The sequence below is a fragment of the Meles meles genome, chromosome 10 (genome assembly GCF_922984935.1).
Source record: "Meles meles chromosome 10, mMelMel3.1 paternal haplotype, whole genome shotgun sequence".
In the NCBI taxonomy this organism is placed as follows: domain Eukaryota; kingdom Metazoa; phylum Chordata; class Mammalia; order Carnivora; family Mustelidae; genus Meles; species Meles meles.
In genome coordinates, this window is record NC_060075.1 from 25,759,485 (window position 1) to 25,831,573 (window position 72,089).

The 72,089-nt window shown below is 34.6% G+C and overlaps 1 protein-coding gene across 1 annotated transcript; it reads right to left on the bottom strand.

The window, feature by feature from the left end:
• Window positions 1-11,364: 11,364 nt before the first annotated feature.
• Window positions 11,365-47,218, bottom strand: LOC123951493 (coiled-coil domain-containing protein 173-like). Its single transcript, XM_046020248.1, has 2 exons — window positions 47,120-47,218; window positions 11,365-12,381 (listed from the first exon to the last, which is right to left on the bottom strand). Exons 1-2 carry the CDS (start codon window positions 47,216-47,218, stop codon window positions 11,365-11,367), a joined length of 1,116 nt encoding a protein of 371 aa, XP_045876204.1.
• Window positions 47,219-72,089: the final 24,871 nt, after the last annotated feature.

Below are 72,089 nucleotides of genomic sequence, written 5' to 3' on the forward strand. Positions count from 1 at the left end.
ATAGAACTACCCTATGACCCAGCAATTGCACTACTGGGTATTTACCCTAAAGATACAAACGCAGTGGTCCAAAGGGGCATGTGTACCCGAATGTTTATAGCAGCAATGTCTACAATAGCCAAACTATGGAAAGAACCTTGATGTCCATCAACAGATGAATGGATAAAGAAGAAGTGGTATATATACACAATGGAATACTATGCAGCCATCAAAAGAAATGAAATCTTGCCATTTGCGACGATGTGGATGGAACCAGAGGGTATCATGCTTAGTGAAATAAGTCAATCGGAACAAGACAATTATCATATGATCTTCCTGATATGAGGACTTGGAGATGCAACATGGGGGGTTAGGGGGATAGGAGAAGAATAAATGAAACAAGATGGGATTGGGAGGGAGACAAACCATAAATGACTCTTAATCTCACAAAACAAACTGGGGATTGCTGGGGGGAGGTGGGGTTGGGAGAGGGGGAGGGGGTTATGGACATTGGGGAGGGTATGTGCTATCGTGAGTGCTGTGAAGTGTGTAAACATGGTGATTCACAGACCTGTACCCCTGGGGATAAAAATACATTATATGTTTATATAAAAAAAAAATTGGAAGGGGAGGTGAACCATAAGAGACTATGGACTCTGAAAAACAACCTGAGGGTTTTGAAGGGGCCAGGGTGGGAGGTTGGGGGAACTAGGTGGTGGGTAATAGGGAGGGCACGTATTGCATGGAGCACTGGGTGTTGTGCAAAAACAATGAATACTGTTATGCTGAAAAAAAAATAAATAAATTTACAATAGAAAAAAAAAAAGATACAAAAATAAACCTTTCATGGTAGTTGTGGCTCAGTTGGTTAAGCACCTGATTTGATTTTGGCTCAGGTCATGGTCTCAGGGTCCTGGGATCGAAGCCCCACAGTGAACACCATGATCAGAAAGCAGTCTTCTTGAGGATTCTCTCTCTCTCCCTTTCCCTCTGCTCCTCCCCACCGCTCGCATGCTTTCTCCTCTCTCTCTCAAATAAATAAGTAAATCTTTAAAACAACAAACAAACAAAAATAAACCTTCCCAATGCCTTACAGAATATTCAGATAATTTATAACAGTTTCTTGACTATCAGGTTGCAAACTTACCAAAACAAAAGTTAATTGGACTAAACTCAACTAATGATTTATAAACTAAACTGTCTTTCTCAGAATTAAAACAATATTTTACAACTTGGTCACAAAATATATTTTAGTCTTAGATAAATAACAACTATCCTACACTCCCATTTATGTAGTTTTCTTTCTTAGCTCATTTCCTTGGGTTTATCTATAATATTGTATTAATTCGTCAGTATCCTGGCTGGAGGGTTACTGATCTTTTCAAACAAACCAGAATTTCTCTGATGGAAAGTGTAGATGTGAAAAAATGTCTTTTCTCATCATACCATTTTTAGTCAAAAGCAATGTTTAGCATTTTATTAGCTACTGTAAATGCTTTCAGTATATGTTAATATTATTTTATGTATACTTTATAGATATCCCTTATACAATTGTTATTAAACTTATTCCTAGTCATTTTATATTGTTATTGCTAACAAGAATAGTTTATTTCCATTATATTTTCTAATTATTTATTGTTGAAGTATAAATGAATTGCTGGCTATTGTATACTTAATATGTATTGGCCTATTTATTTAGGTCTATTATTGTGTCATTTTATTTGGATGCTTTTAGATCAGTAGCTTGTAAATAGCAGCTGGATTTAATTTTTTGGCCCAATCTGTGAAGCTTCAACTTCCAATAACATCTTCTCCCACTAGCAGGTACGCTTTGTTGTTTTCACTCTCTTCTCCCTCCCTCCCTACCTCCTTCCCTTTATTACAACATTCCCAGTGGTATTTTATTTTAACTTATCAGTATTTGGGCCAGTTTATTAAATCTGATAAAACATAAGTGAATCTTGAATCTCTTTTAATTGTATTTAGAACTATTTGTTTTCTCTTCTTAGATTGAGTGCTGAAAATCTGTGTCCTTCACATCCTTCTGTAGCTTGAGGGAACGGTGGCACAGGAGGCAGGGCCAGAGGAGGAAAGAGCTTAAAATGTTGGAGTGTAATTGCTTATAAAAAGCCCAGACCCTGTTCTCTCTTCTAAGGAACTTGTCAAATGCCTCATATACCAGAATTTACTCCATCCAGCAAACAGGTATAGTAACACTGAGGCCTTTATTCTGTGGGACATTTGCTTAATCCAATGCGTAGTCACTGAAGTTCACTTTTTTAATACCTTCAACATTTTAAGACCTTTCAACATTTCAGCAGTTTCACCCTAGCAGTAATTTCTTATTCTTCTTCTAAAAAAACAAAACAAAACAAAACAAAAAAACATGATCATGCTTCTTTTCAAATTTCATAGTCATGGTAGGCTGAAAAATGGCCTCTTGAAGATAAGAGGTCCTAAGCGCTGGAACATGTAAATGTTACCTTACTTGGGAAAAGGATGCTTGCAAATGTGATTAAATTAAGGCTTTTGTGATAGGGAGACTACCCTGATTATCAGTCTGTGCCCTCACAGGTATCCTTTATAAGAGAAAAGCAAAGAGTTCACATAGATGTAAGAACAGAAGATGTGAAGACATGTGGAGACAGAGCAGAAATGAAGGGATGTAGCCATTAGCCAGGGAATGCCAACAGACACCAGAAGCTGGAAAAAGCAAGGAATGGATTCTCCTAGAGCTTCCAAAGGGTTCCTGGCTCGGCTGACGTCTTGACTTCAGCCTGGTGATACCGGATTCAGACTTCTAACCTCCAGAACTGTGAAATAATGAATTTCTGTTGTTTTAAGCCACCAAGTTTGGGTGTTTTTTCCCAGCAGACACATGAAACTAATACAGTTGTACTGGAATTCTAAGAATTTGTTCACCTTACCACCATGACTTTGGCAAATTGGGGCAATTTAAGGACCTGTGGTAAGCTGCTACATTCCAGAACTCAACTTCTTTTTTTCTTATTTCATTGATTTTTAAGATCTATTGCTTGAATTATGTTTCTCTTTTTGTTTGACTGCTTTACACTATTTTTACAGATGCATTTTATTTCTTCTTGCTTGTCATAATAATCTGAGATTAAGTGCTTATAATACTACTTCACTATGGAATCTTAACACATCTAGATTTGTTATTATAATTTTCATATTAAGTCAACTCTAAACTTTTGAGTATATTTTTCACTGCAATTTTACTCACTGATCAAATAATTACTGATAGACATTTTAACAAGTGGAAAAAAAAAACCTGGTACTTTTAAAGAGCAAGCGAAATTCCAGAAAAACGAAAAAAGGGAACCTGAAATGCACAGATTATAGTGCTGGCGGATTTGCAGTAAATGCAAACTATTTCAACCTTGGTCTTAGAGCACAAGTCTGCTGTTTTCACTTTTTGTAATCTTGATTAGCAGCAACTGCTGGGCAGATTCTAAATCTGGGTATTTAAAGTTCGAAAAAGCAATTTTAGAAAGGCATAGCTGTCATATAATAATAACAATGATTATTTTAGAAACAATTTGTCTTGAAGACATCATCTCATAGGGTCATACCACCATTTAACTCTTATCAAGGGTGGGGAATGCAGTGAGTAAAGTAACCTCAGCAAGGTCATATCTACAAGAAGTTTCTTGCGAAGTATTAGCAAAGCTACTGATTATAAATTTCTGTATGTCAGGTGGGACTAATGAGCTTAGCAAGGGAACAATTAATAAGCTCCTAAATATCTTCCATTTCTCCTTGGAAAAAATGCATGAAATTACTGCTACAGTTCACTTATGTGAAATAGAAAGATGTTTCTTTTTGGCCTTTTCACATGGGTCAAGCTATGTTTAAAGTCCAAGAGATATACGGTAAGTACTTTCATTATATGAAATAGACAAGATCTAAATATATCTTTTAGTTCAATAAAATGTATAAATGGTGTGTAATGATAGTTGAGAGGTGATATGTTACCAAATGAAAATTTACTACACTATCTGACTCAGAGGGCTAGTTGATGGATTATCACTATAAAGTACATTTTCCCCTTTTATCTTCAAAATCACATTGATTAATCATAGATACAATGTGATACCTCATTATTCTCATACTTTTTTCTTAAAATATATTTTTAAATTATACTGTTAAACAGATGTTTTAAAACTCCTTTTAGGAAATGTATTAAGATAGCTCTGACAAAACTAGAAAATTAGTATGATCAATATAATCAGAGAAGGGCTAGATTCAATGTAAGTTTTCTCTAGTATCATTTTAAAAATCACTCTATTCACATAATTATAATAGCATCAAACTTTAATATAGCAGTATCTTGTATAACTTAATACTTTTTAAACTCAAGCCATTTACAGATGAAATGTATACTCTGTCTTTGTGTGTACTCAAAACTAAGAAAAGAGAACTGCAGCCTCTTACGGATTTGATCACAGTGTTGGGTAGAAGAAAAGATTTGAACTTTTACTAAATCGTAATCTAAGCTATTAAAAGTAGGTACAGCTTTATATTAACTGAGTCTATAGGTATACATCTAGTTAAACTATATAGAGTAAAAATCAGATTTCAAAAGTGCTTTGTTGACTGAAACTATGTAATAGTTTCTTTATGTAGAAATGGAAAGCTCTCAATTGATTTTATTTATATTTTGCTTTCCTACTGATAGTGTTATGTACAGATAAGCTGATATCGTTTTAAGTATTATTCCCAACCTCTACCTTCAAATAATTGGTTGCTCAAAAACAAACATTTTCTTTTAAAAAAGTTACATCTTTTCACCTCTCATTTTAGTGTTAAAAAATGTTTTTGATAAACATTTTTATGTTTTATGTTTTATGTGGAGTTACAAGAGTGTTTAATGTAGATAAAATGATGCAAGATGCCAAACACTGGAAATAGATAAAAAGGGTTAGGCCAGGAACAGACATGGGCTGAGACCCTACATGGAACTAGAATTGATGCACACCATGAAAACTTTATATTTGCTAAGAGCAGAACCCTAATAAACCTAAAGCTTACTCCTAGTCAACAGTGAGAGAGAAAGGTGATCGGCGATATAAATCACAGTGTCCAAAACAGAAAGCAAATTCGTTAATTGGAAAAGGCACAAATTTTCATGAAACTAGGTCATAAAGAAGTTTCTTCCAAGAATTTTCATAACTGTAAGACACAGTTCAATTTCAGTGGCTTTTGCATAATTCCAGCACCAAGATTCACTGTAACCCTTAATGTAATCCCCCATGTCCTCATACCAGAGTACGATCAGTAAAGCAATCCAGTGCACATAGAATGTGGATGTCGTTGAGTGTGGTGTGTGCACTTGAATGCGTGGTATTTGGATAGGGTGCACTTGGAATGGTGTGTGGCAAGTTAGGGCTAATTAAACAATGCTGAAGTACACCACCTGACTTTGTGTGTTCTGCCAATCCCTTAGTGACAGTAAAAAGCTGGCAAATGGATGTATTAAGTATCCTTTAGAAAATTCCGCCCAATATAACTACTTACAGCTAAGTATTAACTGAAATTTGGTGGTGTTAATTTCAAAATGATGTTTTCTTCTAAAGTTTAAATTCTGAGAGCAGAACTTAAAATCTATTCCCATGGTATTCTAAATAATATTGAGAATTAAGTCTGCTACTTCCCTTTTGTGTCACTGCCACATGATTTGTTCATCTTCAGTATTCTCCTTTAATTAATCTGCATTGCAGAAGCACATCTCCAGCCTAGTAGAGCAATACTTTCCAAAGCACAGTTAATTCATATGTTATGTTGAGTTTGGGTTTCCCTGAGTGATCATTTAGGTTGGAGTTGTGATATCTGAATTTTATATGAAGATAATTCATAAAAAAATCAACCTCATGAATAGTGAATGAGGTCTTCATTATTGAGACAGACACAGAACTCGATCAAATATTTCTCATTTTACCATGGTATTTCTAATTCATGAGACTTGAGGCTTTCACAAGGGAGGAGTCTTCTTTTGTTTGACTAAATCATTTTGTTGAATTAATCATTAAAAATTAATAACTCACAGGTTTTCCTTCATTCCAATAACTAAGCTGTAAGATTAATCTCTGATAGGTACGTAGGATCTAACAGGTTAAACGTGTTGACCTCCAAATTCCCAATTCACACGGAGAAGCTATTATCTATGACTTTTCCATGCACTTTTCATACGACTTTCTACTCAGGAAATGTTAATGAATAGCTTTATTAACTGCATGGAGATGAAAGCCTTTGCCCAGCTCCCCCAGTTGGAGTTGCTGTTCTTAGTTATGGAAATCATGCATACAGTGCCCAACCTCTGTGCTTTGCTCATGCTTGTAACTTTCTTTCCTCTGTCGGCTCATTTCTCACCTCCTCCTCCTTCTTCTTTCACCCCACGTCCTTTTGACCCCTCTTCTTCTCCTTCTTCTTGGTGAAATGCAGGAACACAGTCTTTGGTACCTTGTTGGGCACTGCTTTATATGTAAAGAATTCCTATTACTTGTCCATTGTCCCATGCCTCCTGCTCTATAATGAGCCTCCTGGTTGTGAACCCAGATTCTTTTTGCCTTAATTCCTTAGCACCATCCTGGCTAAGACAGGGATGATATGTGGAGATTTGACTTTACCCAACGACATAAAGCTCAATGCCAGAGGGGGAAAAAAAAATCCATAATAAATAAGACCCCCAAAGTGACCAGCTTCAGAAGGTGAGAGTGGAAGTTATGCCATGCCTTTTATAAACCCTGATTCTAGTCTTTTTCAATGTCTTTCTGATTAGACCACAAAATTATCTGGGAGACCCACTCAGGCTGACAGAGCCTTTGAGACCAAAGCCCATTTATATGCTTATTCTGTTTTCTATTTTGTATTGGTTTTAGCTTCTGCCACTGATAGCAAGGATGTGGAGGCCATTTGCACAATGAGATCCCTCTAATGGGTTTGACACTTGTCATTCATGTAATGATTGGAAAATGTCCTTTTTTGTCATAATTTCTCTTCCCTTTTGTTAAAGTTTCTGATACTGTTCTCTTTAATCTCTGTAGTCTTTCATAGCCACTCAGAACATTTCTTCAAGATCCTTCTGCAGGCCATAGAAGATCTCACACAGCTTCTTAAAAAGCTCAGAAAAGGAAGTATGTGTGGCCTTTTCCTCAGATCAAACTCTCTAGCACAGTAGACTGAGGACAGAGCTAGCTATTCCTATCTCAGGGACAAGAAGCCAAAGGTAGCATCATTTTGATTTTCTGAGGTAAAGACACAACTGGATGTCCTTTATATTCCAAGTACTTATGAAGTTTTTCCTATACATTGCAAATATATGATTTATTTATTTTCTAAATTCTCATTGCATTTAACAACTACATCACATCATTTTCTACCTTGCTAAAGATCATTTCCTACTAGAATCTGTCCTAACAGCAGATATAATTTAAGTGTGATTTGAAGAGATCAGAGGCAGGATTCCCTGTTTCTGAATTTCTATCATATTCTTCATTCCATCAGTATTGTTGTTTTATGCTGGAAGCTCTTTAATATTTTTGAGGCATTTTTATTAATGCCAACACACTCAGGAGTCTTACTTTCTGTTATAATATCACAGTCAACTGAAAGCAGCTTTAGAATAAAATATGAATAATGCAATTTCTATTGATTAAAAAAGAGAAGGATGAAAAGCATATAAAGAAAAATAAAGTGGGTTCCAGAGAGCCAAGAGTAACTGTCAACTACTATACATTTTCCTGCGAAACCATTTCTGCTTTTATGTAATTTTATATTTCTATAGAAAATAGGCAGTTTTTCTATATATTTTTAGGTAGTTTTTCTATATTAAAACTGTCCATGTTTTTCCTTCTTTTTTTAATCTGTCTAAATTACAAGTTTCTTGAAGAACTGCTCTGATTTTCTTAATTTGGTTTGGGTAGGGATTAGCACATTTTACTGCATTCTTTTTCTTGACTTTACTATAAGAAAGAAAGAAGTATGTAAGACAATGGGATCAGTCACTTTAAGTTCTAATTAATCAAATCAACTGACGTACTTACATTCTTAGAACTGTAGAAGTTGGTATTTAGAGATATCATCCTTTAGCAACACAGAAATCTCATTTGCTAAAGAAAATTTTAAATGTTTTTTTGTGGGAGTTCTTTTATTAGGAAATATAAATGTTCTAGTTAACTAAGGATTTACTATTTGTGGGGGTTGACAGAGATGTTAGACACACAGCATACATATAACCAGAACTTACTAATTAAAGACGTAAGTTTTATAAACTTGGAAGAGATGGTTATATTTTTTTCCAGTTGCAAGGTAAAATGCAAAATGAAACATACAGTGGTCATCCCTTAACTGTAGAGAATATGTTCCAGGATCCCCAGTGGATGCCCGAAGCAGCAGATAGTACCAAACTGAACATGTACTATGTTTTTTCCTATACATAACACCTATGATAAAATTTAGTTTATACATTACAGTAAGAACAACAATAACAATAAACAATAATAAAATAGAATAATAACTATACTGTATTGAAAGTTATGAAAATGTGGGCTTTCTCTCAAAATAGCTTATTGTACTGGCCCTGCTTCCTGTGATGATGTGAGATGATAAAATGCTTACCTGGTGACATGAAGTGAGAAGAGTGACAAAGGCATCGTGAGGTAGTGTTAGGCTGCTATTGACCTTCTGATGATATATCAGAGGGAGGAGCATCTGCTTCTGGACCACACCTGACTTCTGGTAATGGCAACTGTGGAGAGACAACCATGGATAAGGGAGCACTTCTGTATTTTCTAAAATTTGCAGATTGTGGCAAGTAAGAGGAATAATTCAATCACTGTTAAAGTAGTGACAATATTGATGTCTGTTCCTGATGCAGTCCTTTCCCAAAATGCTAAAAGAAATAGTGTACTGAAAAATATTTTCAAAAATTTACCCCAAAATTTTTTCATGAGAATGTTTTTCTGTACATTTGCTACTTTTTCATTGTTTTATATTCTGAACATGCTCACTAACCTTAGTCAATCCATTCTGATAAATGGTCATTCACAGAAAGTGCTACTTTCTATAAATGTTATCATCTGATTCAATTTTGTCACCTTATCCAACTTTTCAAAACTGTTTTATTTCCTGTCAGATCTTTAGTCATCTTAGATCTTGAGTAAAGTAGGATGTCAAAATATCAAATCATCCCTTCTATCCTCTTTTACTTTTATTCCTTGGTGGTTTCTGGTAAATAAAGGGATTGGTTTTAGCTAGGTGAGGTTTGCTTGCCTTGAAAATGAAAATTCTTGTGGAGATAATATACTCATTTTTCACTGAAATAGCAGCAGTTGAAACACTGGACACCACATTGGAAAATAAGATGACAGTAGTATTGTGTTATATGGAAATCAATTCATTTTGAAAGATTGAACCCATCTGCCAAAGTTGCGGTCTCACCAAAATAATACTGCAAGCTTCGCTTAATTACTAGTGCCATGTTTTATACTTCTTTATTTCGGAACTATGGATATGTAAAAGTAATGATGGCTAAGGGTCCACATTAGCTATAGCACGACAGCTGAAAGAAAGGGGCAGGAATCATAGAAACTTCCATATCCCCGACCTGTTTCCTTTATCCTATTTTTATCAGATGAAGTCAAACTTCAGGCAATACCAAAACCATACAAGTCGTATGCATGAAGCATTTAACACATTCTGAATAAACACTTGGACATAGTTAAGCTTTTGCAGAAATGTCTTCTAACTTCTCAATCTAATAGAAGGTGTTATAAATATGTCTTTCATATATATATATGTCTCAAATATATTTATATATAATAAAACTTAATGAAACATAAAAAAAATCAACTAACTACTAATTGTGATACTGTGATTTATAAGAAATATATACCTGGTCACCTAAATAACTAAAATATATATTCCTCACATTATTTGCTTTTCATCCACAGTTCATGGCTCACAGTACCCCGAATCCTTGGAATTTCCTGAGTAACAAGAGCAATGGGCTCATCTTCCTTATAATATTTGGTCTCTTGCTCTCAGTTCCTAGAAATGCTTAAGTATCCTAAGAGTGAAATGGGTGTCTTCTATAATAAGCCCCTTTCTACCACAACAGAGTTTATGTTAATGAGGTGACATTTGGAAAGCCCCTAAGGATGGGGGCTTGTTGCCAGGGAAACCAATCCCCAGTAGGCCGATAGATAGATGTTTAGTCCCACCCTCTGATTTCCAGGGCTGGGAGATGGATTAGAGATTGAATCAGTCACCAACAATGCATGATTAATCAATCATATGTATGTAATGAAGGTTCCATAAAAACCCAAAAGGAGGAAGTTTGGACAACATCTGGCTGGGGAACCAGAATGCTTCCTTCTGCTATCATGCTGGGCCCCAAACTCCAGGAGGAGAGAGACCCCTTTGTTAAAGATCTTACCCTGTTAAGGCTATTGATCTGGTTGTTCATTCATATCTTTTAATATCCTTTGCAATGAATCAATAATCTAGTGAGTAAACAGGCTTCCTGAGTTCAGTGAGACGCTCTAGCAAATTAATTGAACCCAAAGAGAGGAACTTGGGAACCTTCGATTTATAGAGAGTAAGAAGCACAGCTTATAACTTGGACTTGTGTTCAGAGTCTGAAGTGAAGGGTGGTCTTGTGGAACTAAGCCCCTTTACCCGTGGAATCTGATACTGTCTCCAGGAATAATGTCAGAATTGAGTTAAATTGTAGGACACTGGGCTAGTGTCGCATGCATTGTTTACTGGTGTGGGAATAAAACCCCCATTCCACACATTGAAATTAGGTGCAGAGCCCCCAATACCATATTAATTGACTACTAAATGGCAACAAAGAAATTTCAAATTAAAAGTTAATATTCTATTATTATTTAACAAATGTGATTGCTATTTCCCATTTCCTTTTTCCTGTGCACTACTTTCAAACAAAAGAAATTTTAACATGTTCAATTTCCATTTTTTTTTCACAGTATGATTCCATATAATTACATGAAATATCCAAAAATAGGCAAATCCATAAAGACAAAGTGGTTGCCAGAGGCTGGAGAGAAGGGAAGAGGGAGGTGACTGCTTTGGAGGAATGAAACATTCTGGAACTAGGTATGGTAATGGTTGTACAATATTACAGTTCTACTTAGTGCTACTGGATACATATTTTTAAAGGCTAAAATTACACTTGTGTATGCATTATCCAAGGGATTTGTTAAACTTTGGTAGTGAAGGATATTAGACATAATTTCACTTCAATGAAGAGCAGCTTTATTAATAAATTACAAGCATAAAATTCACTTGTTTGTAGCTCATAATATTAGCTACAACTTAGTCTTCTCAAAAATAAACTTTTTTCTACCATGTAAAACCTAGCCTTCCCTTAGGCTTTTGAAAATTACTATATTTTGATCCCTGAGAGTTATAAAAAGGAAGCTGGACTCCAGTGACATCATTTGCCTGATAACTGGGTCTTAATCCACCTCTGTCCACGAAAACTGGTCCACGGCCACCTCCATGTCCTTCCCGTACAGCTTTTACAAGAGGATAGATATACTTATTTGTTGATTCAGACTCAAGTTCAATTACTTCTCTGGCATAATCCTGAAATTCCTTCTCCTTTTCAGCCACAAGAGCTTCAGTAAGTCTGTAATACTCTAATTCTGCTTGTTTTCCTTGTTTTGCATTAAATTTATTTTGGGCCATTTGCTGAATATGGGCATCTCGAAGTTCTTGACGTTCTTTATCAGCTTTGCGTTTTTTCTCCTTTTCATGCTCTTGGAAAATCTGATCTGCTTTCATGATAGCCAGCAATTGTTCTTTTGCATCTAGTTTCCTCTGTCTTTCTTCTTTCTCTTTATTTTTCATCACAACAGCTCTATATTCTGCAATTGCTTTTAATTCTGCTTTGTTTTTTTCATATTTTTCTTTTTCTCTTTTTTCCCATTCAGCCTCAGCTTCTGCAGTATCTCTAGCAATAATCAAATCTTCATTGTCAAGTTTCTCTTTCATTAGTTCACTCAGAAAGTTATTTATTCTTTCTCTCCTTTCTTCCATTAGCCTGTGTGTTTCAGCTTCTTTTTCTTTCCCCATTTGTGTAAGACGCTTTTTTGCTTTGATAAATTTTCTAATCTTTTCATCTTCCTCCTCTTGCTGCTGCCGTTCTACAGCTTTGATGATATTTTTGTCATTCATATGTTCAAAAAACAGTTTTCTGCTTTCATTTATCTCTTCTTTTTTCTTTTCTAGTTTTTTTCTCATTTCTATTTCATATAATGCATTCTGTCGCTTTATTTCCTTAGCATCCCTTTCTTCATGTTTTCTCCTTCTTTCTTCTTCCTCTTTATGTTCCTTGATTCTTGAACGGGTCGCAGGCTGGGTGAGCTCAGAGCGTGGCTGGAGGCTGGGGATACGGGAGTGATTGGGTGCTGTTCTCTGGGGGCACACTGAGGAGTGGGGCCCCGGGCTCTCGGCTCCTCCGGGCCGGAGACTGGGAGGCCGCCATTTTCATTCCCGTCCTCCAGAACTCTACGGAAAACATTCCTCAATTTCCATTTTTTTAATATAAGCAAAATACTGAAGTAATTAAATGATGATTTTGGTTTGATTTGTCATTTACTGTAAGAAAATACATAACTCCCGTGTTCTAATGGAATTTAGTGCACCAAGTTTCAAAATACAGTAACTTATTTAATGAGTTCTTAGTGTGCTCAAATAATATACTTCAGTGATTCATGAGATTGTCATTACTTCCACGACATTTTATGTAATTAGATAAGAAAAAAGTATTCTGAAGCAACCCCCCTTCCAGAGTTATGCTTCATCTTTTTGAACCTGGGCTAGCTATAGGACACTACCTCAAATAAATAACTTATACTGTTTTTATATTATGTGGCTCAGTCAGTGAGAATACTCCAAAAGAGAAATACAAGCATACATTTAATCCTCATGAAAACTAATTTGTTTGGTTCCTTTCCCTGGTCTTTGACTTTTCACAAACTAACCATTTAAAGTAGTTATTTTCATAATGGACAGCCAACATGAGAAAGTCTGTAACACAGTGTATGTATTTCCACCTCTACGAGAAAGGGAACTTGGAATATACTCTATTGCCAATATCATACATTTCAAGACAAGTTAGTTGAATGATTTAATATTGTTTTGGTATCTATTTAGTTTTATTCTGACATCAAGGATTTTAGCATATGGAATGTAGCATCAAGAAAGTTCCCAGAGGGACAGTAGTAACAATATGCACTATCAGATTTAGTCTTTAAAATATGTTTTATGATAAAAAAATTCCTTGTTATCAAAGTACTTCCTTTGAAATTTATGAATAGATTTTGACTACGGCTTAAAATACTAGGTTATTTATTATATGGATTTTTATTTCTAATCATTTCCCATCAGATAACCGTTTGATGAAACTGAATAACACTGGGTTTCAACCAATGAGGGGACTTCAAGTTTTCTGCTACATTTTCCATCCTTTCACTTAAGCAAATATCCTAAGACATTGTGTATTTACTTACACCATATCATGGTGTATATTAATATTCACATTATTACTCTACTCATATTCCCCTATTCTTTCTCCATATATTTTCTGTATTTAATGGCACACATACATGTTTCAAGGTCTATCCTTTATAATTTATACTCAATTTTAATTGATTGAAATTTTTATTTAATTTTAATTTTTAACTTCTATCTCTGCCTTTTTTTTTTTTTTTTCCTTAAGTAGGCTCCACACCCAGCATGGAGCCCAATGCAGGGCTTGAACTCATGACCCTGAGATCAAGACCTGAGCTGAGATCAAGAGTCAGACATTTAACCAAATGCACCACTTGGGCACCCCATCTGTGCCTTTTAATCAGCCTTTATTTAATTTCTTCTCTGTTACCTTTACATTTAAATTTTTCCTAGGATGCTAAGGATGTCTTCCTTCCACCTACCTAGCACACACTTAATACCTCAAATTAGTACCTTTTTGCTTATTTCCTCAATGCTTTTACAAGACAGCCTCAATTTTCTATTTGCAATTACAATCCTCTGCAATCCTATGCTCTGGTCCAGGTGGAATTCAATGAGCTACCAGCTGTATAAGACTCATCTTAGGAAGGACAAGATGCATTATAGGATGAACAGAGAAAGGTAGGGAATGGAGTAAAGTGAGAGGGATCAGTTTTGGGGGATCTGTTCCTAGCAGGACCAGAATATTAGGACATTTCAGTATGTAAGAAATACTCTGCCTCATCAGTTACCTTACCCTAACCTTTTATCTTGTCCTGCAATCTCATTTGCCCCTGCCCCTCCCCCTTCCACCGCAACTGATAGTCAACATTCGCATCTTTAATGTTACTACCCAGACTATGGTTTTGTTTGTTTGTGTTTTAAACTTATTTTGGCTTCTGGTGCTAGTCCCACCCTCAACCCTACTAAACTCGGGCACTGGGTAGTCTTAAACTAGCCCTTGCTGACCTACTCCATCTCACTTGTCTGTACTGAGAGCTGGCTCTAATCCTACCCCCCACACTTTCAAAGTAGACATATGCCTCATAACTGAAACTCCTCATTAGCTGAGATTGCACTGATAATCAGTTCCATTCATTATGTGATTGAGCTTTACTTCTGACACTTTCATTTAGTCTATTTTTGTTGGCACTTTTTACTTCTTTGGTTTCTAAGATAGTGTATTATTTTAATTTTTTTAATTCTTCCCTATCTTCTATTTTCATATTGTTTGTCTCTTCACCTTCCTCTTCTTTCCTCTGAAATACCGGTGTTTCATAGCTTTCTAAACTCTGCTCCATTTGCTCTCTCTCTCCAAACACTTTTGTGACTGAGTTAATCCAATCCCATTGATTCAAATATTACCTGTGGGCTTAAGCCATCTAATGCCTAGTGTATCCACATTATCCACATCAAACTTTTCCCTCCAAACGACTAAAATTGCTTTTATCATGGTTGCTAACAACGACTATGCTGCCAAACCAGCATCTTATTTTCTGTTCTGACTTTTCTGGGGTCACAGCAGCATTTTTACTTAGTGGCCTTATCCTTTATTTCTGACATGTTTTCTTCTTGCTTCTCTTTTGGTTTCCATCCATTTTAAAAACTGAGATATGATTGGCCTATAACATTAAATTAATTTCAGGTATAAAATGTGATAATTTGACTATCTGTATATACTGTGAAATGATCACCACAATAAGTCTAGTTAACATCTGCTGCTATACATAGTTACAATTATTTTTTTCTTCTGACAAATCTTTTAAGGTTTACTCTCAAGCAAATTTCAAATATGCAGAAAAGTATTGTTAACTATAGTCACAAAGCTGGACATTGTCTTTCATCTTTTTTAACTGATGGCTACAATTTAGCTTTCTTTTCTATCGCTCTTCCTGTGCCTTACCAGTAAATTGTGCATGCTTTGGGAGTTTTTTCTGAGAGCTCTTTTCTTCTCTTTATGAATTGTCTTCTTCAGTGAGCTCATCCAGTCTCATGGCCTATGTCCTAAATTCCAATGATACATATAGACAGATATATAATGATGTGATATGTATCATATCATAATATACTATCAATATGTATATATACATATATATGTAGTAAGATATTAAGTGTGGAGCTAAAGAGGATCAGAATTGAAAATTATCTACTGATCTAGATATAGATGTAAGATTATCTTTCCAGTTTTATGTCTTAATAGACATGCTGGAATCTAACTCATATTTTCTGCCTTCTCCTAATCTTGAATCCCTCATGTCTTCCTCATCTCAGTTACTGGACCCACCACCATCTACATGGGAACTCAAGCCAAAAAATCCTCATTCTTGAGCCTGCACATTCTTTGGGCTCTCATATTTATCATCAACTCCTATTAGCTCTAGCCCCAAATATAAATCTTGGATATTTCCATGTATTTCTATCACACTGTAATTACCTTAATCAAAGTCACTTCCATCTCTTGTTTGGTGCAGTAGACAGTACTGCTATTGATCAGTATCCATTTCCCTAACCTGAGGTAGAATTATACATCCTGGCCCACTGAACCAGATCTGGTCATATGGTTGCTTTAGCAAATGAAATGTGAGCAGAGGTGACATTTGCTACTTATTAGCAGACACTGTAATAAAAGATTACTATACTTTACCTAGTCTTTTATTCTCTGAAATAGTAAGTGACAATTTCTGGAGAATGAACGCATCATTAGCTTGGATCCCAACTTGAGCATGGTGACGGCATATAGCAGAGATCTTAGCCACCCACAATAAAAATGATGTGTGGTGAAAAGTAAACCTTTGCTGCTGTGAGTCACTGTGATGTTGGTGGTGTTTGTTTGTTAACAACAGAATCAGCTGGTCCTGACCACACAGCAAATGGAAGGTACTATGCCTCCAACATATATCCGTGCCTTCACACTTCTCACACTATCCATTCCTCTCACTACAGTTAGTGTCATCTTTTCCAAGAACACTAAGCTGTAACCCCAGTGACTGTCTGTTGTACCTAGAGTAATATCCAAACTCTATTCATGGTTTCCACAGTCCTACAAAGCCTGGCCCCTGCCATCCTCTAAGACTTCCTCTCCTCCCACTCTTGGCTGACTGTCCACTTCCGATGATGGTCTTCTTTTTATCCCCTGAATACATTAAAATGGTTATTAAATGGGAGACTCTGTCCTTCCTGTTCTCAAGACTTCTCTTAGTGCTTTATATGGCTGTCAGTTTTTCATTTCTGAGGTACTACTCAGCTCCCTAATATCCATGCTCTCCTTATGGAAGCACCTTCTCTACTGCAGTGTCTCTCTGCCCTACTCCTTCTAGCATGCAGAAGTTAAAATTTCTGTAGGATTCTAAACGTAACATGAAATATAGATGATAAAGTGACAACTTGTATAGTTCCTCATATTTTTCTCCATTAAGTTCCTAGGGGGCAGGGACCTTGACTTTTCATCTTTGTATCCCTACTATCCAGTACATGACATATAGTAGGTAATAAATAGTTTGTTGAACTGAGTTAAGTTTCTCTATATACCCTTCTACCTTTGTCTGGTTTTGAGTAGATTAAGGATAAGAAAAGACCAAAACAGTAAAGCTCCACAACAATTTTTGTCTTTTTGTAAATAAATGCCCCAAATGAAATTGCCTTCCTTCCTCCCTATACACACCAAGTATCTTGGAATACTGACCCTGCATATCATAGTATTTTAAGTGCTGGTTCCAACCTACGTGATCATTGGTGTTTTGTTCTCTAATAGGAAAGTATTTTAATTTTTCTTATTATTTCTAAATTTTGTTTTTGATAAAGTAATATATGCAGATGGAAAATTGTTTTAAAAAACACAGAAAAACAGACCCAGTTTCGGAGGGAGTCAAGATAGCGGGGAAGTAAGAGGTGGCGCTGTTTCAACCTGTACCCTAAAGTGAGCTGATTACCTACCAAAGAACTCCGATCACCCATGAAATCAGCCTGAGATCAGAATTATACACGTCTGGATCTCTACAGGAGCAGAAGATGCCAGTGGCAGGTAAAGCAGAGTGGGAACGTTGGACTGATATCAGAAGATAAACAAAAGGGGAGGGAGCCACCAGAGGCAACCAATTGGAAAGTAATACCCCAATACGAGCGTGCCTTGCGTCTGGGGACCAGCATTAACTTGGAGTCTGGTTGAAAGCACTCAAAAAAAAGAGCAAAGGGTCGCGGGGGAAATAGTGAGAATCGGGGTGGTTAGGGACAGGGGCCTAAGTCCCCGGACCCAGGACAGCCTCCCCTGGTGCTGAGCCAGAGAGAGTGCAGCAGAGAAATCAGGTCTTGGTCCCTGAGCCGCCAGTGTGCCTGAGCCGCCAGCGCGCCCGAGAACGAGTGGGGTCCGGCTCCCATGAGGGACTGGGAGCCTGGCAAGACGGCAATCCTGAAATGCGTGTGTCACACACCCTCCCCTAGGAGAGGTGCTCATAGGTGCTAGCCTGGAGCTCTGGCATCTGGAAAAACCAGACATTCCCAGCCCGGGACAGCGGGAAAATCTCAGTGTGCGAAGGCTGCTTGGAACCTCTCTGGCGGTCTGGAGCTGCCCAGACAGCCACCGCTGCCCTGGTATTGGGTACAATGAGGAGATCCTACATCCCCAGGGACCATGACTCAGAACCGACTCTGCCAGCAGCTCTGCAGAGCATTCTGAGGCTTCTCTCTGAGAGGGAGGTCGGGGTGCAGTTTGGTCTCCTCTAAACCACCAAAAACCATCAAAAGCTGTCAAGACAAGAGAAAACAGATGAAAGAACATAAAAACCTCCAGAGAACAAAAGCCTGAAAAAAAAAAAAAAACGGTTTCCTCAGAGCCCACCCCCTTGAGGGGGGCGGGAGGACCTAACTCAGGGAACATCATTGTCTGAAAATCCACGTGTCAGGCCCCTCCCCCAGAAAACCAACCAGGAAGGAAGAAAGAAAAAAAAAAGACTACAAGAGAACAACCACCACTACTTCATAAATACAACTTTTATTTTAACTTGTTACCAATATTCTGGTTCTTTTTTTTTTATGCATACAGCTAATTTTTTAACCTATTTACCATCACAGTGAGATGTCCAGTACATCAAATTCCTTAATAACCTCCAAACCTGAACTTTTTGATACATACACCTGTGTTTTTCTTTTGCTTTTCTATTTTTTTAAATTTTTTTAAATTTTAACTTAGTTTAGTCTATTTTTTTTTAATTTTTATTTTCTAATATACATATAGAGTTAAACTTCAAGGAAATCCCCTTTCCCCAATCAATGCTACCCCTAAAGCAAACCAATTTTTAATCCCCCTGTATCTTAGGAAAGTTCAGTCCCTTAACAAAAACATCAAGATACATCCGGGAAGAATCAAAATAACCTTCCTCGCTCACACTGAGAATTTATAACCACTCTCCCAACTTTTCTTTGTGCCAGTGTTTCTGTGTATTTGTGTTTGTCCTGATAGTATATAAATCTTATACTTGGGGTTCTTTCTGATGAGGTTCTTCCTTTTTTTGCTTATATATATATATTTTTTTTCTCTTGTCATTTTTGTTTGTCTGTTTTTGTTTGTATACTTCATAAATCTTACCTTGGGGCCCATTTGAGCTGAGCCTTCTCTTTTATCTTCCTTTTTTTCCCTGTCTCTCTCTTTCTCTCTCTTTTTTTTTCTCTTTATTATTCTCTATTTCCTTTTCTTTTCTTTTTTCTCTCATTTGGGTGGGGAATCCTGATTGCAGAGAAGCGTTCCAGGGTGCACCTTGACTGCACCACAATCGATAAATCCAGTTGCATCCATTCAGTCATCTCTTACCAAAATAACTAGGAGGAGGAATGCCAAACAGAAGAAAAATACAGAGGATGGACCTCCTGCAACAGAGCTAATGGCTATCGACATAGACAATATATTGGAAAAGGAATTCAGACTAACAATTATCCAGGCAATAGCTAGGTTGGAGAAAGCCATGGATGACCAAACAGAATTGATTAGGGCAGAACTGAAAGCCACCAGGGATGATGTTCACAATGTTAGGGCAGAACTGAAAGCCACCAGGGATGATGTTCAAAATGCTCTCAGTGAATTCCAATCCAATTTAAATTCTCTAAAAGCTAGGGTAACTGAGAGAGAAGATAGAATTAGTGAGCTGGAGGACAAACAGATAGAGAGAAAGGATCAGGAGGAAGCCTGGTACAAACAGCTCAGAAGCCACAAAAACAGAATCAGGGAAATAAACGATGCCATGAAACGTTCCAACGTCAGAATTATTGGAATCCCTGAAGGGGAGGAAAAAGAAAGAAGTCTAGAAGATATAGTGGAAGAAGTTGTCTATGAAAATTTTCCCAATCTCACAAATGGAAACAACGTTCATGTACTAGAGGCAGAGAGGTTCCCCTCAAGATTTTAGATTCTCGAAATACCTCGCGACACCTTATAGTTAAAATGAGGAATTATGTTTCACGACAGACCCTCTTAAAAGCAGCAAGCCAGGAAGGGATGGCAAAATATATTCAGAGTACTGAAGGAGAAGAACATGCAACTAAGAATACTCTATCCAGCAAGACTGACATTCAAAATGGATGGAGAGATAAAGAGTTTCCAAGACTGGCAAGGCTTAAAAGACTATACAACCACCAAGTCGACACTGCAGGAAATATTAAGGGGGGTCCTATAAAAGAGAAAAAATCCTAAGAATATCATTGAACAGAAATATAGAAACAATCTACAGACAGAAAGACTTCAAAGGTAACACGATGTCAATCAAAACGTATCTATCAATAATCACTCTCAATGTGAATGGCCTAAATGCGCCCATAAAATGACACAGGGTTGCAGATTGGATAAAACGACAGGACCCATCCATATGTTGTCTACAAGAGACCCATTTTGAACCTAAGGATACACCCAGACTGAAAGTGAAGGGATGGAGAAGCATCTTTCATGCCAATGGGCCTCAAAAGAAGGCCGGGGTAGCGATTCTCATATCAGATAAATTAGATTTTAAACTAAAGACTGTAGTCAGAGATACAGAAGGACACTACATAATTCTTAAAGGGACTATCCACCAAGATGATCTAACAATTGTAAATATCTATACCCCCAATATGGGAGCACCCAATTACATAAGAAAACTATTAATCAAGATAAAGAGTCATATTGATATGAATACATTAATAGTAGATCTTAATATGCCTCTCTCAGTAATAGACAGATCATTGAAGCAGAAAATTAACAAAGAAATAAGAGCATTGAATGAAATATTGGACCAGATGGACCTCATAGACATATACAGAACATTCCACCCTAAAACAACAGAATACTCATTCTTCTCAAGTGCACATGAAACCTTCCCCAGAATAGACCACATACTGGGTCACAAAGCAGGACTCAACCGATACCAAAAGACTGACATTATTCCCTGCATATTCTCAGATCACAATGCTTTGAAACTGGAACTCAGTCACAAGGAAAAGTTCAGAAGGAACTCAAACACCTGGAAGCTAAAGACCACCTTGCTTAAGAATGCTTGGATCAACCAGGAGATCAAAGATGAACTTAAACAATTCATGGAAACCAATGAGAATGAAGACACTTCGGTCCAAAACCTATGGGATACAGCAAAGGCGGTTCTAAGGGGGAAATACATAGCCATCCAAGCCTCCCTCAAAAAAATGGAAAAATCCAGAATACACCAGCTGTCCCTACACCTTAAAGAACTGGAGAATCAACAACAAATCAAACCAACACCACACGCAAGAAGGGAAATAATCAAGATTAGAGCAGAGATCAATGATGTAGAAACCAGAGATAGAGTGGAACGTATCAATGAAACTAGAAGCTGGTTTTTTTGAAAGAGTCAATAAGATCGATAAACCAATGGCCACACTAGTCCAAAAGAAAAGAGAGAAAGCCCAAATTAATAAAATTATGAATGAAAAGGGAGAGATCACAACTAACACCAAGGAAATAGAAACAGTCATCAGAAATTATTACCAACAGTTATATGCCAATAAGCTAAGCAACCTAGATAAAATGGATGCATTCCTGGAAAACTATAAACTCCCAAAATTGAGCCAGGAAGAAATTGACAACCTGAATAGACTGATATCTAGTACGAGATTGAAGCAGTGATCAAAAACCTCTCAAAAAACAAGAGCCCAGGACCTGACAGATTCCCTGGGGAATTCTACCAAACTTTTAAAGAAGAAATAACACCAATTCTCCTGAAGCTGTTCCAAAAAATTGAAGCAGAAGGAAAACTTCCAGACTCTTTTTATGAAGCCAGCATTACCCTGATCCCCAAACCAGGCAAAGACCCCACCAAAAAGGAGAATTTCAGACCCATATCACTGATGAATATGGATGCAAAGATTCTCAACAAGATCCTAGCAAACAGGATCCAGCAGTACATTAAAAAGATTATCCACCATGACCAGGTGGGATTCATCCCTGGGTTGCAAGGTTGGTTCAACATTCGCAAATCAATCAATGTGATAGAACAAATCAAAGAGAAGACAGAAGAACCACATGGTCCTCTCAATTGATGCAGAAAAAGCATTTGACAAAATCTAGCATCCATTCCTGATGAAAACGCTTCAAAGTATAGGGATAGAGGGAACTTTCCTGAACTTCATAAAATCTATCTATGAAAGACCCACAGCAAATATCATCCTCAATGGGAAAAAGCTTGCAGCCTTTCCGCTGAGATCAGGAACATGACAAGGATGCCCAATCTCACCATTCTTGTTCAACATAGTATTAGAAGTCCTAGCAACGGCAATCAGACAACAAAGAGAAATAAAATGTATCCAAATTGGCAAGGAAGAAGTCAAACTCTCTCTCTTCGCAGATGACATGATTCTTTATATGGAAAACCCCAAAGACTCCACCCTCAAACTACTAGAACTCATATAGCAATTCAGTAACGTGGCAGGATACAAAGTCAATGTACAGAAATCAGTGGCTTTCTTATACACTAACAATGAAAATACAGAAAGGGAAATTAGAGAATCGATTCCATTTATTATAGCACCAAGAACCATAAGATACCTGGGAATAAACCTAACCAAAGAGGTAAAGGACCTATACTCGAGGAACTACAGAACACTCATGAAAGAAATTGAGGAAGACACAAAAAGATGGAAGACCATTCCATGCTCTTGGATTGGAAGAATAAACATTGTTAAAATGTCTATACTGCCTAGAGCAATCTATACTTTTAATGCCATTCCGATCAAAATTCCACCAGTATTTTTCAAAGAGCTGGAGCAAATAATCTTAAAATTTGTATGGAATCAGAAGAGACCCCGAATTGCTAAGGAAATGTTGAAAAACAAAAACAAAACTGGCGGCATCACGTTACCCGATTTCAAGCTTTATTACAAATCTGTGATCACCAAGACAGCATGGTACTGGCATAAAAACAGACACATAGACCAGGGGAACAGAGTGGAGAGCCCAGATATGGACCCTCAACTCTATGGTCAAATAATCTTCGACAAAACAGGAAAAAATATTCAATGGAAAAAAGACAGTCTCTTCAATAAATGTGCTGGGAAAACTGGACAGCGATATGTAGAAGAATGAAACTTGACCATTCTCTTACACCGTACACAAAGATAAACTCAAAATGGATAAAAGACCTCAATGTGAGACAGGAATCCATCAGAATCCTAGAGGAGAACATAGGCAGTAACCTCTTCGATATCAGCCACAGCAACTTCTTTCAAGATATGTCTCCAAAGGCCAAGGAACCAAAAGAGAAAATGAACTTTTGGGACTTCATCAAGATCAAAAGCTTTTGTACAGCAAAGGAAACAGTCAACAAAACAAAAAGGCAACCCACAGAATGGGAGAAGATATTTGCAAATGACAGTACAGACAAAAGGTTGATATCCAGGATCTATAAAGAACTCCTCAAACTCAACACACAAAACAGATAATCATATCAAAAAATGGGCAGAACATATGAACAGACACTTCTCCAATGAAGACATACAAATGGCTATCAGACACATGAAAAAATGTTCATCATCACTAGCCATCAGGGAGATTCAAATTAAAACCACATTGAGATATCACATTGAGATTACACCAGTTAGAATGGCCAAAATTAGCAAGAAAGGAAACAACATTTGTTGAAGAGGATGTGGAGAAAGGGGAACCCTCTTACACTGTTCATGGGAATGCAAGTTGGTGCAGCCACTTTGGAGAACAGTGTGGAGATTCCTCAAGAAATTAAAAATAGAGCTTCCCTATGACCTTGCAATTGCACTGCTGGGTATTTACCCCAAAATACAGATGTAGTGAAAAGAAGAGCCATCTGTACCCCAATGTTTATTGCAGCAATGGCTACGGTCGCCAAACTGTGGAAAGAACCAAGATGCCCTTCAACGGACGAATGGATAAGGAAGATGTGGTCCATATACATGATCGAGTATTATGCCTCCATCAGAAAGGATGAATACCCAACTTTTGTAGCAACATGGACGGGACTGGAAGAGATTATGCTGAGTGAAATAAGTCAAGCAGAGAGAGTCAAGTATCATATGGTCTCACTTATTTGTGGAGCATAACAAAGAACATGGAGGACATGGGGAGATGGAGAGGAGAAGGGACTTGAGGGAAACTGGAAGGGGAGGTGAACCATGAGAGACTATGGACTCTGAAAAACAACCAGAGGGTTTTGATGGGGCGTGGGGTGGGAGGTTGAGGAACCAGGTGGTGGGTAATAGGGTGGGCACGTATTGAATGGAGCACTGGGTGTGGTGCAAAAACAATGAATACTGTTACACTGATAATTTAAAAAAAATGGAAAAAAATAAATAAAACAAAAACAAAAACAAAAAACCACAGAAGAACATAATTTAAAACAACACATTCACACATCAACTCTTCTCAATTTCAGGCTTGTTCCCTGGGCCTTTTAAAACCATTTCTACTTTTAATTCATTTGCTGAATACATCCATAATTAATATGGAAGTAGTGTGAAGATATTAGATAATCATTTTTCCTAGAGTAGGTGGTAAGACACATCTTGCTATCACAGCAATATAATCATTAATTGTTATAGATGTATTACTTGTATTGAACTTTTCACTAGCTATGATTATAAATTTTCTGAGAGGAAAACAATGTAATGAATAAACAAATCACACAAAATAATAGAAAAAAAATAAACACCACAAAATACTTTAATCCAACTCTGAAGGCATGCAATAAGAACAACTTTGACAATCAAAGATGAATTTTAGTAACAGGAAAAGTATAAAAAAATGATGCTCACTTAATCTATGCAAGTGCCTTAAAGAAACTTCTTTCTCTCTGAATACCTTACATTTTAACTTTATATACATTATCTGATTTAATAACTGCAATGAAATTATTAAGGCAGTATCAAGTGATAAGATGTGTAATTATGCAAATGAGAAAACAAACTCTGAGTCATTCAGTGACAAAAGGAAAACCAGAAAATGGTAAAACCAATCTTTAAATCTAAGTGTGATGATTTCAAGTCCCATACTCTTACTCTGTATTACTAGCTTTGGCTCTTAGCTCTGGAAAATTAAAACCAGATTGCATATTATCTCCTTTTTCACTTTTATCATTTTACTTGCTATTCCAGAAGTATGAAATTGTGGCTAATATTCTAGTGTGATTTGATTCATTCTATAAGGAAACTACAATTTTATTCATTTGTTTACTCTCCTTGCTGACTATGCAGGCATTTTCCTCAATCTCCATTAATTCTCAATTACAAAAAGGGAAACAAAGTCAGAAATAAATAGTTCTCTGTTTATAAAATGTTTCTTATGTCCAAGGGATTGCAAAAAAACCAAAATTGTATACATACAGTTTTCTTCCATAATCAGACAGGGCTCTTAAACTTAAGGTGCCTATAAATCAATCTGAGTAAGCCCTTAATAGAATCTTTTTGTTCTCCTATTCAGCCAGCATGTATATTTTATAGATAGAAGAATTTTTCTACTTTAATTGAGATACTATTTCGAACTTTGGGCTTTACACAGTTCTAGAATATAAAATGGAAGTTTAAAAAAAGTTAATAATAAGAGCTGGAAATCTTACAAATTTATTCAAGGAATAAGACTGGTGGATGAAATCTTACGGACTATTATAAATATTAAAGACTGAAGGCAATTGCTAAACTTGGTGCCTTGTATATAAAAATAACACTTCTTTTAAAACAACAAAACTGGTATATTTTAAGTTGAGCTTTCCCTGAATAATTTTTTACACAAGAAAATAATTCATCAGATATGATAATGAGATCAAACAAAAAAGTTATTTATTTAAAATCAAGTGACATCTATAGTAAATTTACATAGTTTATATAGCTCTATTTAATTTTCATATACATGTAAGAGCTCACAAATTTTTGGATATATTTACTACAGTCAAGAACCTTAAGAAAAATAAAATATAATACTATAAATTTATATCCTTGCTGTGGTCCCCCGTACCAGAGCAATCACTTTTTCTTTCTCCTCCTATCCATCCTTGAAATTTACTTTTACTCCTTATATTGTGAAGTATCTGCTGGCTGGTCCAGAATGACGGCATTCTCTTCTCAGACATTTGCACTCAGTAGTCTCTTATATTCTCACTTGTAACATATCTTGAGTAGTTATAGAATGTTTCATAAATTCATCATGTTAAACTCTGCCCTCCCAACTGGAACATCAACTCCTTGAGACCACTACTTGTAACTCCTCCAAACTTATCAAAATTTCCCTCAAAGAAGTGATGAGTTTGTTTCAAAAAAGCTAGAGCATGTTCATGATACTTTCCCATATCATAAAATAACATTTTCTTTACCTGACTTGTTTCATTAGAAGAAAGATACTAGATTTGAAATCAAGTTCTTAATTGTTTAAAATAATTTATGTGAAATACATAATCTTCATTTTTTCAAAAATACTTGAGAATTTGTTTTACCTTAGGTTATTTATGCAACTCTTTTTAAAGAAGTATCTTTTTCTTTTATATGGTGACAATTTTCCCTAGTAGTCCACATTTTTATGTAAGAAGAAAAAAAAATGGACTTCTTTACGCATCTTAGAAGAATGCCAGACTTCTGAACATCTATCTTTAAACCTATGTATTATCTGTGTTCTCTTCCTATTGCCATAACAATGTTTTCTTTACCCAGTTTTGAAAAATTAGCCAATATTACACTTTACATAAATGAAATAATGCAAGCAAACCTTTCAAATGGTGTTGGATACATAGTAAAAATTAATAAAATGTAATCATTATCAAATTTGCCCATGACCTGACTGCTTAATTTCTTTTCCAAAACACTAAACTCTAGAACAGTCCAGAGCAATTAAATATTACTTCTTTAAGAATGTTAGGTAAGTTAATAATAATAATAATAATAATGATGATAATAATACTGCTTCATTTATTTTTTCCTCTTCTCCACCCTCAGGATATTAAACTGGATAATTTAAGTTTCTAAAGCAAGAATTTTTCTTTCTTTTGGGTACATAAGAAACAAAGAGATCCATTTCTAAAATGCCCTATATTTTACTCTTGTAATCAAATCTAATTCTCTTTGTGTAATGTTAGTAACATTCAACACAGAACATATTTCCATTTTATCTCAGTGAATTCAGTAAGCGGATGAGTCATTGTCTAAACAGTACTGAGAATGCTAATGCTATATAAATCAGTGGTGCATTTATTTGCCCCTCAAAGTGAGAGATCACTTAATTGCAGCAGCAATATCATATTCTAAATTGTGTTCCAATTGAGCAATCCTGAAAGAATTAACTTCTATTCATCCTTCTTAAATTGTCAAATAGACTAGGATGAGCTATATATCAGAGATACCTACATGTTCTTTTTGAAAGGTATTTGAAAAGCTTTTTTTTTCTTTCAGGAAAGAATTAAGATATCTGTTATCAAGAGCTGACTTTTCTACAATTCCTCTTCTTATTAGCAATGTCTAAAGAGACAATTTTAAAACAATCTCTGTTTGTTACAACATTGTTCACTGTGATATTGAGGTGACAACCAGCTAAGCATGCCAAAGGGTTCTGAGATAATTGAGGGAAGTTTAGAGTCCCCATTTAGCATGTTGGGTTCATTTGACACAGGTAAGAAATAAAATTCTGGAAAACATAGCACTCAGATTATTTTTGCTTAGCCTAATTGATCAAATTGCTGTTTTGGTTGTGAATGTGTCTGGGGTTCTTGAAGTTGTTTATTTTAAATTCATCAGTGGTTCTGATGAAAGAGGCACTTTCCAAAGAATCTGATGAGAAAAAGCACTTCCCAAGGAATCAGAAAAAGTAAATTCAGTATTGAGCTGGCAACTAGCTAGCTTGAGTCCTCTGTTTATTCCTTTTAAAGGCATTTGGACTTTAACTTCCAGTTAGAGTGTAGAAAAGTGCAAATTTTTTTTGATCACATGATAAAAAAATCAGGAAAGCAAAAATCATACTTTCACATTATTTCAGGGTAGCAAAGAACACTATCCATTCATCGAAGAGTGTATATCAATGTAATGATCGCTTGCTAAAAGTCTGACTATTAAGGAACACTTAGCAGTCCCACTTTATGGTTATGGAGACTTTTCCACATTGTAAAATACAAATTAGCATAAAATTTCTGAGAGCCAAGGATGGAGGTTTATCAACTGGTCCCAAATTTAAGAAGGTGGCAACCTCCTGTAAGGAGAGGTAGATGTGATCACTTAACTGAGGAGACATAGCTGGGCACTGATAAGAAGTCAATTACAGTAGTTAAGTTTTATTCTACCCTTTCAACTAGTAACTATTACAATAAAGTAACATTATATTTATTTCATTATATAAAATTTTCTTGTCACTAGTTAAACAACACCACTTAAAACCTATGATTTATGAAAGAACATTAGGTAGAAAACTAGCAAAAAAGACAAAAAATGAAAATGACTGCTTAGTTTCTGATGTGTTTACTCTGAATATTCTAAATGGTTATGTTGTACACAGCTTTCAAAATGTTATTTAATAAAGAAACTATTATAATACTATTTTTTGTTGTTATTTGGAAGAAACCTAACTCAGAGTAGATTAAAGAGGTAAAGATATATTAACTCATTTAACTGGGAAGTTCTGGGGGCTTTCAGGTAGTCATGATTGAGGAGAGCTAATGATATAAGGAATTGTTCTCTTTTCCCATCTTTTTCTCTGCTTTTCAATTCTGTATCTTCAAATTGGTGGCAAAGGTGGCTATTAAGATGCTGTATTATAACTGGTCAAGGTTGAGTCATGTACGTTCCCTTGTGGATGAAAGCATCTATTCCAATCAAACCATATTGAACATGTTGTGTATTTAAAAAGAGGGTTCTTATATCAAGCAAAACACGAAGAGGTTTCTGTTATAGACTCAGAGAAGATTTTATATTTGTGAAAGGGTGATATATGTATTTCCTGAAGGATGAACATTTTTTCTATTGATATGGTGTAGAAAATTTAATTCATTTTTAAATTATTTATTCATTTATTTATTTTTAAAGATTTTTATTTTTTTATTTGACAGACAGAGAGAGCACAAGTACGCAGAGAGGCAGGCAGAGACAAAGGGGGAAAGCAGGCTCCCTGCTGAGCAGAGAGCTTGATGTGGGGCTCAATTCCAGAACCCTGAGATCATGGCCCGAGCCGAAGGCAGAGGCTTAACCCACTGAGCCATCCACGTGCCCCATTTTTTGTTTTTTTTTTTTAAAGATTTTATTTATCTGACACAGAGAGAGACAGCACAAGTAGGGGGTTCAGAAGAGGAGAGGGAGCAGAAGACTCCCCAAGGAGCAGGGAGCCCTACAATGAGGACAATCCCAGGACCCTGGGATCATGACCTGAGCTGAAGGCAGACACTTAACCAACTGACTGAGCCACTAAGACGCCCCTAGAAAATTTTAATTAAATAAAGCAAGCATATAAATAAAGGCAATTCAACATTACCTATTTGATGTTAGAACATTGCATGTTGGATTATCTTTCTTTATATAGGAAACTGGTTTACTTCTTTTACTATTTCCCTACTGAGTTATGTTAGCACAGCCTTAGAATCTTGAGTTTTGTGACGAGTGGGTGACCATGCATAATTTAAGAGATCAGTTATCATTCTTGTGAAGACCTCAAGATTTTTTTTATTAATTCTAAAAGAGAAGGAGAAAACTCTGTTTTACCTATCACTCTAGTCTTTTGAAAAGTTAGATAAAGGTGATTATTTTATCAAGCTTATTTCCAAACCAGTTTATTTCTATTGGTAAATTGATATCATAACAGCCTAATAATAATTATCCTACTAAGGCTATTGCTACCTGATTATTTTAACAGAATTTACTGAAATATAACCAACATACTATAAAATGCATCCATTTCAAGTATTTGATTTTATAAGTTTTGACAAGTTTCTACATGTGTATGTTAGTGGCATGATTGCATTTTAAAGAATAACAATTGGGCTTCTAGTTCAAAATGGCAAATAACATTTACTTGGCATGTCTTCAGAATCCCCAATAAATTAACATAATAGTAAAAGGTAAATCATAAAAAGTGGAAAATAATAGGAAAATGTGGCAACACACAGATGAGTGGAGCCTGTTGATAGATGCAAATAGAGAAGTCTACAGTTAGGCCATCCAGTGGTTTCAGTGTTATTAAGAGGCATGTACCCTTAGTATGTAGAGCGCCTTTCTCTTTTCAGAATCTACTATCAGAACCCTGAATGGATTTTTCTGGTATCTTTGGCTTGAGAACCTGGTAGAATTCCTGGCAGGAAAACCCATGAAATTGTGGAAATTCCCTTTAAACTACAGACCCTCAGAGGTTTCTCACACTCATGGTAGCCTACCGTGTTTCCAGCAATTCATTAATATTACCATTCAAGCATTCCTACCAGTGTATGGCTGTAGGGTTGTTCGTTCCTTGTGAACAGATCTGGGCTGTATCTCTCCAGTTGTACCTGTCTCTTCAGATTTTGGAATGGTAGTTTGCCTTGTGACCTCAGTGCACTGATAACTCCAAGAAAAGTCACTGATTTTTCTGTCTGTTCAGATTGATTATTGTAAAGATGAGGTTGATGACTTCCAATCTCTTCACATGTCAGAGCTGAAACCTGAAGTAAATCTTTTTTTTTTTTATTTTATTTATTCATTTGAGAGAGATACAGAGAGAGAGATGGAGAGAGAGAGAGAGAGCACAAGCAGGGGGAGAGGCAGAGAGAGAGGAAGAAGCAGGCTCCCCACTGAGCCAGGAGCCCGACATGGGGCTCAATCCCAGGACCTAGAGATCATGACCTGAGTTGGAGACAGACTCTTAACCATCTGAGCCACACAGGTGCCCCCTAACTTTCTTAAAGTGAACCACTGAAAAACTTCTGTAGTTACATTTGTTTATTCCTTTCATCTCTGCATTCCATTTTGATCTCTGATTTGTTTTTTCATTTCTCCATCTATTTATTCTTAAGAATAATTTTGTTTAATACAGCACAACCAATGTGAGCAATTTAATTCTATTTTATGCCATTCATTTTTTTCCTTACATCTCTGTCCTCAATCTTTTATATATAGAATACCTTATTAAACTTACAGTGCATTATTTCTGTTCATTCTTTCTTAAACACAGCTTCTGTTGAATGATTTACAATTATTTTTATTAATGAATAATGTTAGTATTTTTATTCCAAGCTTTTGTTCTTTAGCATTAAATGATACAGTGATAACATTTTTTAGTTTCCTAATTATGTTTTCATTTTTAAATAAGATGAAGTTAATGCTTATGAAATAAGAAATATGTTGACAATAAATACAATGCATTATAACAACATTTTATCTGACTTCATAGAATAAGATCTTGAACAGTGGAAATTTTTTATTCATGTATTCTGATCTTTGTGTCCATATCTAACTTCCAAATCCAAATTTTATTCATTCATGTATACCAAATTATAGGCTACTTGTAGAAAAATACTTGAATTTTATTGTTTACTTTTTGCAGTCCTTGGCTGGTTTATCTTTCATATAGTAGATAGATGATAAATATTTTTCTCAACTAAATTCTGCCTTGAAAAAATACAGAATTCCCAGAACTATTTTGTTTTTGAATCGGTTTACACTGAAATAAATTTTTCTATGTTGTGAACTGATTTTTGTGGTTCTGTGAATTGATTTGTTCTGTGAACAAACTGTGATCAGTTCTGTGATCAGTTCTGTGAACTGATTTGTATGTATTTCATACAGATATTAATTCAAGTTATAGGTCTGTATTGCCTTTAGTATTGCAGTCTGTTCTATTTACTTTTATGAGCAGAGACTACCTATTTATTTATTTTTTAAAAAAGATTTTATTTATTTATTTGAGAGAGAAAGAATGAGAGAGACCATGGGAGGGGGAGGATCAGAGGGAGAGCCCAACACAGGATGGGATCCTGGGACTCCAGGATCATGACCTCAGCCAAAGGCAGTAGTTTAACCAAATGAACCACTCAGCCACCCAAGACTACCTATTATACCAGGTAAGGCCAAACATTTTTATGTATTCCCCTTTTAATCACTCACAGAACAATCCTGTAAGCAATCTGAGAAAGCCACTAGGAAATACCATTTGAATGCATTTCCTTTCTAGTTTACCATTATTATTACTACTATTATTATTATTTTGAAGTGTCTAGAATATTATCAACTCATATACTCTCTTTCTTATTTACAGGGAAAGAGTCAGGTACAAAAACACCTTTCTTGTTCTGACTACCATCAGTGTAATCAGACAGACTTGTATCCTAGAATTAATGTTTCATTTTATTAATGTTTAGTACATTCAGAAGTATACATTTAAAAGTATATTTTCCTGGTTGTCTTCATTTCTATCTTTGCAAAATTACTGCTGTTATAGAACAGACAACATTGAGAATTGACTATGACGCAAAGTAAATGCTAAAATAAATGGAAATCTTATAGTTACCCTTCTGAGAGTTGATGAAATGTAATATTGTGATACTCAAGTCATCTCACCAATTATCATTAGAATCTGCAAGGAAACAACATGGTTCTATTGATTTCATAACCATGTAATACACAAAAGAAAACAACACACAAATAAATCATTCTATGGTAATTAAAAAAGATGCACTTATAGTTGAATGCTTATAGGATCCTCTTGAACAATGGAACAAGAATAGAAAATAATGGAAAATAGGAAAAAAATAATTCTTAGAATACTGTTTATAGATGAGGAATCCATAAACTGTGTTTTCAGTTTATGTAAATATTATGGTCCAGCTTTCAATTGATATTAAGAAATTATTGCATCTAAGTCTACAATTAGTATTGTCTTAGTAAACATAATTTATTCATTATCATCATTATCTCCAAATTAGATACCTACTTGATTTTGCACACTACATAATGCTTAGATAGAAACAGATATTTGTTAAATGGAAGTTTATTAAAAGTGAAGGTCTGAATAAAAATTTGAGTGACATGGGGCACCTGGGTGGCTCAGTGGGTTAAAGCCTCTGCCTTCAGTTCAGGTCATGATCCCAGGGTCCTGGGATCGAGCCCTGCATCGGGCTCTCTGCTCAGTGGGGAGCCTGCTTCCTCCTCTCTCTGCCTGCCTCTCTGCCTACTTGTGATCTCTGTCTGTCAAATAAATAAAATCTTTAAAAAAATTTTTTGAGTGACATAATAATTACCATTTTTTAAAATTTATTTTATTGTCTGACCAGGATCTTAGAGCTTTTTTTTCCCCTTTAGTCTGAGTTATTTAGATAAATAATATTCTTATGATTTAGTTTTTAAAGCACCAGGAGTAACTAAAACTATATAGGATAGGTAGAAGTGTGTTTTTTTATTTGTTGTTTTTTGGTGACTAAGAAAACTGCCGCTTAGAATAAAAGGTTAATTTTACATTTCTATACCTTATGTTACCAATAAGGAAAATAGTATGGTTTCCTGCTCTCATTGTCCATCTTCAGTGATAGACATCACATTGCTACATCACTACCTCAAACCAGATTTTATTCAGAACCCAATAATATTTTATATACATGAAATTATTTACACAATTGCTTGATTCATGCTCATATATGATTGTCCACAGGACATCAATCAACAATCAACAATAAAAATATTAAAATCCCTAATAAATATAAAATTCAAATTAAATTCAATGCTGGAATAAAATCAGTGATTTTAATAAATAAAGTTAAAAAACAAAGACTTTCAGGTTAAGTTAGATGATAGTCTCAGAATTTAACTCATTTTAGCATTTCTATCACAGTAAATGCAGAATCATCATATGACTCATTCATACTAGGTTTGGAATATTTCTCACTATCTCATACTTTCCCTTACCCCTCAGTGTAAGTTACAGTTTACCTCTACATTAACTTACTATTTTCTTATGCTTCTTAAAAGTATGCCCTGGGTGTTATATGAAACTAATGAAATTTGAACACAACATCAAAAACTAATGACATATTATATGTTGGCTAATTGAACATAATAATAAAAAAGGATACAAAGAAAAAAATAAAAGTATAACTTGAAAGAATTAAAGACTAAGACTCAAGATGTCCTTAGACTATAGACTTAGGATACCACCCCATGCCACCAAGTGTATTTTGCAAATGTTTGTGCGGACTAATGAGAAAATTTTCTCAAAACATTAACATTGATTTACATCAATGCTAAAGTGGTCAGAAGATATTTTCCATAAAAAATATAAATCTGTTACACAGCAAGAAAAACACTAATTTGATATAAACTCATACCCAAACACAGTAGGGTTCATGCATATAACATTCAATCATAGACAATGCTAATACTACATTGTAGGGATATATATATATGTATATATATAAGTACTGGACAATAAATTCAAAATTGGAGATATTAATCATCTCTGGGAGGGTGGACAGTATCCTGGAGGGACTCTTGGTGTCTTCAAAATACAATATTTTATCCTAAGCTTGCTGTTGGACTAACTGTATGTTTGTGTCTTTATTAATATTTATAATTAGCATATATTCTTTTTTTGTATCTATGTGGTTTTTCATAATTAAAACAAAAACATTAAAATAGACATTATAATTTCTATGTAGTTTTGGCAAAACATCTATGGCTACTACATAATTTCTTAGAATTAAAAGTATTTGATTTTGTAAATTACCTCAGTTCTTCTGAAATACTGGATTTAGTATGATAATATAAAGTGAAAATAAAATCACTAACAAGCATGCTGTCCTAGGGGGAAACGTTCAGTTTCTACAACAGAAAAGTGATAGTAAGAGACAACAAAATAAATTCATAGAGGATGATAGTCTCCAGAAACAAGAGAACATGAAAAATTAATTATAGCTTCTTGAAAGAGTAAGTCAAAGAAATTTGGTTAAAACAACATGTAGATATAATGGAGAAAGATAAAAAGAAGATACAACAATTTTTCTACAGTTTCTAGAAAATAATACAAATTGAAATTCAGTGTGTGTTCTTTTAGTGATTTTTAAGATGGCATTTTATATTAGAACATTAGATATATTAAGATTATATAGTTACACATATATTTTTTATGAAGTCATATAAATATTATTATTTGACTTATTTGTGCAATGTGCCAACAATTTCCCATGCTCTGGTGTGGTGAAGAGGAACTCCTCACCAGTATGGAATACTGTCATAAATTATTATCTGAGGACTTTTAGTTGTTGTTTTGGTCTTATGTATTATTCATGGTACATTATTAAAAAAATCTTGAGGTTCAAAATTCCCTATAAGTTAATTCATAATATGTAATTATGAATATACATGATTTCTAAAATATAAGGATAAGTTACTTATGAATGATGTCGCTATTCCATATTATAAATTAACATTCATATTCCATATGATTAATAATAAGCAGCCCTCATATAGATACACTGAAACAAGAAACCAATCCACTGTTTTGATTTGTTTTTGTTGGGGGAGGAGAGGAGAAAAAATATTCTAATTAATACCCAGCTACAATTTCAATGAACTCCTATATAGTAAGAACACTTTTGCATTGCAATTCTTTTTTAAAAGAGTTTATTTATTTATTTGACAGAGAGAGAGAGAGAGATCACAAGTAGGCAGAGAGGCAGGCAGAGAAGGGGTGGGGGTGGGGGGAGCAGGCTCCCCACTGGCAGAGAGCCCGACATGGGTCTCAATCCCAGGACCCTAAGATCATGATCTGAGCAGAAGGCAGAGGCTTAACCTGCTAAGCCACCCAGGCGCCCCTTGCATTGCAATTCTGAAGCAACGAAACTATTAGTGATAGAGGAGAGGTTTAACTGGTGGTTTTAACTTCATAGTTTCATTATCGATTATATTTTTATGCTAAATTAACTTGGACAAAAGAGACGATTTTCCATTTCTTTTAATTTGGACTTTTTGATTAGGCTAATCCACTTGTAAATCTGCACCGTTCAGCATCTCGCTGAAACCCTCACAAAGCTTTAAGGTCAACCTAGTTCGGAGCTTTAAGGTCACCCAAAACTGTTTCATCTTACAGTAGTGACAGCCAAACCGCGGCTGCTGCCGGCATGCAGCTGGGTTCCGTGAGGCTCCTGGTAAGTGATGTCGGGCCTTGAGGTCTCACCATTACTTCCTGGACTGATGCCCTCAGTGATGGGGCAAAACTCTAACTCAATCCTTAATTATCCATTTCTCATTTCATTGCCACCAGTTGAAAAGCTCCATTCTCTTCTCTCCACCAATGACTGTCTCATTTTCTTTGAGACTTTCTTTTACCACTTCCGTGAAATATACCTTGGAAAATTACATCCACTCTGATTGATCCTTTCATTTTAAGCACACTTATTTAGTTTGCACTAAAAGCTAGACTAGTTGTCGGTAATGCTGTATATTAAATAAGTGTCCAGATTGTTTATAGGTTAACAAAAAAATCCCCTCTGAAGTCCATAAATTTTGGAAAGTTTCTTCAAGTTTTACTGATTAGCTTATGTTTTACTCAGGATTATTCAGAGATATTGATCATGAAAGTAAAGCAGCATTATTTCTAGGTAATATGGGGTGGAGGTGGACTCTAACTGTTGAAATGGTTTTAGTCAATAGCCACTTACTTTTTACTGGGGACTATTAGAAGAAAATTGCTGCAGGAGAAATCCTGGCTAGTTTTGACAATCTGCTGTAAGATAAATAATCTGACAACAAAAAAATCATGCTTTAAGATATTTATCACAGGGTTTTATTCATTAATTTAATATATATCTACTAAATACCAAACTCATGCCTGATATTTTTCTAGGAATGAAGGGGACACATTAATAAACATGATAGGAAAAGACTCCTTGCCCTTCTAGTGCTTGAGTTATCTCCTCGTATAATTATGGCTAAGAAATATTGACACTTAAAATCCATTTTGAAATTATCAAGTGTAATACCTTCACTCTCCCCAAAGAGTTCACCATTTCATCAGACAGTATTGAACAAACCCAGCTTTTCTCTACTTACTTGAAATTCCTCCTGTCACATACACTATTTCTATATGGATATAATCAAGTTTATGTTTAGACATTCTCTTTTGTTTTGTTGGTTACCCTTATTCTTCTAATGCCAGGACCAAATGATTAGCATAAAAATGCTAGTATGGCTCTTTTTCAGGAGCAGCTGTTATGACGACTATTATTATTACCTGGCATCAAATCTGGAGTATCTTTATTCCTCTAAAATAAATTCTAGAAGACAAAGCAGAAAGTGTGAATTTTACTGAAAGTGTGTTTTAGAGGAAGGGGGAATATTGTGTAATAATGGCTAACAGTTCATATTAAACATTTCTCTTTATCAAAATTGGTTCCTTCTAATTCTTTTTCTTTCAGATTCTCAGCTTTCCCCCGGTTCCAGCCTTTTGGCTCCAGGCTTCAGCCTCCTCAAACACTTTATTCTTGGTCCTTCATTTTGCATGTAAATTTATTTAGTTCTGCCCTGGCTCTTTCAAAACCAACAATTAATATGCTCTAAGTATGTGAAAGTTCTTTATATTGAGAATGAATTTGTGCTCAGGAAACAAAATGTTCCAATTAATAAAATCCACTCCATTTAGAAAAGACAGAGTAGGGGGATGACAGTTGATAGTAGAAAGACTATGAGTTATAAATATCAAAAACATCTTTTTTGTTGTTCTTAAATGCAGCTGAAAAAACAAAATACTTCCCCATATCAAACTTATTTTCTAAGGAGTGTTTAGGATGTACTGGACATACAATGTATCAGACATATTATTAAACTCTATTTTCTATTTGAAGATATTGAATTCAGAAAGAGATTACACAAACTGTTCAAACAAACATTAATAAGTAAAGTAGCAGGATTGACTTTTGAACTCCTATCTGATTTAAAGCTTTTGGATATTATGTTGTATATGCAGTTTGTTCTGACATCTGAAAAAACGAGATACCTAATTCATTAACTACTAGTTGAAGTTTTCTTCTGTGTATTTAGTTGCTATTATTGCAGAAAATACTTAGCATCTAATAGATACAATTTAGCAAGATTGAAAAAAATACATATATCTAAGCAATTAGACCTTTATATGTACCTGTGGTATTTAGTTTTACATGTCAACTTGGATTTACTATAATAATATCCAGTAATTTAATCAAGCACTAATATAGGCATTGCTGTGAAGGCTGTTTGTTAATGTGGTTAACATGGGTTGTGTGTTAATGAAATCAGGTGACTGAGAGTAAAGAATATTACCCTCCATAACGTGACGGTCCTCATCCAATCAGTTAAAGGTCTCAAGGGAAAAATCTGAGGATTCTAGAAGAAGAAATTTTGCCACAAGATTGAAACATCAATCCCTACCTGAATTTCTAGCCTACTAGCCTGAACTATAAATTTCAGACTCAGCTACCACTGTGCTTGCAATTCCTTAAAATAAATCTATATTCATATCCGTATCTATATCTGTCTCTGTATAAGAGGAATAGATATGTATAGGACCATTTATACTAAAACACAATATATATAAAATATGTGTATATAGAGTCAAAAAATATATGTGTATCTATATATATCAATATATATTTAAAACTGAATAGATATCTGCCTATACACATAAATACATTATGAACATACACACACATTAATATCCTATCGATTCAGTTTCTCTAGATAACTCTATAATATAGTACCTAATCAGGTATCATTATGGTGCAAATAAACTTTGCTCTACAACAAATTGTTAGAAATATCTATTGTATTCATTGTTACTAAAACAAATAATGAAACTTTAAAACTGTCTCATGCTACAAAAGTGGTGTGGGTAGCATTTTCATTTGCAGAAAAAAAATAATTTTAAAATAATTTATTTTTATTTTTAAATTATAAATCCTATAGGTAAAATTTATTCTCAATAAGTCTAATAATTTATCAGAAATCTGATAATCTCTAAAACTTCAGTTGTGGATAATTTAGAGGAATATATATATTGAGATTATGAATATATACAGAAAATCAAATATGATATTTTGAAACTAATATAATTTCTTATTAAACACTTCTCAACTATAAGGTAATTTAAAGTAAATAATTTTAGAATTTCGTAAACATTTGTCTAATTTTTTTACTAATTAATATAAAAAATAAACATAACTCTAAAAATCATTATGGAATGCCTGGAAAATTATTTAACTAATAACAAAATTAGCAGTGTGTGTATATGTATATACACACACACACACTGCTAAATACCAAACACATGCCTGATATTTTTCTAGGAATGAAGGGGACACATTAATAAACATGATAGGAAAAGACTCCTTCTAGTGCTTGAGTTATCTTCTCGTATAATTATGGCTAAGAAATATTGACACAAAATATTGACACTTAAAATTTATATTGTATATATATATGCACACAGAAATAAAACATACATGCACACACTACATAAGCAGTTTAGTGAATAAAGCACACTTTGTTATTTAGTAACCTTAGTAGTAAATTAATTATTTCTCAATGTAAAGACACAAGTTTATTGAAGTTCCACTTTACTTAGGTACCTGACCATAGTTCATAAAATATGAGTATAAAGATACAAGTTTATTGAATTTCCCAATGTAATGACACAAGATTATTGAATTTCTACTTTATTTAAGTACCTGACCATAGTTCATAAACAATGATGAAATCAAGGCACTCAGTTCTAGTGCCTTCTCTAGACTAGGGAAGGGAAGGTACAGTGTTTTCCGTATTTATGAAAAAAATGATGCCCCTACAAAAGGCATTAAATCTCTTATTTAGAGTTCAAATTCAAGGGTTATACGAGGGTACTATAATAGTAAGCAAGAAATATGCTGGCTCAAAACCAAACTTCTTTAGTTGATAAGAGAAGAATGTTGCTTGTATTGATTTTAGTTTGTAAAAAAAAAAAAAATACAAGATATATCATTAAATGAATCCTAGAAGAGTGAGTCATCTCTAAAGGTTTTTTTTCTTTTTTTTTTTTTTAAAGATTTTATTTATTTATTTGACAGATAGAGATCACAAGTAGGGAGAGAGGCAGGCAGAGAGAGAGAGAGAGGAGGAAGCAGGCTCCCTGCCAAGCAGAGAGCCCGATGCGGGACTCGATCCCAGGACCCTGAGATCATGACCTGAGCTGAAGGCAACAGCTTAAACCACTGAGCCACCCAGGCGCCCCTCTAAAGGTTTTTTGTTGAAATGAATTATTCTCTCAGTTAAGTAATGCATTTAATAATGTAAGTTATTCTTCAAAGCTATTATAGTAGGTCTATATTTCTAGGTTCAACATAGCCACACCACAGGTTCAAGTAAAAAAATACGAAGAAACCTTGGGCAACAATCAAGTAACTGGTAAATGGTAACAGTGGTAGAATTAAAGCTCCCAAACACGGTTATTTGCAGGTTATCTTGTGTTACTTGTTTTGACATCATTTTACTTTTAATTGGATAAAACATACTATTTTGAATAAAGAACTCTGGATTTCCACTTTGACATTTTTATCACTACCACTGCTGGCATACACTGTGTTCTTAAAATGTGTCTGATTTAATTTAGGCATGAAAGAAATATTAGGATTCTCAAAGCAGAGCCACTGAAAATCAATCTCTATAAATCTAAATTATTTGGTTACATTTTCACATATGTATTTCTATTTTAAGATAATATAATGATAAATGTAAATTCATCAAAATTACTTAGGGCAAGTAGAGAGAACATAATATAATTATACATAGCTATAACATTTATCTTCATTTAGCACAGAGTATCAGATGTAGGCAAAGCACACATTATTTTTAAAAATATCAAAGTCACCATAATAAATTATGCCTTTCCTTTGAGAAAAAGAAAAATAAATTCCTCTTTGAGATTTCTCAAATTAAACATTCATAAATTATAGCAATCTAAGGTGTACCTTTTTTTTTTTCTTCTAACCCCTTTCACCTCACCTTATCAAGTTGGTAGTTTAGTACAGATTGGATTAGAGCAGGAACCACCAGATGAATTAAACACCACTTGTGACAAATGAAAGTCACAGTTATTATGTAAGAAATGAAAGGGGACTTCTTTCCCTGAAAAGAAGAGTCTCAAAATTGCCGGCATGAGAGTTTTTGCCTGTTGCTCTCTCTCTTTCTCTCTCACTTCCAATAGATCCTGGGCTGTCTGAATCACACTCAGAGGTGCAAGGTCATTAAAATATTCTAGGGAAGAAAAGGATACTTCCAGAATTCACCAAAAAGCAGCATTAATACTAATAATACAGCAACCAAATAAATGCATGGTGTTCAAATTGAGCTTTTCAGACCAATATAAGGATATCATCCTGCACATTATCTGATCTCATTCCTCTGGGGTTGCAGCTGACTCTCACTGACTAATGGAAATTCTATGGCACTACTAGCTGTTGGTAAACTACAGGGAAACCTGATATTGTGTGTTTCTATTAGACTAGTAGATATGATGTGGGTCCACTGCATGTTTCTATTAGACTAGCAGATATGATATGGGTCAATATAAATATGACCAAAGTGGTTTCTTATAAAACACATCCCATTAACCTCTGGAAGGTTCAGGATAATTAAATCACAGAGGATATTAATTTTGTTTTTCTTCAGAACCTGTTTCACAAAGTCAGATCCAAAGCTTGGTGAATCAAATATACGCATACCCACACACACATGCACACCCACACACCCACACACTCATTCACTCATTCATTTTGAAATTGATGATAAAAATTAAAATAAGACATCAGAATCTGACTGCTCTCTTATTTTTCCTATTATTTTGATTTTTTTTCCCACTCTGACTTACAGTATTTGATGTAAATCTCATGTCTCATATTTGGATCTTGTTTTATATACAAAATCAATCAACTAAAAAATAGTTTGCTCTGGAGGAAAGCTATTTCAGAATGATGGAGATAGGACCTGTGAAAGTGCATTCCTCTATAAATACAATAACACTGGCAACAATTGTCAAAATCAAGACTTTTTCAGAACTTTGGAAATGAACCAAAAGCTTATAACACTCCAAGGAGAGTTTATTCAGGAAAAATAATGGCTGAATCTTGGTAAGAAAAGTGAGCTTTGTGATGTTTTTACTTATTCTATTCTCATATTTTTCTTCTTATATCTCTGCGGTAGCCTTGAAAACCACCAGTCTTATAAGTAAAGCACCTATGAAAAAAACCAGAAGCCTAGGAGTCACCAGAAATGACAAAGTGGTTTAGAGAAAACTGCCACTATTTGATGTGTCTAGCAGTTCCTTAACATGTTCCATGATCAGGATTTGTTTTCACTTGATCTGATTCTGAAATAGCTCTTGAACAGCCCCATCTTTAGGACACTTGTTGACAACAATCAACAGCAGTAGTTTAACATCATCGCTGATGGACACAGTGTTATGAGTTGGGGCTAACAGTCTGACCAAAGTCTTAGAAGGTCTAACTGAGAAAGAGATTTCCATGGGAAGCTTGACAAAGATCTGATGTATTCTTAGGGATATAAAGGGATATAAAGGTCACACATAGGTGCATGGAAAGACATGAGAAGAAGGGCTAATTTCTCACCTGTGGCTGTGCAAGCAGAAAGTGAAGTCTAAGTTAGAATTATAAACTTCCTGCTGGAGTATTAAAAGCATTACTCAGAGCATCAGAGTTCCTAGGCAAAGACTGGTTGAAGTGTTTAAAGATATTTTTGTCTGACCACTGAAACATTATGGTCATTATCTGACCACTGAGCTAATGAAGCAGAAACTTCAGTGGCTGCACTTGCCAAAGAATATAAGCTACGAAGAATTAGTCTGGGAAAAATGCTAAACAAACAATCATCATCAAGAACTCCTGCAATGACAACAACCACAAATCCAAACAAATTATGTAAACTCTGATTTCCAGGGATACCATATTCTATTATTTAAAATGTCTAGTTGTTAATGAGAAAGTAATGAGGCACATAAAGGAATAAGAAATTATGGCATATACACAGCAAATTTTTAAAAAAAGTGTCAAAGATAACTGTTTCTGTGGAAGCCCACATACAGAACTTATAAAAGATTTTAAATGCACTATTATAAATATGTTCAAATAATTAAAGAAAACATATAAAAATTAGAGTATGAGAATAATGTCTCAACAAGTACAGAATAGTAATAAATATATAAAACTAAAAGAAAGAATAACAGAATTTCTGGAATTAAACGTAATGAAATTACTGGAATTAAAAGAAATGAAAAATTCACTAGAAAAACTCAACAGCATATCTGAACCGGAAGAAGAAAGAATCATCTAACATAAAGATAAATTGAGATTATCCAGTTGAACACAGAAATAAAAAGTGACAAAAGCCAATGAACAGAATATCAGAGACCCACAGATACCATCAAGCATGCCAACATGTACAATGAGAGTCTCAAAAGAGAGAAGAAAGAGAAAGAGGCAGAAAGTTTGTTTGAAAAAATTATAGCCACTAAAGTTTCAAATTTAGTGAATATAATTAATCTGCACATCCACAAATCTTAACAAACTCCAACTAGGATAAACTCAAAGAATTTGTATACTTAATCACATCAGAGTTGACCCGTCAAAAAGTAAAGGAAGAAAATCTCCAAAGAAGCAGGAGAAAGTGACTCCTAAAGTATAAGGGCCACTTTTTTCTGAACTTACGGAGATCAGAAGTAGTTGGATGGCATAGCCAAAGTACCTAAGACTGTAAACCAAGAATTCTGTATCTGGCAATACTATTCTTCAAATATGAAGGAGAAATTAAGCTATTTTCAGTTCAATAACAAATGAGAAAAATTGTTACTAGTAGAAATTTTCTATAATAAAGGGAGTCATTCAGTCAGAATTAAACAAACAAACAAGAACAGTAAACCATAATTCAAATCTGTATCAAAAGAGCACTGGTCAAGGTAACTACGTAGGTACCTATTAAAAAGAGTATGAATATTTTGTTTGTGATTCCCTTTTCCCCCTAATATAAAAAGCAATTATATAAAGCAATAAATAAAAATTGAGTTAATGGCTTTATAATGTATAAAAATGTAATTTGTATGACAATAATAGCATAAAAAGAGTGGAGCAGAGCTATACTGCAGCAAAATTTTTTATACTATTGAAATTAAGTTGGCATTAATTCAAACTAGATTGCTTTAAGTTAAGATAAAAGCAACATAAAAATTTAAAATGGTATTGTAAAGTTAGAAAGTAGTCCGCAAGACCACCCTCACTCTAACATGAATTTGCAAATTCAGGGATTCATAAGACTATACCCAGAGCTGATCATTAAACTAGAAAGATTCAAAGAACTCACTATGCTGTTATACTCACTGTTAAAGTTTATTACAGTGAAATAATATAGATTAAATTTGCCAAGGAAAGAGACACATTGGGCAAAATCCTGGACAGTTACAAAGGTGGAGCTTCCAGTTGTACTCTCCCAGTAGTCATGGAGCGTGTTGGCTCCTCCTGGCAGCAATGTGTGTTAATATACATGGATCACTGCCAACCAGGGAAGATCACCAGTCTAGGTGCCTAGAGTTTTTACTGGTGCTTTATCATGTAGATATGGCTGACCACATGCATGGTTGATCTTACCCTTCAGCCCTTCCAGAGATCAAGCTGTACTTCATGACCCAAAATAAAATAAATCACACTGTTACTATTTGCTGTGGCTCAAAGATCCCATATAAGCAAAGAAACTCATCAGACAAGATATTCCAAGGGCTTAGATACTATGTCTCAGGAATAGGGCAAAGGTCAGATCTTTCTTTGGGTAAAGATCATTCGTTCTCATACAGATATACTATAAAGCATCTATTTAACACAAAAGAAGGTAGTTACGGAGGAACCAAAGAACAAAAATGGTACATAGCATATAGACAAAGTATAGCAAATAATGTAAAACAATCTTTTCAGTAATCAAATGTAAATGGAGTAAACGCTACAATTAAAGGCTGGAGATTAACAGAAAGATTAAAAAACCATTATACAACTATGCTGTCTTCCAGAGACAAACTTTGTATTCAAAGACACATAGACGGAATAAGTAGTAAATAATAAGATGGACAAAAATATACCATGCAAACAGTAATCAGATCACAGATGGCATGGCGATATTAATATCAAACCTTACTAGTAAAATGAACTTCATAAGTGTAATTATTATATATGTCTGCTGATTTTTCAGTAATATCACCAAATAGTTCATAAGAAAAAAGCTCTCTGGTTCTTAAATATAGAAGTTGTCCTTTTCTTAAATATAGTAAGTTGTCCTTTTTCAAAGCAATGTCTTCAAAAGGATTTATGGACTTTTGTGATTTGTCTTTATAAACAATATTTTATTTGCTTTAAGAAAAATATAAGTATATAAATCACCAAAGCTAGATTTAAATTTGGGCAATTGTTTTATTGTTGTGCAAATATCTTAGGCCATTCTATAGTGCTCTATATAGTAATATTTTACCCACAATATAAGTCTTTCAAACTATGAGCAACTCTTTTGTTAGATTTATGCTAATAATATTGAGTTTGAGTTTTTTTCCAAAAAATGAGAGATTTGGAATTTCTACTAGCCTCAAAAGCTATTTTCAAAGAAAGTGATATTTTTGTTTATATGCTTCAGTAACTTTAAATAAAGGCAGTGGGGAATTTAAAGTGCTGGATAAAACTCAGCAAGAAATAGCAATAAAATACTAGCCATATGAAAGCACTGCAAGAGAAGCCAGGAGGATATAATTATTACCAACATTATTCTAGTAGGTGGGTTATGTTAGTGAGTGGTTAACATCAGATGGTAGGAAAATCAATGAAGCCACAGGATCACAAATCATTAGAAAAAAACATATTATCTGCACCAGTTATTCTTTATGTGTTTTTTATTTGAAGTCCTGAAATGAGATTTGAATCAGCCTATTTCACAGGTGCCAATTTTGCCTTTATGTAATATTTATACCCTTAATTTTCTGTAAGGGAGAAAGTTAAAAATTCACTTAAATTACATATGAAATCCTTATTTCTGTAAGTTGTGTATTTGTTTTAAATGCAGTTTTTATACTTTTTTATTCATAGTGAAATAATATAGCTACCTTGTTTTGAAATGTAGAAACAAGGATATAAATATAGAATATTCACATAATAAAAAATGGGCCTAGGTATTATTAACTGCTATAAGAACTATCCTTTCACTATCCACTTTCCATTTTACATGTGACAATAGGACAATATATGTGAAATGATGACAGTTTTCTGTCACTGGGCAACAGGAAGTGAATTATAAAGAGAATGGGGACAAAAGAGTTGAATCACATTTCCCCCAGCTTACTACCTGGGGTAGTTCTAAGCTTTAGATAAAAAAAGAATGGGGAAAGAGGAACAGAGACTCAGAGACCCATAAACAGCTTCAAGTGCATCAACCCCATGAAATGGAAAACGAAGGAGAGGAGAGACAGAAGAGAGGTGACATTTTTTTTTCCACCTTAAATATCCACAATCATCTTTTGTCAATCATACCTTAATAAAGCTGGAACAAATTAGCATTTTGCAAAGGATAGGCCAGGGTAGAAATAATACTGAAATCAGGATTCCACCTCTCAATACCATCACACTGGGGTTAGGATTTCAACATATGAATTTTGGGAGGACATAGACATGCAATCTATAACATGTCTTATGTAGTCTGTGCAAGTTTTTGGATAAGAGTAGCATTGTGATGAATGACAAAAAAATAAAAAAAATTTTAAAAGAACTTGGCATTTTAGACTTCCCTCGGGAGTACAATGGAAAAGTCAAAATCAGAAACATGTGGATATGTCAGGTCTTCAGGACCTCCAAAAGGGAGCTTCTGAATGGATCAACAAAGTCTTCTCTGTCTTCTCAAAGCTGAAAAAGTGCAAGGGACACAAAGTAGAGAGGAAAGATGATTCCTCTGAGTAACTGCTCAGAGAATATGGCTGATATTGTATCATGGGACAGAGGCTGATTCTCTTTCTAGCACTTTTAAGAGTACAAACATTTAGTATATTTCAACTTATCTCCTCCAAGATAGGAGGCACATAGGTGCTCTGTGGTGAAGGAGGACAGCTCTTCAGATGATTGCTTACACTATAGATGTTGGCTATGATAAGGTCACATATGGGCTCCAGTTTGTCATCAAGTCTTCCAGCTTTTCTCATGGCTTCAACTTTCTTCTTGCTCTCCATCACGTCATATTCATTTATATTTTTCTTTAAAAAATTTTTTTAAGTAAACTCTACACCCAATGTGGGGCACAAACTTATGACCCCGAGATCAAGAGTTGAATGCTCCACCAACCTAGCCAGCTGGGCACCCCAGTTATCACTGATATTTTTCTACTTGGTAATAGGACAATGATATGTTTTACTGATGGTGATTTATTTGTTAATACCTCATTATGAGTACTAGAAGCTGCATGTTTGGGTAAACAGTTTTATTCAAATTTATATTAACACTATAGACTTAGATAAATTTATCATGAGAAATGATAAAAGTAGCATCTGATTGGTGTTATTTAATTGAGTAATAATGTAACAGAAACCAAACATTCTATTATTTCAACACTTGGGGCCTAGACCAGATTGGTCCATTATAATGATTTCACTTCATAGAAGAATATGTCATTTAGTTCAGCTACAATTCTGTTCCTAGCAAAAACATTGTCATATCATTTGAGGTGTTACTCTGTGATTTTGAGGTCAAAGAGAGAAAGATCACCTTGGACTTTAGACAAAATGCGAAACTGTATTCCCTTGCTCTCTTGCCAGAATTGCAAAATATGCACTTGCTTTCATTGTGATGCACAACCTACTAGCAGCATTCAGAGATAAGTACATTCAGACCCCAGCTGCATCCAATCTTCAAAAACTCCTGATATTTACCATAAGAACCTGTCATTTAATGAAGAACTGGCTTATGTCAGTTTGTGACAACCAATTACAAATATGTAAACAATCACAGGAAGTGTTTAACTTGACAGTAAATATCCCTGCTTTCTACTTCAGGTTTTCACAATAGACAAAAAATAAAATGATCGGGATTGTATCTATTTACCCTATCTGGTGTAAATATGAATAAGGCTAGGCAGAAAATAATCACTACAAAGAGCTCATTACCTATCATAATCATAAGTGGTGGTAAATAAGAGAAAAAATAAAATAGGAAACATAACAGATTCAGTGGGAAGACTTTTGGTTCTAACTGCGATGGAGTACCAGGGACTGCACTGTCTCATATTTCACTAGAAAACTGAATAGAATGTATGAAATAATGATTTTCTCATGTGTGACAACAGGTCAGATAGGGCTTTGATCTCTGAGGTAAGGGAAACAGCAGAGGTGAACCTTGTGCATGCAGGGAAATGCAGATGAAATCCAGAAATCTTATTCTGGTGATGAATCAGTACCAGAATTCACATAGCCTAGTGCAGCATAATTTGGGTGGCAAAATACTAGAAAAAGTGGAGCTACACAGAGGGACCTGCTCAAGTTTTAGCTGAGTACTGATATGAGCATAAAAGGCAATTACATAAAGTCATGGAAAGCATCATTTGAAGTAGTATGCTGATCAATTCCTGGAGCTCACACAGGGCTGAGAAGAATTCATTTTCTCATCAGCTATAACAGAAAGACCTCCTAACCCACAGAACATGCATGGCCTGAAAAGGTTACTGAATTAATAATGGAGCTTAATTATGTACACAGCGGTAGCTGCTGTGTGCCCACTCTAACAAATCTTAAAACAAGCCTTGAAGGGATCCAACTGATCCAGATAACTTAATTGCATTCCAGGCAAAAATCCAACACTATTTAAAGGAATACAACAAAATCCATCACCTAAATATAAGATTCAAAATGTTTAGCACTGACCATCAATTACCAGGTGTTATCAGTTAGAGTCAGTGTTCCACCAGAGGAGTAGAACCAGTAGGAAATCAGTCAGTATAATCTATATTATTATAGAACATATAATATACATATATATCATTATATAATACATAAACATTTAATTAATATGTTTATATATGTAATAAATATATTTTTATAAGGGGATTCAATTATACAATTATGGGATCTGGCTAAGCAGTTTCTGTAAGCTTGTCTCTATATGTAATGCTGGAACCCAAAATTCCACAGGCAGGCAGTCAGAAAGGGAAGATCATATGCACTCCAGAACCTTGAGATCACAGCTGGGATCCCATGAGATCAGAAGGACAATTATCCCATTCTTGTTGCTTCTGACTGTGCTGACAAGGACAAACACCATCTTGATATTGGCCAGGAGTCAAAGAAACTGAAGGACTCACTATCCAAAGGGAAAGGGAAAGTAACTGAAGACCCAGCTGCTGCTTTACACTAACAGATCAAGTCAGTAGATCACTAACAACATGTATGCGCCACCAAATGGTTGTTGCCTCTCTTTTTCCCCTCCAACTCCAAAATCTGTATGATTTCTCTACCACTGCATAACATTATTACCACAAACGTAGTGGCTTAAAACAACCATTTATTTTATTACTGTTTATCTGAGTTATGCATCCAGATTTGACTTATCTGAGTTCCCTGAAGGGTTGCAATCAAGGGGCTGGGCTAGTTTCTCGTCTGGAAGCCCAACTGGAGAAGTCACTTCCCCACTTGTGCTGTAGTTGGCAACATTCTGTTCTTCACAGCTGTGTACAGATAGCTTCAGGCTTTTTCCTGTCTGTTCAGCTGTCAGCTGGAGGTTCTGCTCATTTCCTGCAGGCTGGTTACAATTTCTTACTCCATTAAATATTACAGATTTAATGCAGTTAGAATAGGACATTTGAAAGGACTATCATCAGTAAGACAGAGGAACTATCATCAGTAAGACAGAGGAAAGCATGAACATGGTGATGACAAAGTAATAAAAAACAATTTTTAAGTGTTTTATTGTTTTAGAGCTTACATTCAAGTCTATAATCCATTCTGAGATAATTTTTGTGTACAGTGTTAAGGCAGTGGTCTAGTTTCATTTTTTTTGGAAGTGGCCAATGTATATTCTTGGGTCCTTTGTAGTAAGTTAATATATGTGTGGGTTTATTTCTGGGCTCTATTCTGTTACACTGATGTGTGTGTGTGTGTGTGTGTGTTTACCCCAGTACAACACTATTTTGTTTATTATAGATGTATAAAATAGTTCGAAATCAGGAAGCATGATGTCTCCAGCTTTGTTCTTCTTTCTCAAAACTGTTTGGCCATTCAGGGTCTTCTCTGGTTCCAAAAAAAAGGTCATTTTTAAATTATGAAAAAGATCTAATACTAGTTTTAGACATTTTAGTCCAAAAATTTATTTGAAATACATTTGCCATTTCACATTAAATTCCATTTCTAAGATAACAGAATCTTAGATTATTAGCAATACCAAAAAAACTCTTTAGGAGACTATCATGTCCACTGATACATGCCAAATTAAAATATCCATTGTTCCTCTATTTGACAAAATTTTTTCTTCAAGATATAAAAAACTGATGGCTGCTTTTAATTTTTAGTTTTGATAGCACTATACCTCCTATTTTTCTAAATATGATGCGATTATTTCTTCTTTCAGTAAATAAGGGAGAACTAAAGATGTTAATCATTTGCCCATGTCACAGGTTTGAGAAAAGAAACATTCAAATAAATCTGTATGACACTGAATCTTGTGCTTTTCTCCCAACACTATTTTGCATCACTGCTATGTCTACAAAAGCAAAACAACTATATAATTATGCACCCCGAAGATAATTACCTGCATGCTATACCAGTATAAATACTTAATATTTCCAATTAATGTTGGTGCAACAAATACTTATGGAATGTCCACAATGTTCAGGTATTATGCTAATTACTCTATTCTGCTTTGTACCTTTGACTCACTCACAATTTTCTGGTGACCAATTTATTTTAATTGTAAAAAGACCAGAATTGTAAGACACTTTGAAAAATTAACTCACCATCCTCTTAAATAATTTAGTAATTCACTGCTTAGTGGAATATCTTAACAAGAAAAATATGATCAAATAAATAATAAAATAAGACACCATGTGTGCTACATTTTTCCTAGTGATAATTTCTAATATCTTAAGTTTTCAATTTTTAAAAAAATTTCTTATTCTGATTATCCTTTTGGTGACATAAGATAACAAAAGGAGAAACTGAGGCTCAGTGTTAAATGTGATTTGCTACCAGTCAATACACTTTAACGGTTGGCTGAGGAGAAATAAAACCCACAATCCATTAGTCTCAAACTAATGTAACTTTAACAATTACAGAGTTGATTTTTTAGGGAAATGATGTATTCATGCTATACTCAGGATCATAGCGCCTTATCCATAATAGCCAAGAGGTGAAAGCAACCTGTGTCCACTGACAGATGGATGAACAACAACAAATGGGTTATATACATATAATAGAATATTATTCAGTAAAAAAGGAAAGAAATTCTGTACATGCTATAACATGGATGAACCTTAAGGAAATTATGATAAGTGAAATAAGTCAGTCATCAAAAGACAAATATTACCTATATCTTTTTTAAAAGACAGAATTTCATAATATTATTTGAATGAGAAAGAAAAATTACATTTCATTGAGTGATTCCTATGTGTCTGAGATTGTTTAATAAATTGAAAAAAAAACACTACGAAATTTTAGTGTGATAAGGACTGAGATGTTAGATACCAATATTCCCCATTTTACATATTAGGGGTTTTAGGGTCAGAAATTTAGTATTTTGCCCAAGATTATATATCTAGTGATGACTTATTGAGAATTTACCATGGGAGAGCATATTTGCTAAATGCCTTATATGTTATTTAATGCTCACCACCATTTAATGATTTAGTTAGTTTTATTCACTTCATTTTATACCTGAGAAAATGGACACTTCAATGAGCAATGATCACACTTCGGATAAACCTCATTGGCTATGATACTGCCACTAAAGACTTCAGAAGGTTAAGTAAAGGTTAGTCACTCTCAAACAGGAGAGGGTGGAAAGAACATTCATTTTACTCAAAGCCTGGGCTCTGAAACTAGTACTTTATACTGTCTTTTTCAGCTTGTTTCTACATCAATATCTTCTTTTTTGTACTTGACCAGTAGTTGAAAACACATATTTTATTTAACTATTTAAATGATTACATTACATTTGAATGTCTTATCCTCCTGAATAGTTACTCTGGCACCATGGCCTATTTTAATAGGTTATTTTAGAAAAAGAATTGCATATCTGACAATAGTTGTACATTGGCACTATTTCTTTTATATGAAACAAAGATAACAAGGAGTATACAGATTAAAACATAGCATCTACCCATAATATATTTGAGATTAATGAAAATTGATCAAAATTGGTAACAATTATTGCAAAACTTTTTATCACTTTTTCATTTGCAAGAATACATATGCATGTGTGGGTATGCACATGTGTGTGTTGTGTGTACAATCACAATTCTATCAACAACCCAAAGAAGCAAGGATTAACACCATCTCTGTATTATAGATTAGAATCTGAGGCACAAAGAGCTTAAGCAGACATACAGGTAGAGTCAGAATATATACCCACAAACTTTGAATCCAAAGGCTTTGCTCTTAATCACTAAGCCGAACATTTAATAGCAAAATAGCTGTATTTTTCATATGAAATGCTGTTATGGGTTAAATGTGCCCACCTAAAATTCATATGGTAAAGTCCTAATACCTCAAAATGTGACCTTACTTGGAGGTAGGATCATTATGGAAGTAGTCAAGTTAAAGTGAGATTATTACAGTGGACCTTAATCTGGTATTACTGATGTCCTTATAAAAAGGAATAATTTGAATAGAGAGACACATACAGAGAGAAGACAATGTGAGGAGACATAGGGAGAAGACCCTCTATAAGTCAAAAAAAGAGGCTTGAAGCAGATTCTCCCGCACAGTCCTCAAAGGAAACAACCTTGACAACATCTTGATGTCAGACTTCCGGCTTCCAGAACTGTGCAACAATACATTTCTGCTGTTTGAAGCATGCAGTCTATTGTACTTTATTACAACAGCCCTAGCAAAGTACTACAAAAATGGTAAGAATTTCATCACATGGAATGTGATAAAGTTACATTGGATTGTCCTTTAAGAACCCCAGCTCTTCAATACTTGTCTGTTATTCCAAAATTAAAATTTTGGTATAGATATTATGGGGGGGGGAAGAGAACTATGATAGCAATAGGTTTCACAATATCATCATTTTTTTAAAAAGATTTTGTTTATTTGTCAGAGAGATAGAGAGCATGAATAGGGTGAGAGTCAGGCAGAAGCAGGCTGCCCTATGAGCAAGGAGTCTCATGTGGGACTCAATCCTAGGACCCTGGGATCATGACCTGAGCTTAAGGCAGCCACTTAACCTAGTGAGACATCCAGGCATCCCTCATCAGACATCTTAATTGATTGTTTACATAGAGGAGTGAGTTATGTATATTATTATGTGGTTTTGGTTTCTGAGATGCTAGAATAGTCTCTTATGTGCAGGAAAAATTGTTATTATTAAGGTAACCACTAAAAAGTTGCCCATAAAATTTTAGATAGGCCACTCCTTTTTTTTTTTTAATGATTCTCTTTATATTGATCACTGCACATTCTACTTGTTTAAACCAGATCTGAGGTTAAGAGTTCAAGAATCACTTACATTAAATGAAGGATCAGAATCTCAGCTAACCACATCTCTACATTATTTACATACTTTTGGGAAGACACTACCACCTACATTCTAGAATATGAATGCTAACATTCTATGATAGTCACTGTGGTTTGCTAGTACTCTTGTAATTTAAAAAGGTTTTTGCTCCTTTAGTGGCAAGTAAGGAAAAGAGGACTTTTTTTTTTTTTTACATTTTCTCTATGAGATATTGAAAATAAGCAAAATTTGAGTTATGTAAATTTATACCAATTGTAAATAATATGAAACATAAAAAGTATTTCTTCTGGTTGAAATAAGTGATGCATACATTTTAAAATATAAAATTGTGTTTTAATTGACTATAGTGTATATCCAAAAATTGGAGCTGAGCTGAGGGTTCTGAAAGAAGGATCAATTGAGAAAAACAAAAACAAAATCTTTTTTTCTCTTCTAATAAAGCCAAGAAGACTAATTACATATTTTCATTAGTTGCTAAATTCAACACACTGGTCTTTGTCATTACACTATTAATACAAGCATTACTGTTAAGTCCATTATTATAAAATTCTCTATTTAAACTTATAGAGGAATAACTTTTTACACACAAAAATAATTTGCTTTTCTTAGATCTCATTAGGTATCCAGTTTGTGATGGATTTAAATATTTGTTTATAGATCATCTTGTATTTGGTAATGAGGCTGCATGTAGCCAGTTCCTGGGGTGATGGCTCTGAGGATTCCAGTGGAAGAGAGGGGGTAGAGTATAGTGTCTCAAGTGATAGTTACTGTCAACACATTCATTTGAACAGCCCAATAATCAATGCCATGCCACTAGTACACCTCACCTTCAACACTATTTCACTGAAATTAAGGCAGGGTTCACATTTTATTTTTGAATATGGGCTAAAACAGGAAACCTAAGGAACAAATTCTTTGAACTACTTGAGAAAAAGACACAATATTTTTGGAACATGTACAGATTTCGAAAAGAAGATAAATATGCAGAAGAACTGAAGAAAAAGCCTAAAGTTTCTACTGAAATATGGAGCAAAATTTTCTATAAATCTGGCAAAGGGAAGATTTGCTTCATTTTGTAATATCAACATAATTGTGTAATATATACTCTTAAAAATCTATAAATACAGGAATTTCCATCAATTCATTCATTCATTCTTACATTCATCAAATATGTACTAAAATGCTGCTTCGTGCTAAACACTAGGAATGAGCAAGTGTTATACGGTTGCAAACCTCATGGACTTTATAGTTTAGTAATCTATCATTAATACTAAAAGAATTAAAAGAAATTTAAATGGCCCAATTTCTCCATATAATGTGCTTCATATGCCCCTTGATGTTACCCATAGTTCTAGCTATACCCATAAAAGAAAATGATGGCAATTTACAGTTTTAGATGAACGTAAGAGCTTTATTAACCATTATCATTTTTCTCCCTACTAGGGAGCTCTTAGTTTTCTGAAGATTTAAGTTGCCTAATTCATTACAACCTTCCATTTTCTTTGGTCTAGATTTTAAGTTATCTCATTTAGAACGTTTAGCAATAAAATAAATTGTGTTAATTCACTCCATCTTTCATTATTCAATGATTCATCCATAGACTATGTGTTCATTTCATGTTAGTGTTTTTCTTCTTATTATTGGACTTTTGGATTTTAGAAAAGACCTTTTATTCTAGGAATTCTAAACAGACACAATTTTCCAAAGTACAAGATAGAACCAAAAATAGTGGGGTAAGCGCACACAATAAAAATGTATTGCGGGCCAATGGGAGTAAGCAGACAACAATTCCTCATAGCACTTCTGACTTTGCAACTTAATTATGCAGGGAAACTAAACTAGACATAAGACTGAAATCACTGGACACATGCTATGTAAGAAGAGTTCTTCACTCAGAGTAAAACTAATTACTGAGTGGATTTTTTTTTTTCCAGAAGTCAACACTGTCTAACATTATATTTTGTTATTATCTTTTGGAATTTTGTATGTATTCATTTTCTAAAGGGTTTCATCTTTTTTTTTTTTTAAAGATTTTATTTATTTATTTGACAAAGAGAGATCACAAGTAGACAGAGAGGCAGGCAGAGAGAGAGAGGGAAGCAGGCTCGCTGCTGAGCAGAGAGCCCGATGCGGGACTCGATCCCAGGACCTTGAGATCATGACCTGAGCTGAAGGCAGCGGCTTAACCCACTGAGCCACCCAGGCGCCCTAAAGGGTTTCATCTTGTAATAAGAACATTTTCTTGCAATATCAGGAAGTAGTAGAACATAAAATATAATTAATATTCACATGGGAAAAATATCCTTTCCTTTAATGAAACATTCTACTAGGAAGCTCTTCTCATGTTCACAATGTTTTTAGCATTCCTTCATATTTTGTTTAAAAAAAAATACCTGAAATGAAGAACAAATATATCATGATCATGACATACAACAGATAAGAGAAACGCCTGTAAGGAAAACACATGATCAACAGAATTCACACTTACAGCTCTAGATTAAGTCACACAGTTGCTCCTTAGAATGTAGAGCTTTCACAATAATGAGTTCTCTACAAGCTGCCTCACAAACCAGAATCCACATTTCCCCCAAATCCGTGGTCACTGGTGTGGAAGACTGACTTTTAGATTATTTCTTCTAAGTTCCTGGTGAATTTTGCCACGGGGAATTTGTTGAACATTACCTAGAGCATTACATGTTCTAGGGATGGGTCAACCCAATAACCAAGTTACTTTAAAAACTTTGAAACTTAAAGCAAAGGAGTTGGGGGGCACCTGGGTGACTCAGGGTGTTAAGCCTCTGCCTTTGGCTCAGGTCATGATCTCAGGGTCCTGGGGTTGAGCCCCACATCTGGCTCTCTGCTCGGCGGGGAGCCTGCTTCCCCCTCTCTCTCTGACTGCCTCTCTGCCTACTTGTGATCTCTTTCAAATAAATAAAATCTTAAAAAAAAAAAAAAAGCAAAGGAGTTGGGTATGTCAGTTTCTTTAATCTGGAGTGTAATCTAGGAAAGATACCAAGTATAGACCAGCATTCCTGCTTACTCTAGTATTCCAAGAGTAAAAATTGATGATGTTGAAGCAGACATAATTTTCAGGGCAGAGTATTCCAGAGAAGGTACCCGTGTAGAGTAAAAGACCTAGAAATCAGTATAGTGATCCCCTTGAGTCATTCCTTGGTTTAGTATCAAACCAAGTATTTGATATGAGTAGTATAAAAGACTACAAAGCCACGAAGAACAAATACCAAGAACAGAATAATTACATGAGCACAGTAAGAATACTCACAGTTCATAAAAAGTTAGGAAATGTTCAAATTCTAACTAGATACAATGGAGTGAGCAAACTGAATAGGTCAGAACAACTTCATGTTAGAAATCTTTAGAGCTAGATTCACCCTGGAAAGTCTTAAAATAAGACTCAAAAAGAAAACAAAGCAGAGCAAAATAAACAACTGTCATCCATCTTCAGTTTTTGTTTGTTTGTTTGTTTGTTTGTTTTACCTTCAAGTATTTGTGGTCTTTCTAAATTTTTTCCTGTAGCTGACCTCAAGTTTCATAGCTTTGTAGTCTGAAAATATGCATGGTATGGTCCTGATCTTTTTGTATTTCTGGAGGGCTGATTTGTGACTCAACATGTGATCTATTCTGGAGAAAGTTCCATGTATACTTGAAAAGAATTGGACAAACTAGACTTTAAAACAAAGGTTGTAAAAAGTGACAAAAAGGGGTATTATATAATCAAAAAGGTGACAATCCAACAAAAAGATGTAACAATTGTAAATATTTACACACCCAACATGGGAACACCCAAATATATAAAACAATTAATAACATCCATAAAGGAACTAATTGATGATAACACAATAATATTAGGGGACTTTAACACCCCACTTACCCAATGCACACAGATCATCTAAGCAGAAAATCAACAAGGGGAAACAATGGCTTTGAATGACACATTGGACCAGATAGACTTAACAGATACATTCAGAACATTCTATCCCAAAACAGCAGATTACAAGTGCACATGGAACATTCTGTAATATAGATCACACATTAGGTCAAAAAACAGGCCTCAACAAATACAGAAAGATTGAAATCATATCATGCACATTTTCTGACGACACTATGAAAACTGAAGTCAACCACAAGAAAAATCATAGAATCATAAATATATGGAGGTTAAATAATATGCTACTAAACAATGTTAGGGTCAACCAGGAAGTCAAAGAAGAAATAAATAACATATGTAAACAAATGAAAATGATAACACAATGGTCCAAAACCTTTGAAATGCAGCAAAAGCAGTCCTAAGAGGGAAGCAATACAAGCCTACTTATAAACAACCTAAACTTACACCTAAAGAAGATGAAAAAGGAAAATAAATGAAGCCTAAGGCAGCAGAAGGAAGGAAATAATAAAGATTAGAGCAGAAACAAATGTAGAAACTAAAAAACAAAAACAAAAACAAAGCCAAACAAAAAAACCACAGATCAATGAAACCAGGAGTTGATTCTTTGGAACGTTAATAAAATTGATAAATCCCTAGTCAGACTTATCAAAAAGAAAAGATAGAGGATCCAAATAAATAAAATTACAAAATGAGAGGGGAGAAATAACAGCTAACACCACAGAAACAGAAACAATTATAAGAGAATATTAGGAAAAGCTATATGCCAACAAATTGGATATCCTGGAGAAATAGATAAATTCCTAGAAACATATAAATGACCAAAACTGCAACAAGAAAAAATAGAAAACTTGAACAGACCCATATCCAATAGATACACTGAATCAGTAAGAAAAAAATCTCCCAAAAAACAAAAGTCCACAACCAGATGGCTTCCCAGGGGACTTCTACCAAACAATTAAAGAAGTGTTAATACTTATTCTTCTCACACTGTCCCCCAAAAAACAGAAAACGAAAGAAAACTTCCAAATCTATTCTATGAGGCTAGCATTACCCTGATACCTAAACTAGGTAAGACTTCACTAAAAAGAGAACTATAGGCCAGTATCTCTGATGAACATAGATGCAATAAACACTAGCAACCCAAATCCAACAATATATTTTAAAAAAATTTAACACAATAAAATGGTATTTGTGCCTGGGTTGAAGGATAGTTCAATATTCATAAGTAATCAACATGATACACTACATTAATAAAATAAAATATTTTATTAATAAAATAAAATAAAAAAATAATTAAATTAATAAGGTAAAGTAAATTTTAAAAAAAGGATAAGAACCAGATGGTCATTTCAATAGGTGCAGAAAAGCATTTGACAAAGTACAACACCCATTCATGATAAAAACCCTCAACAAAGTAGGCTTAGAGGGAACATAACTGAACATAATAAAGGGCATCTATGAAAAACACACAGCTAATATCATTCTTTTTTTTAATATTTTATTTATTTGACATAGAGAAATCACAGAGTGATTGACACAGAATGACATAGAGGCAGGCAGAGAGAGAGTTGGAAGCAGGCTCTCTGTAGAGCAGAGAGCCCGATGCGGGGCTCGATCCCAGGACTCTGGGATCATGACCTGAGCCAAAGGCAGAGGCTTTACCTCACTGAGCCACCCAGGTACCCCGCTAATATCATTCTTGATGGGGAAAAACTGAGACCTTTTCCTCTAGAATCAGGAAAAATACGGGAATGTCCACTCTCACCATTGTTATTTAACATAGTACTGGAAGTCCTAGACACAGCAATCAGAAAACAAAAAGCAATAAAAAGCATACAAATTGGCAAGAAGAAGTAAACATTTTTCTACTTGCAGATGACATAATATTCTATATAGAAAATCTGAAAGACTCCACCAAAAACTGTTAGAACTGATAAACAAATTTTAAAAAGTCACAGGATACAAACTCAATGTACAGAAATGTGCTGCATTTCTATACACCAATAATGAAGCAGCAGAGAGTAATTAAGGAATCAATCCCATTTATAGTTGCACCAAAAACAGGAAGATACCTAGGAATAAACCTACCAAAGAAGTGAAAAACCTATACTCTGAAAACTATGAAATACTGATGAAAGAAACTGAAGATGACACAAAGAAATGGAAAGACAATCCATGCTCATGGATTGGAAGAACAAATATTTTTAAAATGTCTATACTTCCCAAAGCAATCTATATATTTAATGCAGTCTCTATCAAAATAACACAAGCATTTTTCACAGAGCTAGCACAAACAATCCTCAAATTTGTGTGGAACCATAAAAGATCATTTCTTATACATGCTTATAATTCTATGAAAGACAGATTTTACTATCTTTCTTTCAGTAAAATAATTACTTTGGGGAAAATATATAACTATTAAATTGGCTTTCTAGGTTTTAATCTTCTTTCCTATTTTTACCTTGATTGTTTTATTTTGTGTTCTTGTAAGAGCCTCAAATAGTATTCTCCACATGATGACCAGTCATGTCAGTTGTGTGTTTTATTACCAATTATATAGATTCTAATTCTGCCATTATTTTCATACTCCATGCAATTTCCCTCTGCACATCTGCTTTTACCCTTTTAAGATCTCAAGTTTGCTGTTATTTTGAGTGGACTCAACTACTATATATCCTATCCAATCTTGGGCAAATTCTTTAACTGAACTTCATCTTTTACAGAATGTAATAATATTTGTAATATAGAGTTGGTGAGAAGATTAAGTAGGATGCCACTTTTAAATACTTAGGATTTTCAACAACAAACAAAAAGCAGAATCAGACCTATAAATAGAACAAAATGATGGTTGCCAGAGGGGAGTGAGTGGGGGATGGGCAAAGTGGGGCAAGGGGAGTGGGAGATATAGGGTTCCAGTTAGGGAATGAGTTAAGTCACCTGGATGAAAGGTATGGCATAGGGAATATAGCCAATGGTATTGTAATAGCATTGTATGGTGACAGATGGTAACTATACTTCATAACATATAGTGTTGTTGAATCACTATGTTGTACACCTGAAATGAGTGCAACACTGTATGCCAAAGATACTCAAATAAACATTTAAAAATAAAATGAATACTTAGACTTTCAATACTTAGACTTTGGGACAATACTCCTTTTTTTCTTGCATTAAAACACATTGTTCTATATAACATACATGTTATTCTTTTGTTTTAATTCAGTTATATATATATCAAATATACAGGTTTTTCTTTGCAGAAATCAATTCCACTTAAAAATCATACATCATAAAACATAAAATTAATATAATATAATTAACTAATACATAGAATAATGGTAAGATAATGAAATACAGATATTAACATGAAAAATTAAATTTATTTTCTGCTTGAAAACCCTCGTATCTCTTATTTCCCAGTGAAAGCTGAAAAATTTAGAGTACTTTCTCGACTATCTACTTCCCCTCCCCTTCTTTCTCATGATTTTTAGTTAAATTGTTACTTTATTTTTTTTAGAGGTTATTTGTATAGGTTCAATTCCTATTTTAAAATATCTATTTCTGAGGTGCCTGGGTGGCTTGGTGGTTTAAGCCTCTGTCTTCGACTCAGGTCATGATCTCAGGGCCCTGGGATCAAGCCCAGCATCAGCAGAGAGCCTGCTTCCCCCTTTCTCTCTGCCTGCCTCTCTGCCTACTTGTGATCTCTCTCTCTCTCTGTCAAATAAATAAATAAAATCTTTAAAAAATACATTTATTTCTGAATTATCAGGCTCAGATAAAAATTTTTAGTTTTCTCTATGTAAGATCAGCAATTACTTCTTCCCTCCTGCTAACTTTATTATATTATTATGTTTAAATGGCTAAATCATGATACAATTCATGACTTGGTCAGAGAAGCCTTCTAATGGATGCATATTGAATTCCTTTCAGGAGAGAGTAATGGAAGATATATTAGTTCTATTTTGTCTAGAAGTAATTAAAATATATCACAGCATTAACAGAATTCTGAAATCGGTGGGAGAATATAAAAGTAAAACCATCTTCTGAAACCTAAAAAGAATAGCTCAGATTCTTATTGGTTAATAATGTTGTGAATACAAAATACCATATTACCTTCTATCAATCTTTTGCCCAATTCTTAGTGTGTATGATTATCTAAGTATATTGTTATCAATCTCCTTTGTGGGTAGGATAGCAAACATTGTCAATAACTGTGTTGTGGGAATTTTGCCATTATGATACATTAAGACATTGTCAGTGAATGAGGTAGTAGGCATGGAAAAAACTCATAGTTGGTTGGTGTAAATGCTTTATAAACTACAAAGTTGAAACATATATCTGGTAATATATTAGTAAAATATTATAACCAGGTGGTGGGTAATAGGGAGGGCACATATTGCATGGAGCACTGGGTGTTGTGCAAAAACAATGAATACTGTTACGCTGAAAAAAATAAATTAATTAATTAAAACAAAAAAATGCAAAAAAAATATTTCTTATATCACAGCTTTAGCTTTCTGAAGACCCATTTACTACTCCAAGTCTCACTCAAAACTTGTAGCCCTCCATATCATTGGATAAGAGATGGATGAGTTTTCCTAGGTGTGCCATGGCTTGCCTCCAGAACCTACAGAAGCTACCACATGCTGTGCTTCCTTCTTTGTGGTAGTAGAGATTACATGAATCAGTCTGACTTTCACTTTGGAAGGCATATCCCTGACCACTAAATCCCTAACCACTTCAGTGAAGTGGTGGTTTTTCTCTCTCCTGTGGAGTGCGTATATTTTATCAAGGCCTCCAGCATATGATCCATACATCTTATCTTGTCTGAGTATCATGGTGTCATTGATGTAGTAGATTGGGTTTCTGTTCCTGGGTTGTTCAGGAGGCCAAGATCTCTTCAGGCTATATCTTGGGCAGAGAGCAGAATTAACACCGCCCTGAGGCAAAATATAAATGAATATTGTGGTCCATCCAAAATGATTACAAACTGCTTATGATTCTTTTTCTAACCAGGACAGGAAGAAAAAAAAAGGTGGATTTATCAAATAAATTACTGTCTCCATGTAGCCATGCCCTTATTAATCTGTTCTAGCAAAATCACCGTGTCTGGTCAACCAGCTATGCTGCAGGCCACAAGTTAGTTGAGCCTGTAGCAGTTGACAGTCATTCTTCAGGAATTATTCATTTGGTTACTTCAGGGCTATGCTGGCAAATAAAAGGGACAGATAATAGAGAACACCAACTCTGTATCTTTTAGGTTTTTAAGACAGCTAATCCCTACTAGCACCCATGACATTCACTTCCTTAAAATGTTTGGCATTCGTTAAAATGGAAATGACTGTTCCGAAGTCTGCTTCTTCACTCTTTCCACTATGATAGATTTTATTCTACAACCTAAGGGCCTAATTCTAATAGTACAAACAAAGGGTGAAGACACAACTACTGGGTATTACTACTTGAACCAATGGTCTCACTGCAAAGGGAACTTTGGCTAGGACTCTTCATTTAACTGACCTCAATAAAACCCAAACCCAACAGGGTTTGCATGATGATTCTTTGGTTATCTGGATATCAGTATCAACTCAGATCCTGTGTTAAAGGGCCTTCATCTCTCTTGATATATATGTATATTTTTACCAGTTTTATGATCATTCTGGTATATGGCCAAATTTTCATAATAAGGTAGAACTGGTTAAATCATTATAATATATACTCAAAGTGGTATCGCTTTTTTTTAGGATGCAGTCACCTCTTCAGTGATTTAAAAATTGGCTTCTAAGAACTGAGCAAAGTGTGGTGGCTTTTTACTTGGGTGACCATTTCATCATCCTATTATCCATTCTTGCTTTTTTCTAGTTGTATACATTGAATAGCTTCCTTGTTGCTGCCTGCCCATTTATTTCACTGCTGGGAGTGTCATGTCTTATAAGCCATTCCCACCACTCTCACTGAATATAAGCAATATTCAATTATTCAAGAGAAGGCAGGATAAAAACAACAGAGGAAAAATTCAGGAGACCAACAGGAAACAAATAGGATGACAGATCCATTTTACATAACCATATCTATAATTAAAATTAATGTTAATGGCATAAACACTGTGGTTAAAGGGCCAAGATCATCAGAATGGGTTAAAAAAAAAAACTCAACTATGTGCTGTCTGCAAGGATATACACTGACATAGGTATATAGATTAGCTGAAAATAAATGTTTGGAAAAAGATAAACCATGCAAACAGTAAAAAGTAAGAAGGCTGGAGTGATATATCTGATATAAGTTACCAGTGAGTAAAGGGACATTTTAAAATCTTGAAATTATCAATCCAGTAGAAATATACATTTACATCTACAGTGTGTATTCTTCCCTAATCTTTACTACAAATGTATCAAAAACAATATTAAAAACAGCAATATTTTCAGTTAAAGTGTATCTTACTATCTTACTTATAAACAATTTGATTACACATACTATTAGATGTCTTATTCTCTAACTTATTTTATAACATATACTGTCATCCACTCAGATATCTTACTTTGATTACATTCAATATTATATGGAAAATAAAGTGGAACCTTTATCATAGGAAATAAGCTATGCAAAGGATTTCTTTTAGTGAACTAATTGTTCAGTACAACTATTTTTACCGAAGTAGAAAAAATCTGGAAGGATTTTAAGATATTTCTATTTATTTTTTTCTACTTTTTATATTAGTTTCAGGTATAAAATTTAGTGATTGAACACTTCCATTACAATACCCAGTGCTCATCACAAGTCACTCCTTAATTCCCATCACTTATTTAACCCATCTCCCCGCCTACCTCCCCTCTAGTATCCATGAGTTTGTTCTCTACTGTTGAGTCTCTTTCTTGATGTCCCGCTCTCTCTTTTTTTCCTTATGTTCATTTGTTTTGTTTCTTAAATTTCACATATGAGTGAAATCATATGGTATTTGTCTTTCTCTGACTGACTCACTTTGCTTAGCATAATACTTTAGCTCCTTTCATATTGTAAATGGCAAGATTACATTCTTTTTTATGGCTGAGTAATATTCCATGGTATGCTTATTCTAAAATGGCTTGCCAATTATAATTCATGATTTTAGCTGTTTTTCTAGAACTTTTTCATTTTTTTAGTAAAGGAAAGCCAGTAATGCTCATACATATTATTGTTTGTCATATGTCAGTTTCTTTTCACATTTTACTTTAAAACAGCTAATAATTTATAAAGAAGAACAGTAGATAACTTATGCTTAAATTATTGTTCTATCAATTTGGTCCCCTTAGTCTAGATCTACTTTTCTAACTTTCTTCAAGTTCACAACTTTTGGCCAAAAAATGAAATAAAAGTGATTGAAAACTAGGAGGATTTGACAATCTCCCCATTTGTAACTCTCCACCTTCTGCTTTTTTTTTTTTTTAACATCTTTTCTGCCTTTCTGATATTAGCTCCAGCGTTTCTAACTGAAATGTCAAATACTGCCAGGTAATAGCCATTTTCACATTTTATTTTATGGATAATTTCTCCTTAAGGATTAGGATTAAATCATGAAAAATAATCTTAGATTTAAAGTTTATGGATTTTAGATTTCTAGATACCTTTAACGAAAACTTACAAATGTATAATAGATGTCTCATAGCTTCATGGTCAGTCTGGACAGAAAAAAACGGTTTTTCTTTATGCAAAATCATTTTATGGCAATCAGTTGATCCACTACTATATATTTATAATGATATGCATATCATCAAGAAGAGAGACTTGATTGATTGTTAATATTTGAGTGAAGTAGTGATATGTTCATTGCTTGAGATTTTCCTTAAAATTTCTTTGAATAGTTGATATTGGCTCAGAAAAAGACCATCTGGGAATGAAGTGAGTTTCTAAATCATATTTGAATTAGTTTGATGATGTATTTTTTTGTTTTCATGTAGATTTTTCATGGTCAGGGAAATAATACTTTTCCTCTATTTTGACATATTTCTCTTTCAGCTTCCCTCTCCATTCATATATATTAGGCTTTTTAAAAAATGTGCCATAAAGAGCTAAATATTTCCAGAAAAGAAGCAATAAAATATAGATCTTCCTTTATATTTTTCTTGATATATGACTCTAAATAACTTCTCTAAAAGCATTTTTCTGAAATTCTTCAACATGTTTGATTCAATCTCTTCCAACTCCTAATTATGTAATATATTTAATGTTGGCTTCTTAAAAATTCTGGAATGTCTTCTTTTCTCAACATGGCCTAAATTTAGTTGGAGACATAAATGTTTCAGTAAGTGTTTTCTACTACTATATCTATTTGTGTCCTCTTAGTACTTATAATACTTTAAGTCTAGACCAAACAGAAAAAGACTGATCTGTCCTTCTTCTTGTATCCTTTGTTATTTTTGATATATGCTTGTTGTTTTTCTCCAAATTAGATAAAACATCTTGAGAGCAAGTCTCATGTCTTCTATCTCCTGTACCATCAATATACAGAGCCTAATATTTGTAATCTAGTATAAGTCCAATGAACACCTACCTATATGTTGGTGTTACATTTAAAAATTCTTGAAGCAGTAGCCTCAAAATTGAGATTTTGATGGCTCTTCTCTGGAGACATCCATATGGTTAATTTTTTTTCTGTATTCCAGTTGTTAATTGACTGACTAAATAATTCCCTGCACTCTGTCCTCCAGAGACTCCTTCTTGAGTCTAAAAGTGATAAGGGAATACAATAATTTCAGTAGATTATTGTGCTAGATATTTTCTAATTCTCATTATAGGACCACTTTCTACCATTCTTTTTAATTTAATGTTTCAGGAAGTTGACTTTTGGGGGCTGCCATCAATTAGGCATCTTGTCCTCTAGTTTCTGTGTGGGTTTAGCTAATAGGGGGCATGAGAGGGGGCAGTACCATGAGAGGGGAAGAGGTCAGAGTACATTTTCTTCCGGTTTCTTTCTTGATAGCCTAAAATAGGAAGTGGGTACTTCCCCACCCGCCCCCCGCTAAGGCCACACAGTTTGTTTTTAGGGTCAAGTGGTCCTTTTAATTCAGCTCTAGCTCTCCTTGCATTCTAGCATCCTACCCCTTCCTTAGTTTCTTCAAGACAAGGAGTGGTGAATATTCTCAGCTCTTGCTACTTTTGGGTTGTTTACTTTTACTTTTTTCTCATAATTCTACTTTTATCTTTGTAAATAAAGTTGTTCCTTCATTAAAGTGTCCCCAATTACATTGTGCTAGCTTTTTTCTTTGGGGACTCTAAATTACACAAATATTTCAAGTAAAGTATAGAAGATGACTGTAGTCTACCTCTTCTATACTTGTCTTGCCTAAGTTTCTTTTTAAAGAAAACACTGGTACTTGATATCAATAAAATATTATTTATGGTAAGCTTTATAGTTGATGACGCTTTAATAAATATAGTCTAGGCAATGTCACCTCCACAGGGGGGAGATTTAGCTTAGGCTGACCTTCTGAAGAACTAAATGAATTAAAAAAACATATTGGCAAGGAAGCAATGACATTTACCAGTTTCTAAAATAGGCATTGTGTTCTCTGCTTCCTAAAGCCCGTAAGACAGCTAACTGAAAAGAGCTCAAAGTGACTTGACAAAATATTGGAAGCACCACATAAAAAAGTCTGGTTGACATCTTGTCGTGTTAACTTTATCTCGGCAAAGTCAGATGTTCTTATTCTCCTCTACTTGATGCAAGAAGATTAAGGTGCTGCATGACAGATGGTTTTAAAAAGTGAATACCATTCCATCTGGTCCCAAGTGGAAAAAGGAAAGTCACCCACAACTTTTCATCTAAAAATTGCTGTGAGAAGATTCTCAAAAGTGAACTTTAACACTTCACAAAGGAATTCTGTAAGATTCTAGTATGCTGGATTCCGGTTATTACCCCATTATGAACACGTGTGCCACCTGCCAACCTGGCTAAGACCTAACTTTGACACAGAAAAAGTTAAACTTAGCAAGTTCAAGAATTATTTTATGGCAGTGACACTTGGCTCAAGTTTCAGTGACCTCTCTGTTCCAATCTCGATAATCTTTCTCTCAGGTCTTATCCATTAGTCTATTCTGTTAGATAAATGATAGAAAATACTTAGTGCATTATTTTACTGAGCATTTTCATTTATAAAAAAAAGCCTATAACCAACAGACACATGAAAAAGTGCTCCACATCACTCGGCATCAGGGAAATACAAATCAAAACCACAATGAGATATCACCTCACACCAGTCAGAATGGCTAAAAGTAACAAGTTAGGAAATGACAGATGCTGGCGAGGATGCGGAGAAAGGGGAACCCTCCTACACTGTTGGTGGGAATGCAAGCTGGTGCAACCACTCTGGAAAACAGCATGGAAGTTCCTCAAAATGTTGAAAATAGAACTACCCTATGACCCAGCAATTGCACTACTGGGTATTTACCCTAAAGATACAAACGTAGTGATCTGAAGGGGTACGTGCACCCGAATGTTTATAGCAGCAATGTCCACAATAGCCAAACTATGGAAAGAATCTAGATGTCCATCAACAGATGAATGGATAAAGAAGAAGTGGTATATATACACAATGGAATACTATGCAGCCATCAAAAGAAATGAAATCTTGCCATTTGCGACGACGTGGATGGAACTAGAGGGTATCATGCTTAGTGAAATAAGTCAATCGGAGAAAGACAACTATCATATGATCTCCCTGATATGAGGACGTGGAGAAGCAACATGGGGGTTAGGGGGATAGGAGAAGAATAAATGAAACAAGATGGGATTGGGAGGGAGACAAACCATAAATGACTCTTAATCTCACAAAACAAACTGGGGGTTGCTGGGGGGAGGTGGGGTTGGGAGAGGGGGAGGGGGTTATGGACATTGGGGAGGGTATGTGCTATGGTGAGTGCTGTGAAGTGTGTAAACCTGGTGATTCACAGACCTGTACCCCTGGGGATAAAAATACATTATATGTTTATTTTAAAAAAAAAGAAAGGATGCATACCCAACTTTTGTAGCAACATGGACGGGACTGGAGGAGATTATGCTGAGTGAAATAAGTCAAGCAGAGAGAGTCAAGTATCATATGGTTTCACTTATTTGTGGAGCATAACAAATGACATGGAGGACATTGGGAGATGGAGAGGAGAAGGAAGTTGAGGGAAATTGGAAGGGGAGGCGAACCATAAGAGACTATGGACTTGAAAAACAACCTGAGGGTTTTGAAGGGGCGGGGGTGGGAGGCTGGGGGAACCAGGTGGTGGGTAATAGGGAGGGCACGTATTGCATGGAGCACTGGGTGTTGTGCAAAAACAATGAATACTGTTACGCTGAAAAAATAAATAAACTAATTAAAAAAAAAGCCTATAACCAAAGAAACAAAGTCCTAATTATGGCATCTTAATCCATAGCAAATCAAGTTGAGGGTGGCATTACAGATCCAGAGGGCATTCTCAGTACATTGAAATTTCTCAAACAGAAAATTTCCTACTATACAATCATGTTCAAAGCTTTAAAAACATTTGGTTAATTCAATCCTGTAGTAAATAAAAATAAATTCAGTTAAATGTCATTGGTGTTTATATGATTTTGTATAAAGGAGAGACTGTTCTTTAATAATGGACAGCAGGTTTTTCATTCCTTGATAAAGGATAATCAGGTGAAATTGGAGATCATATGAAAAACTGGATGCAGTATAGATATGATTATTACATAATGAGGAAAATTTTTTCAGTGTCAGAACATTTCCACACTTCAGTTCAAAGTTTTACATAATTATGAAATAAGGGTAAGACTATGAGCCTAAGATTAATAAGATATATTTATAGCAATGTCACATTATACTTATAGTAATTAACAACTAATGATTAATAACCAACATTTATATAAGAAGTTTGAGCTTCACAGTTATACTCACACACACTATGTATGTAATATATGTGTGTAATGTATGTGTGAATAAATCTATGTGACAGAATCTTTTACAATAATGTTAAATAACACTTCACTGAGGAATTAATAATTTATTATATATTACTAACTACTCAAGTTATTCCTCTGTATCTTTTTTAATTAGGAAAGAGAAAGATTATGAATTTCATATTATTTACCTATTTCACACTGTTATTTTGTTGAGTACATGATATTCTTCTGTGTGTACCAGATTTTTGTTTCCTAAGACTTTTTTTGGGATATCTTAGAATATGATTATTGGTGATATTCAGCTATTGTTATGTTATAAGCTATCACAATTATATTTTATTGACTTTTTTTAAAGATTGTATATATTTGACACGGAGAAAGAGAGAGAGAGATAGACAGAGCAAGGGCTCACAAGCACAGGAAACAGCAGGCAAAGGGAGAGGGAGAAGCAGGCTCACCGCAGAGCAGGAAGCCTGATGATGAGCTCCATCCCAGGACCCTGGGATCATGACCTAAGCCAAAGGCAGATGCTTAGCTTACCAACTGAGCCGCCCAGGTGCTCCCCAAGCTATCAAAATTTTAAACAATTATTTAAATTGACTGAACTTTAACTTCTGGCAGGTGATATCTGCATGCAATTTAGGGTACAGAATATTTGACATATAGTTGATTGACAATATACTGTTAAGGAAACCAAATTTCCTTGTTATTGTGGACTACCAAGTCTGTGCCAGACTTGTGTGGACTACCAAGTCTGTGCCAAGTACTGGGCTAAATATAATATGTAAAATATTTTGAAGGGAGCCCTATAGGATTCTTGCTTTCAAAGGCTTATGTCCTTCTAATGGCAGGATGGAGAAATACATATAAGTAGACATATTTAGATTTGTGGTGAGTACTAGTTAAAACAAACAACCAAACTAATGAAAAGTAGAAAATACATCATGACCAACTGGAGTTTATCCCAACAATGAACAGATGGTTCATCATTTGAAAAGAAATCAATATAATTCACTATTTTTTGTAAGGAAATAAAACAGAAAAAAACCCAGTATATCAATTGCACATAACACAGTTGGAAAAAATCAAAACTCTGCCATATTGAAGTGCCTGTAAATGGAATCTATCCAAACCTAACATTATTCTTAATTGTGAATGTCAGAATTATTTCCCTCTAAAACTGGAAACATTCCTCCTATTCAACATTGAACCAGAAGCCCTAACCAATGAACTATGGTCAAAAAATAAAGTCAGAAAGATTAGAAATAAAGTAAAAAATTGTCCCTATTTTCAGACAACATGACTGTTCAAGTGAAAAATCCTAAAAGATCTACAGGAAATCTCTTCAAACCAGATGAGTTCAGAATGTTGCAGAGTACAAAGTCATCATACAAAAATCAGTTTTATTTCTGTATATAACTGTGCAGCCACTTTTGGCCCTAAATAACATATGCAGCTCTACACCCCTGCTCCCCAACCCTGCCGCTCCTCCTTTTTCTTTTTTATGTTGAAGAGATCTCTCTGATAAATCAGTTAATAAGCAAAACAAAAAACAAAAAAACAAAGAAAACTGGAGTGCCTAGGTGCCTCAGTCAGTTAAATGTTGACTCTTGGTTTTGGCTCAAGTGATGATCTCAGGGTTGTGAGATGAAGCCCCGAAGTGGGCTCCACCCTGGGTGTGGAGACTGCTTAAGATTCTCTCTCTCTCTCTCTCCTGCCCTTCCCGCATCCTGCTCTTGTGTCCATGCTCTCTCTCTCTCCCTCTTAAAATAAACAAACAAACAAAAAACAAAACAAAACAAAAAACCCAAGAAAACCAATTGGGAGCCAATTTATTATACTATTTATTGTACTTACAAAATATTGAAATACTAACATATAAATCTAATAAAAAATAAATGAGACCTGCATGTTAAAAATAAAATCCATATAAAAAGAATGAATGATTTGCTATTGAATACATATAAAACTCATGAATTTAAGGACCCAGCATAGTTCTGATGGCAATCCTCTGAATTTATATATAGATTTAATGCAATTAAAGGAATGTGGAAATGCAACCAAACATTACTTCCAGGGCAAAACTTCAAGGCAAATGGTTTACTAAAATATTTTTAAGAAACACATAATTGTCATAACATAATATTTTCAGAAAATAGAAATGTATGGAAAGCAATTCAACTTGTCTTATTAAACTATATCACCATACTACCAAATAAGTAGATAATGTCTCCCAAACTATTCCAGCAGTATTTCTTTGTAAGTATGAGAAGGTATTCTAAAATGTATAAGAAAATGCAAACAACAATAAATTTATAAGAAAATGCAAATTACAGTAAAAACTATTTTGATACTAAAAAAGTTAGGAGGGCTTATACTATGTGATTTTAAGAATCGCTATATAGCTACAATAATGAAGACTTTGTGGTATTAGAACAAGGATAGGCTCCTTGATTAGTGAGAAAAAATTATTATTGTCACACAAATATCATCAATCGACTTTTGACAATTATGCAAAGGAAATCAAATGAAGAAAGAATAGTGTCTTGAGCAAATGATGTTTGAACAC

What these genes read in the sequence shown, in the direction of transcription:
- LOC123951493 (XM_046020248.1), bottom strand. Translation starts at nt 47,218, where the DNA reads ATGGAGAGCAAGAAGAAAGTTGAAGCCATGAGAAAAGCTGGAAGACTT. An exon ending in TCATAGCCAACATCTATAGT is followed by an intron (nt 12,382 to 47,119) that starts GTAAGCAATCAT and finishes GAGCTCACCCAG; the next exon opens with CCTGCGACCCGTTCAAGAAT.